Below are 65,240 nucleotides of genomic sequence, written 5' to 3'. Positions count from 1 at the left end.
CGCTGCCACCACCAAAACAAAATTCTCCCTCATAATATATCAAGAAAATAATCAGGACAGCCCAACTCCCTCTGACTAAGCTGTGCTGGCGCTCAGTAGTGAGGAAAGCTGCCCTCATCACTGAAGACCACCCACCCCCCTGCACCACGCCATCAGGCTCCTGCCATCAGGCAGACCATACAGAATCCACTGGCCCAGGAAACATTTATCACTCATCCTCTCTGCAATAACTGCTCTAAACAACAAAAAAGGCTGCAACTGTTCTCCTCTGTTATTATCTATCTTTATCTGTTTTGATCTGCTCTTATCTTATGTGTTGATGTGTTTCTAAGTGGGTTTCTATCTGTACTTCAATTCAAAGGAAATTTTCTGTATTTACTGACAGACAATGATTTCTATCAGTCTCTGTTTGACTTCAAATGAACTGTGAAATTCATGTTTACAACAGGTTCATTTATTTTACCACCAACTAATCATTTCACAGCTCCAGTAGTGCCCTAACAGAAAACAAACAAAACCAAAAAACAGCAACAAACAAACAAAAAACAAACAGTCATAAAACACTTGCAAACATAGCATTGTAATAAAATAAATAACAAAGAACAGTTCAAAATCTTTTAAAAACTGTTGATAAAATCCACTCTGACTGGACACACTGAATAATTTTGTAAAAACTAAATCTACTCAGGTTTTGGTATTTTGAAAACAGTAACTCTTTAATTTAATAATGTTTTTAAAACCAGAGCCAGGCACAACACCATAATACCAGAGTGTATAAGTAGTATTACTTTTTGTGAACTTTTGTTTTGAATGTTAATTTGAGAACACTTTGAAAAATGTTAAAAAAAAAAAAAAGTTTAACTTTCTCAACCCTATCTGACATCAGATAGATAGATAGATAGATAGATAGATAGATAGATAGATAGATAGATAGATAGATAGATAGATAGATAGATAGGCTGACGACCTCAACTCCTTCTACTGCAGATTCGAAAGGGACCACTTCACACCTGCCCCTCTCCTCTCTGCAGTCACTCTGCCACCACCCACTGACTCTGAGCCCCTCATCTGAACTCCACCTCACCCCTGGGGCTCCAGCACACCCACCCCCCAGACCCTCCAAGTGAGCGAGGAGGAAGTGACCCGGCTGCTGCAGAGACAAAAAAACAGAAAAGCTCCAGGCCCTGACGGGGTTTCCCCCTCCTGTCTGCGAGCCTGTGCAGACCAGCTAGCTCCTGTCTTCACCCAGCTCTTCAACCGGTCCCTGGAGCTGGGTGTGGTCCCCTCCTGCTTCAAGCGCTCCACTATCATCCCCGTCCCCAAGAAACCCACCATCTCTGGACTGAATGACTACAGGCCTGTCGCGCTGACATCTGTGGTCATGAAGACCTTTGAGCGGCTGGTGTTGGCTCACCTGAAGACCCTCACAAAGGACCTGCTGGACCCCCTGCAGTTTGCCTACCGTGCAAACAGATCAGTGGACGACGCTGTCAACTTGGGGCTGCATTACATCCTGCAGCACCTGGATCGTCCTGGGACCTATGCACGTGTCCTTTTTGTGGACTTCAGCTCGGCCTTCAACACTGTGGTCCCCCCCTCCCTCTGCTCCAAACTGGCCCAGCTCACTGTGCCTCCTGCACTCTGTCAGTGGATCTACAGCTTTCTGACTGACAGAAGTCAGCAGGTGAGGCTGGGGCAGGCCACCTCGGACATTCGGACCACCAGCACAGGGACTCCCCAAGGATGTGTCCTTTCTCCACTTCTCTTCTCCCTCTACACCAATGACTGCACCTCCACAGACGCCTCTGTGAAGCTGCTGAAGTTCGCAGACGACACCACCATCATCGGTCTCATCCAGGACGGTGATGAGACTGCTTACAGACAGCAAGTGGATCATCTGGTGCTCTGGTGTAGTCAGAACAACCTGGAGCTGAACACGCTCAAGACGGTGGAGATGATAGTGGACTTTAGGAGACATCCCCCCGCCCGGTCCCCCCTCACAGTCCTCAACAACCCGGTGTCCATTGTGGAGAGCTTCAGATTCCTGGGCACGATCATCACGCAGGATCTGAAGTGGGAGCAGAACATCAGCTCCATCCTCAAGAAGGCTCAGCAGAGGATGTACTTCCTGCGCCTCCTGAGGAGACATGGACTGCCCCCTGAGCTGCTGCTGCAGTTCTAGACTGCAGTCATCGAGTCCGTTCTGTGCTCCTCCATCACTGTGTGGTTTGGAGCTGCCACCAGGCAGGACCGATTCAGACTGCAGCGCACTGTGAGGACTGCTGAGCGCATCATTGGAGTCCCCCTGCCCTCCATCCAGGACCTCTACTGCTCTAGGACTCAGAGGAGAGCAGGAAACATTGTAAGGGACTCCACTCACCCTGCTCACGGACTCTTTGAACTGCTCCCATCCGGCAAGCGCCTCAGAGCTCTGCGGACCAGGACAAGCCGGCACAGGAGTAGTTTCTACCCGTCTGCAGTCTCCATATTAAATAATAAAAAACTCTAATTAACACTGGCACCTTTTAAAACAGTTTACAGCTGCACTATGGACCGCACAGTTGCACTTTTTCACCTTGAATTGTAAATATCCCATTACTCTGTAAATATTTCTGATGCACATTTTTCCCAGCCCTTTTCTACATCCACATCTTTATTTATCTATTTTTTTATTGTCATGTTTATGTGTCATGTTTGTGTCCACTCTTGTACTAGAGAAAACAACTGCCGGAGTCAAATTCCTTGTATGTGCTGCATACTTGGCAATAAAAACCGATTCTGATTCTGATTCTGATTCTGATAGATATTGTCCTCAACAAGAAATGTGTTGTCACTGTCTGTACAGAGGAAAAAAATCACAAACATATTGACAAATTACCCTCATATCCATACACCAACAGGTGTCATGCACATACATAGAGCACACAACAGTCTCTTGGATCCTTTGTTCAGCAGACTGATGGCAGAGGGCACAGAGCTCTTGCTGAAGCGTGCCCCTTTCCAGGCAATGGCCCTGTATCTGTGTCTGGATGACAGCAGTGTGAAGAATGAACAGAGTGGACGGCTGGGGTCCAGTGTTATGGTGCATGCTCTCTGTGTGATAGCTTTGTTATTGAGCTCAGAAAGGTTGCAGACAGTGTTGTCGCATCAGAGCATGCGACAAAAACTGAACACGAACTGATCCAAACTGCAGAAGGTGGTGCAGCAAAAAAGAGGATTCAAACCCAAACCCTGCTCCCTCAGGATTAAACAGATCACAGGCAATTTAAGCAAGAGCATTCAGTCTTTGGAGTGTAATCTGTGGATCTGTATGGGTATTACATGCTTTGATTACACCTCATACCAGAGCTGGATTGAGGGGAAATCCAGACCCAGAAAAGTGGAGAGGACTGTTAGACTTCCAGAAGTCTTTAAAAGCGCTCCACTGTTGATCCTGGTTAACTTTAAACAGAGTTAATGCTCTCTAAGAAAACTTCTTCCTGATAAATTAGGCCCACATCTGACCAAAGTTTACTTCCAGGGATCAGCCAGGCAAGGCCATTTTTGTGAAGAAGGCCAGTTCATGCTGAACAAAGCATCATTTCCTTACTTCAATAAGAAAAACTTAAACGTGGTTACTGGAGCTAACTGCAGTGAAATCTAAATGAGTTTCTTACTGTATTTCTTACTGTGTTTCTTCTGGGTGACCTCTCTTATACAGTCTTGTGTTAGGGATGATTCCTCGGGCCACGTCTCTCCTGCTGGCCACTGCTCCTGCTGCAGGGCCCCTGGCTCTCCTCCACAGTCCTGAGAGGACAGATCATCTCTTCCTGCTGTTGGGGACAGGGCCTCTCAGTTTATCCCTAAACCAGGACAAACTTCTTTCTCTTTTCCACTGTGCTGTTTCTCCTCAGTGGGGCATCTCTGAGAAGACAAGTCTGCTGGATCCTGATTGATCTGCATCCTGTGGAGCAGATACCAGGGTGTGTTTGCTCCGCGGGCAGGAGCCTTCAGTGTCATTGATGCCCTCGATTTTGTTTGGAGTTTTTCATTAACCCATTATTTTCTCCACTTGGTGGACACACTCTGTTTCCATGGCTATGTAGTGAGGAGCTCTCTGAAGTCATGTCAGTCCGAGTCCACAGGCTCAGACCTCATTCTGCAGATGGAAGGCTGGGAAAAGATGAAAGCCTATTTGGATTTTAAACTGTAGCCAAAGACTCTGTTTTCAGATTTTTTTCTCCCATGTTCCTCTAAACCTTTTTATGCTCCATTCGGTTCAAACTTCAGGTCTACCAACTCCAACCGGCTTGCCAAAGACTCATTTGCAAAGGAACAGAAGAATATTTAAGGGCAGGGGTACATTTAGAAGGTTGGTCATGGTTGGCATGTGCCCTCCTCAAAATCCACTTGGCTCTTGCTGTGTTGGAGGTGGCACATTTGTTGAAAACAACTATTTGTAGTAGATCAATTGCACTTTTTGCACTCAGTTACATCACAATTTCTTTTCTTCTATCTTATATTTCTGTAATTGATCCTTATCTTGTATCAAGTTATGGATAATTGTATGGCCTTATCCTTGTTTTGTTTTTTGTTTTTTTTGTCATGAGCATGTTAACAAAGCACAGCTGGCTTCATTTTCCGACTGATCTCAAACATGCAATTTGTGCAATAGATTTTTCACGTTTTGCGCGTTGTCAAAGCGCGCTCCTTTCCCCCTTAGCGCTCTTGAAAGCAGGAGAGATGGAGACTTCAACCATTCAGCTTAAAAACGTAAAGTTCCGATACTGTGATCGTAGTGACTCCACTTGTTCTCCAGCACCTCCGTGCAGTTTTCAGCTGTGCGGGCACCAACCAGCAACAGGCTGTCCGCATTCCCATAGCTGTCAGTACCTCGGCCTGCCTTTCGGTGGCGCTGGAGCACCATGTGAAGTACCATGTGGCACGTAGCGGGCTGATAAGCCTGCATGAGCTGTGGCTCTGCCGCAACTTTGATGTGTTATGAAATAGAAGCTGAGTGCGCACTGCAGGAAGAGAGGAAGTAAAGAAGATTACAATCTGCCGCGCTCCAAACAGTAAAATCACAGACTGTGGCACATTGCATGAGCAAAAATAACCGTGTGACGAATGCATGTCCTCCCACGTGTTGATATGTGATGTACAACCCCCCTTTGTCTCCGGGCTCTATGATTCTATGCCTCTTATTATCTTTCTGGATTTCTCTGTTAATACAGATTTAAGATTGTTTTTCTGGATAAGTAAGAACTCTTGTGTCTCCTGCGTCTTTCATTCTGGCCTTTTGCTACTCGCGCGCATTTACGCACAGTTCAAGCGCGCTGGTGCAACAAAAAGATCCTGTCTTCATCCTGCAGTGTTTCTGACCACACATCATCAGTACATTATTGCCCATGTCGATGGCTTCATAAGGTTTTAGGCAGGTTTCCCTGTAAGTAATAATACTATATAATGTCAGGGACGAACCATCATTCACCAAACTTGGAATCAAGTGTCTGTGGACGAATTGGGGCAATGATTTAAATAGAGTGCAAGCTGTGTCTTTTAGAGATGGGCACAGTGAAAACTCCAAAAGTCAAGTGTTTTCAGTTTTTTTCACAGATTGTGAGTTTTGTTTCTTTCGAAGGAGCCACGTTGCACTTTGATTTGCTCGTGATCAGAAAAATAAATAAATAAATTAACGAGTGATTTTTCCTTAGTGGGTAAATGTGAGAACTTGGTGAAGTCTTTTAAACGTATCCAAGCATCCACTGCGCACCCACTCTGGATCCGTTTGAGGGATGAATGGAAACCGCGCATCTCTGGGGACCCCGGATCTTCCCTCCGGTAACAGATGATAAGCGCAATGGAGGAGCAGCTGCGTGGGTCAGCAGCTCTGCGGGTCTATGTTTAGAGACTGGGTGGGCGGGAAGAGAGAAGGAGCAGAGGATGAAGATGCTTCATCTCCGACCTGATGGTGACAGGGACAAAGCTGATTGCAAACGGGGCACGATGAGACCTCATCTTCAAAACTAAACGTTTTGAGGACACGAGGCTGCGCGGTGATCGTCGCTTTGATGCTTGGAGACAGAATGTCAAAGATTAGATTTGGAAACTGTTTTTCTATGAGCGTGCGGACTCTGGGGTCGTAATGAGCCTACCTATTGCAGTGTGGGGGCAAGAAACTGGGTTCTGATGTCCTGTGACGTGTCAGACTGCGTGTGACAAATGTCACTTTGCTCACATGTGCTGCTGCTGCCGCCTTAATTGGGTGGTTCCATTCCAGCTTCACCGCGCAGCGCCTTGTCTCACAGGCCGCAGGCATTAACGGGTCTGACTCGACCTTTTCTTTCTCGAGTTGTTGGATTATTTTCGCCAGGGAAACAGATTACTGCCTCGCCCTCAGCACAGGTTGCTTTGTTAGTATTATTAGTCGCCCCAGGCTTTCATCAACTCTGCCATTTTCCTCACTGGATCTGTTGAAATATGCAGCATGCTCCACATTCCTCCTCATGTCAGCTAATGAGCTGAAACGCAACCCTCACTGGGCAACTTGTGTGCGCCGCGGACTCCTCCCTTCTCTCTGTGTGCCATGTAAGGTGACACCAGCCAATCACATCTCATTCCGCTTTTACCTAGCAGGGGAAAACAGCACAAGGAGGCGGAAGCTCGTTCAGGGTGTATAAAAGCAGTAAGCGTGGGATTTTTGTAGCAGTATCATCCTCAAAGCGTTCTAACCAGATTACGCTACGAGCGCACACAGGGCGCACACTGGGCGCACACAGGGCGCACACTGGGCGCACAGGGACCCGAAATCTGTGCGCACACCAGAAGGGGAACCTCAGCCTGAGCGGCTCCAGAGCCCCCTGAGAAACCCATGCTGCCGCCGCCACTTGTCGGAGCGCTGTCCATCCGCTGTGGTGCTGAACCGCAGGACTTCATCCCTTAACCAGTGACGTAAAGCTGATGCTAATCCAAGAAGAAACACTGAAATCAAGAATCTGTGAAGAAAAAACACCGATTCTGGCCTGAAATCATCGCTGGTGAGCATTTTCATGGACGTAAAGCAGGTCAGGAAATACATGCGAGACAGCAAACCTGGAGCAGAAGTGATGGCTGGACTCCCCCCCGCCCTCGGCGTCACTCTGGCGGTCTGAGCCAAGCAGCGCGTTGCCGCTTCTCATCGGAACCCAGCGGAGCCTCCGTAGATGAGGAGAGTGACAGAGGCTTTCGATCAGTGAGGTACGCTGTAGCAGGAGGAAAATAGGGGGGATTAGCTAGATTGAAGGGCTCTTCATGCAGCTGCGAAAATGGGCTGTATCAGCTCCAAAACGCCAGTTGGTAAGAGCAGATTTCATCTGATTTCATTAAAAAGCACGCTGGATGGAGGAAGCCTGAATATTTCGCATTTGTTTTGCTGCAGCCTTTCGTTGGTGCGGAGGCTTGGAGTGAAACTGGGTGCTTGTAGTGGACAGCATGCTGTGCCCGACACTGAGGGCAGATGATAGCGCTGCTGAGTCATGTGCATTTTTTTTTTTTTACATACAAAGCTTTAACAATAAGGTGACTGGGATTCATAGGATTCCGTCCATTTGAAGGTTAAATGATGGTGTGTGTGTGTGTGTGTGTGTGTGTGTGTGTGTGTGTGTGTGTGTGTGTTCAGGAGGGCATGCAGAGGGGTGGCGGAAAAGAGCTTGAGGGGCTGGTATCTGCCGACTAAACATCGCGATGCTACGAGAGTTGCAAGAAGCTTTTTGGTGAGCACGCCAGTCAGAGGCAGAGAAGACAGAGGTGCTCTTGACACCATTAAGGGATGCGCTGCTAGACGGCTTTCCCGTGTGTTTGTGAGCAGAGGACGCATCCGGCCACCATGGTTCTGACCGCGCTGACCCAGTTTAGCTGCAAGGTAGGACACGGTTAGGTTCTTGTCCTGACGTATGCAACCGAACCAAGTGTTCGGGTTCATGACTCGCTGTTTCTAAGAATCCAGATCAGACCTACCTACTGTTCAGATTAAGACTAGTTCGTAGATGCAGGATAGAAACCGACTCCATTATCGCTCCAGGTGTTTCCATGCAGCAGAAGGTCTTTCTGCTTGTTGCCAAGAAACAGGCTCCCTTTGCCACCGCATCTCTGTTCTCACGGTTGTTTACACCTTCGCCGTACGTGTCTTCTGCTGCTCCGCTGGCGGCAAAACGTCGCCTTGGGCCCGTCCGCTGTGCACTACCCCGACCTCCGACTCGTGTCTCCCCTCGATATCCCTCACCTTAGTTTTTCTCTGACCGGGGGGATAAATCAGAGCTGCCCCACATCCATCCATCTTTTCATCCATGCACCATCTAATCCGTCTCCATCTCTCACATTCAAATGTTGGCTTACTTTGATTTAACGTCACATGCAACCTTTCCATATGATTTAGCCTATCCGTCATATCCATGCTTACATCTCCCTTGTGCACCTCCTAATTGGTTATGTAATGCGTCGCTACTGTCACTTGATGATTATGGCGCCTCGTCCCTGTCTCCTTGTCGCGGAGTGCGTGGGGACATGCCCCAGTCACATAAACTCCGCATGAAGTAACCGTGCGCGCTGGTTTGTGCACATTTATCAGGGCGCGGGTATACAGTAGGTCAACAGCAGCCACCTGTTTGACTCTCAGATCCCCTCTATATGTGTTTAAGTGTGTGACATCACGCATCTTGCCCTGCTAGTGTCGACCTGAATGTGTTGATTCGCTCATAAGTCACACACACACACACACACACACACACACACACACACACACACACACACACACACACACACACACACACACACACACACACACACACACACACACACACAGATGCATGGCTGAGGTCTCCCTATCTGCAGTTTCCACGACAACGGGAACTACAGAGAGAAGGAGAAAAAGACAAGAGGCTGTTTGTGTAAGGCAGAAAGAGACCGTAAGTAGAAAAGGATAAATAAATAAATAAATGGGGACTGCAGTTTTTATTTGCTTTGATGAGAAGAGGAAACTTTTTCTCTCTTTTTCTTTTATCCTTCCCAAAAATCGCATTCAGAGGAAAAATCATTATCAAGATTAAAAAGCGTTGAAGAAATGAACAGATTAGGCACATACAGGACGGAGGATGACCCCAGAGCCTTACTGCAGGGCCTGACCACAGAGTCCCCACACGTTACAGTGTCTTAACTTTTATCCAGGAGTATTTCCTAGGTTCATTCAATCACACATTTTTTTAGGTCATCCAAACTGCATCTTTCTTGTTCTCCTCGGGGTCACTGCAGCGACCAAACCTGGGTTTGTGTTGCAGACTTGACAGAAAAATGCAGAAGACTTGTTTTTGGAGTGTGTACAAAAGTGCCGTGTGAAAACTCAACGCATGGGCAGGGAGGGACATGAAAAACCTGGCTGTATTTGCGAAGACGCGCATTTATTCCTGGGCAATGCGTCAGCATGACACGTGACCCTCTTTTCAAATTTTAACTTCTGATTCATTGAGCATAAAGATTTTAAAATGAGTCTGACATGTGTTGTACACCTTCGTTGTCGGCCTTATCTTGGTTATTCACACTCATATTTATATCATCGTTACAATTTCCAGGTTCCTGTGCAGTTCGGTTTGAGTTGCTCGCAGCTCATTCATCCATTTCTTCATTTAACACTCATTCACACCAACAGAAGTCTGGATCATGTGGAAACAAGCCACAAACTACTCATGGCACCATGCTCAGGTTTCTAAAAAATCCAGGATGTGGATTTGAAATCGAGACATTTTCTGTAAATTTGTAGCTGATGTGTCACCGTGAAGTCCCTCCGGGTGGAAATAAACAGGTGCAAAGCTCAAATGTCTGTCACACTGCGCTCGTGAGTCTGATGCTGTACAGAGCACGTGCATCCTTCACTCCTCTTAACAATACATGCATTGACCGAGGTGGCCTAGATTCAATGATACAATACACCCCGGGCAGCTGATCTCATCACACCCAATTAAACGGCTCATATTGAATTGTACTAGTGGGCAACCTGAGCTCGGCGCGCCAAACGGCGGCTCTTTGACCCGGAGGTGAGTGATTGGTGCTGATATTGGACTCAATATTTGAGATGGGTGCTGGCGACTAATCGAGCGTCTCGTTTTTTTCACAGACAGTAACTAGACACGCCTCCCCGCCGCGGAGAGCAGGAAAGAGGAGCCAGGCACTGACATTTAGAGGCCCACCTCTTAATCTCGTTTTGCAAATCTGATTTTGAAGAGTGGCTGGGACGCGCGCGCGCGTGTATATGTGCGTGTGTCTGCAGCAGCTCTGGGGAAGCGTCAGTGTGCGGTGGAGAGGAGGAGGAGGAGGAGCTGTCCAGGTGCTGAAATGTCCTCACTGAGCGGGCACCTCAGCACCTGTGGTCCGCTCTGAGCCTGTCAGGTCGCTCTGAGGGCTGCTCTTAGAAAGGTTAAACACATGTAGTCGACCATATAGTCCTGCTCCAGTAGGCAGGCACATCTGCAGCCAGGAGGGTTGCTGAGTGACATTTGTACCCTGTGCTGCGCTGCTCCTGGTCCCGCCGTGCGCTTTTCGCTTGCTGGCTTTGATGACGTGTCCCTCCGCGTCAGAAAACGTTCTTAAGACAGCAGGGAAGTAAACTGCATAATACCATCCTGGGCACGACTCTTAATCTGTGATTCTTACGTGTTTCACAGCCTCTCTCCGACCACACAGAGCCAGCTTTATGATGTCAGACAGGCTTGGGCTGCTGCTGGGCCTGGGTCTCACCTGCATGTGGTGGCATGGCTTTAGAGTGCATGCTAGTAGGACTCTTTCACCACCATCCACATTTACCTCAACATTATCTCACTACAAGTAGTCTCTGCAGAGTACACTGCTGTAAAGCACATGAAGGATGAGCTAATGCTGAGAACTGTTGAAAAAGAGATGCTCCAGAACTACAATAGTGCATCTTTTATTGGTGCCTTGTGGGTTCTGTAGCACCCCAAAATAATACTTAACCTTCATCCTGATGGTGCTGGTGAAGGTATTTAAAATTAAATCCTCAAACAATATGCTTCTGAAGTGCTGCAGAGTCCTTGATTTTTAAATTGGACACGTCTTTGATTCCTTCTCTTCACATTTTTCTCCCCTGTCTGTGTGAGGTCTTTGTTGCTCTTTAGGATCTGGCTGTTTTTTTTCTGTCTCATTCGTAGCTAATGGAGTTGGATATTTGTAGCCTAGCTGTGTGACTGGGGTTATCTTTGGTGAAAACTGCAGTGAGATATGGTACATTCCCATTCTGGTCATCACCTCAGTGGAGCCCTGGAGACCCCTTGGAGGCATGGGTTGGCATGGCGACTGCTACTCATAAGTATTAGTCCAATCCTTCACATGCACTGATAGGAAGTTGTTATCATATATTATTATGAACAATGACGTTTTCTTGCTCTAAGAAGTCGAAGCGTTGTTGTCATAATAGAAAACCTTTATGTTGGAGTGAGAATAAGTTTGGGAGCTCAGTGAGTTCTTGTTCATTTGCTGTAATCATCACGTGGCTCTCTTCCTCCTGACAGTGGCAGTTGATGGTACTTTGCGCGTGGACTGGAGCCCCACAGGCTCCCTGTCTGACCTCCCGCTTTTGGGGAACACGCGGACCTGCTTGGCTCGCAGACTGATTCTGACAGCACCTTTGGGCACTCTGGACTTCAGCGAGGTGCCTCAAACTTATATCTTTACATTTTGAAATGAGTTTTTTTTTTTACTTGTTTTTTTTTCTTTTATCTTTTTCCAAACGTAGCTCTGCTCATGTATCTGCACTGACACCTCCTGAACTGTCTGCCTCTTTACATTTATCTCTAACACTGAATAAGGCTTGGACAGGCTAATGGCATTTGGTATCAGGTAAACAGTTCACTTAATTTAGTTTAATGAAGAAGGGACGTACTCCTCTTTTAGAAGATGTTAAATTTTCCTGCTGTAAAGTGAAGAGGATAGCCAAAACTGTGTTTACAGGCTTAGATCACATCATGAGGTTTTTTAAAAAAAAATTTTATGGAAAGTTGCAGTCATATCAGACTAGTAGTAAAGAGTAAAGAGAGGAGATTTTCACCTACACACTGGGTAACCATGACAAGGACAAAAAGTGTCTCTTATTATTTTGAATAGGTGGCTATATATTCAGTACAAGCGCGACTCCCTCATTCAGTAATATAGTTTTATCATTTTAATTGTTCTCATCTTAAGTGTTTCAATCCCATCTTGTACATTTTAAGATACCTAAAGCAGGTTTTAATCTAATTTGTTTCTCGGCGATCTCTGCCTGTTTGAGTTATCTATTTATTTCTAATTCTAAAGCAGATTCAGGCTACATCTGTGGAATGGAATGAGCCCTGGAAATTAATTTGATTTAACCTGGAACTTTTATTGCACCAAACGCAGTGTACTTCTCTGCAGCTGAAATATAGTTCGAATTAATTACTTTGCAATTTGATCTGTAAGAGGTGGAGGCAAATCTTCTAAAATGCTTTTTAATGCCTGGAAGTATCCTGTTCAACACGTATTAATCACTTAAATGCATAATTATGATGATGTGAAAGGTACTTTCTTTATTTACTGCATTCCTAACACAAAGAAAAGGTTTCTCTGAGGGCATCACTTAAAATGATCTTTTCATACATTTTTTTACGACCTTTAAAGCCTTCATCATGAAGAGGACAGGAGGGTGGATTACTAATGTTGCTAGGGACACGATGTGAGTCAACAAGTTGCAGAGGTTCATGTGTAAGACCCAGCCTGAGCTGTTTTCCTCTGGGTGTTGTTCCTGCATACAGGGCATGTGTTGAACCAGTGTCCCCGATACAAATGATTGAGCTAAAAGTGACAAGTGCAATAGTCTATTATAAACTAGTGAGGCATGGAGCAGACCTGCCTAATCAGAGATGACAGCCTTTCAGTAATTCGCCACATGAAGCAGAAAATTATTTCACAACCTTCCAGGTTTGGTAATTACCTTTTTAATCAAGCCATCCAAATCTTTAACGTGTTTCAGCCCCGTGTTCTTTCTCCTGCTTGTCATTAATTTCAACCAGTTGGTTTCTAATGACTTAACAGTCATTCAGTGTAATTAAGCAGTTAATGTTTAATTTGGGATTTTAAATAGGATGTCAGTGAGACAGAATGGAATGCCTAAAGACTGTGGAGAAAATATAACACAAAATCAATACTTACACACTGCTGGTTAAACTGTTCAACCTGATGGCAGCTCGGCTGGGAATCATTCTTCAATATTTACTTGATAGAAAAGCTCAGAGACAGACATTCATTCCCACTGGCCATAACAATCTCATCATATTTGACTTTATGTGAGACATGGATATAGATTCCTGATCCAGACTTTCTTTACTGAGGTGGCACAAGCAGGACTGTGTGATCTTTTTTAACTACAGAGAATTAAAGACTCAAAAGGTTCTTAATTCATTTAACACATTCATTAAGAGTTATTTGTCTCAGGTCACAGTCTGCATTACTGACAAATAAAATTTGTGACACTTTTACAGTTCTGCCTCCAACAAGCCAGATCTCCAGAGGTTTTTTTTTATTATAGGCACTTGAATTGGACTACAAGTTTTCAAAACAGGCCCTGATCTTTGTTTCAAAGACAGGCAGTTATTAGGGATGTAACCATACACTCAATTCACGATTCGATACAGTCTTCGATATGGGGTTAACAATGTGATTTTCTCATGATTTTCTTTAACAGAATGAGCTTGCGGAAAAAAATATGACTAAAAATATTCTTTTAATTATTTCTGCAACTTATATATATATATATATATATATATATATATATATATATATATATATATATATATATATATATATATATATATATATATATATATATATATATATATTTATTTATTTATTTATTTATAATGAATTCAAAATTTAACACACTCACACACACGCATGCACGCACGCACACACACACGCACACACGCACACACACACACAACTTAATGTATAAATCTACATTTTCTATCTTGGCCAGCAGGGGGAGACTTCACAGGCTGCTCAAAACATTGGATCCTATGAAAGCAGATTGAAAAAAAAGCCTGCCTTTTGGGTCACATTTTCTCAACGAGATTATTGTTTCAGTTGCTAGGCAAATATTTGGAAACAGCACAATGTAAAGTTTGTAACAGACTGAAATGCAACAAAACTTTTGCAAATCACAAATCAAAGGGTAACTTTGGTGGCTAGGTCCGCTAACATACAATCTATGGACACACATGGTTGTTAAGAAAAGAGCTGGGGTTACACTTCAGTGAGAATGGTGGCTCTGAAAAACCATCGCCATGTGAATATTACCAGGTGTTTTTTCTGTGGTTGGGGTCATTTGTTGTGACTGCTTATATTCTGATTATCTGAGATTATGATGATGATGACGATGATGTGCAGTAAAGATGATGACTATATTTTTTACCCATCAGGGTGCACCATCTGGGTGTGAATATGATGTGTCACAGTGAGCCAGCTAGGTGACGATTAGCGGCCCCTGAGTGATCCGTCATGAAATGCAGCCTCTCACTCTGTTATTGAATACTGGGTGCTGTGAGTTTTCGGCGAGCAGCACACTTTGCTAATCTTATCACATCAGTTTACAAAGGACGGACTCTGAAATGTTCTATACCTCAGAGACCCACCAAAGTCACACTTTGGCCCTCTTAAACCAGAATTAATGACGTAAAATGATGTGGTCTTTGTTTTTAGCTAAAGAAGGTTCAGCTGGGAGCAGTGTATATTATTAGATATTCATCTGCTTCATACCCAATGATGTCAAAGAGATTCAATTTGGTTGTGATGATGCAAATGCCTCCCCTCTGATGCTGGCGTGATCCACAGCCTCGCCAAGCAGCAGCACCAACAGTGTATGAAAGCAGGAAGGCACATACAAAAGTCATTAAGTCGACCGTTGTGGCACTGGTTGGTGTTCTGTGTGTGTGTGTGTGTGTGTGTGTGTGTGTGTGTGTGTGTGTGTGTGTGTGTGTGTGTGTGTGTGTGTGTGTGTGACATTATTGGTGAATCAGGTGCAAGCATAGCGGCAGGTATTGTTCCATAGCGACCAGTTGCCATACAAATGTTCCCAGTGTGGAAAAGTTAAGGGTGAGAGACAGACAGGTATGCTCACTCAGCCTGGTGTGTTATCAGGTGAACAGCCAGTTAGGGTTTTTTTCTTCTGCAGAAGTCACACCAATCTGCTCCGGTCAAACCAGCGAAATTCTTCATTATTTCTGTATGACTACTTGTGAGTGTGTGTGTGTGTGTGTGTGTGTGTGTGTGTGTGTGTGTGTGTGTGTGTGTATGTGTGTGTGTGTGTGTGTGTGTGTGTGTTTGTGTGTGTGTGTGCATGTGTGTGTGTGTGTGTGTGTGTGTGTGTGTGTGTGTGTGTGTGTGTGTGGGTGTGCGTGTGTGTGAGTGTGTGTGTGTGTGTGTGTGTGTGTGTGTGGGTAAGTGTGTGTGTGTGTGTGTGTGTGGGGGGGGGGGTGTTGTGTTACCAAAGTTGAGCTAGAAGCATTTATAACAACACAAATCTTCTCAGTATCTGACACTTACCATTAAACTGGGGGTACACATCTTTTTGCATCTGCTGTCACAACATTTGCTTTGTGTACTGATAGAGAAATCAACTATTTACCAAAGATCAAATTATGTTTTGAACCAGGCTGTAATACATTTATTTTTGCTGTTGAGATCAGCAGGACAATAACTTTTTTTTCTTTGCGTGCTTCTCTAAATTACTCTCGAGGTGAGTAACTGACACTTTTGTTGTGTCGGCCAAACTTGTGACGTAACTTTTTGGTACTTTTTTTTCTCCAATAATTTTCTCCAGTTATTTATCTAAATGCATTTGTTCTCTGATGCTAATAAACCCACAGTTTACTGTGAGCCACAGAATAGTAGACACATGATTGTGTAACTACCAAGACGAGTGTCATCACTGGGAACATAACCTGGAGCAAGTGAAAACTACACCTGTTTGTAACCACAGGGGCCACGTAGCTCTACAAAGAATACAGGGAAACCAGTCACCACTGTTCACCAAGTTTCCCTCAGTAGCTCCTAGTTAGGGTTAGACCAGATATTGGCTGGGTGATGATCGGCACTGCTGTTCAACATTTTGAAGCATATCGACATTGGCCTTTTTTATCATCCAAGCAATTTTAAAAAGCAATTTAAACTGTGTTACTTAGGCTGTAATGCAGATGTACCTCTCTGTCTGCAGTCACTACTCTGTCTCCATCACTGTCCAGTACTCTCTGATTGGTTACACGCAGAGCCATAGCTCAGATAACAGCCAATAAGCTAAGCATTCAGCAGTGCACGTGCAAGGAGGACAGAGCAGATGAAAGTTTACATTTATAAGTATGGCAGCAGATTCTCTAGAATTTTAATAAACACCACAGTCCCAGTTTTTGTATCATTTACAAATCTGAAGCAAATATTTTCACTTTTACTGCAAATGAATATTGGCTCAAAATATCAGTTACTTGCCTCCTTGACAGCCCTGGAGGAAACTAGAGCCTGACCGATATGGGATTTTTGGGGCCGATGCGATACCAATACTGGGGGCAAAAAAAAGTTGATATCCCATATATCGGCCGATATTCGATATATTGACTGATATCTGATATTTCGACTGACATATATAATAAATTCATTGATATACACAGGATATATACTGTATATGAACACAAATTATAATACCCATATGATTCAAGACAGAGACAGAGCACTATCAAATTAAAGCAAGGAACTTAAATTATAAAACTGTCAACATAAGAACTGTAGTGTTAACCAGTGATAAATAAGAACAAGCTGTAAACACAATAATAAATAAAGAAGTCAAACTTTAAACACAGTAAGTAGAAAAAAAGTCAAACTGTAAACACACAATGAGCAACTAACACGATGTAAAAACGTTGTTCTATAGTCTTACATTACATAATGGTGGACGGAGGGGGCGGGCACTCGGGCAGTGTGCAGCCCAACATATAGACACACAGGAACAGGAGTGAATCTCTGCGGGGCAAAGTTTTTTATAATCGGCTACATTTTGGCCGATGTTGATTAATCGGTGACAGGCATAATCGGCCCGTTTAATCCAATTAATCAGATTAATCCGATTAATTGGTCTGGCTCTAGAAGAAACCATATGGATCTGTGTCTACTCCTGCTTTACAAGGAAACAGTGTACTGTTAAGTGAATAAACCTGTTGAAATCCAGAGTTTATAAAGAGTAGTGACCAGCAGAGTGAGGCTGCTAAGTCTTTGCTGTTGGAAATGTAAAGAGCTGTTTCTAAAAACACCCACCTGATGGCAGCTGTTTGAGACATTGAGAATAGCATAACAGAAACATCAATAACATTCCTGATAGTCTGGTTTCAGAAGTCGTGAGACGTTTCCATATTAATTTCAGTCTGTTTCATAGCCAGCTCAAGCCTTCTAGCAGTAACTGAAGGGTGGTTTTCTGTTCTGTGTTATCCAATTCCTGATTCTGAATAAAGGAATTAAAGAAATATGCTGTAATCACTGAAGTTTGTGTATACAGACTTCATGATGACGTAGGTTAGAGACTCCAGTGAGGTCGGATTTATGGCACAGACACTGTTAGCCTCTCAGCTCCAAACATGCGCGCTGTGTTGAGGAACATACTCAGATTTTTTTTCTCTGCTGTCTCAAGGCTGCATTAGTCCGCCCACACAGTCTGTGCAGACAGTTTACCCATGGTTTAAAAGCCAAAAGCCTTTCCACTGTCTGTGCTCAGCAGACCACTAAGATTCACAACACCCTGTGTGTGTGTGTGTGTGTGTGTGTGTGTGTGTGTGTGTGTGTGTGTGTGTGTGTGTGTGTGTGTGTGTGTGTGTGTGTGTTTGTGTGTGTGTGTGTGTGTGTGTGTGTGTGTGTGTGTGTATTTATCTCAGACTTTCATTCCATGATGTCAGAACCAGGTTGCTAAGGTTAGGGTTGAATGAAATCCCTTTTGTTGTGTTGAAGTGTGCATATATTCCTGCTGCATGAGACTGTGACGTAGGTGTGTGTAGGTACGTGGTGCACAGCGGTGTAATGAAGCACTCGCTCTGCTCTGAGTGCTGCTCATGTCTTCCTCTGTGTTCACTCTGCTGTTCAGTAGGGCAGTGGGGGAGTGGGGGAGTGGAGGAGGGAGGGGAGCCGTGCAGGCAGTGATGCTGTTAGCAGAAGCTGTGCAGGGAGGTGATGCCTGAGTGTGCATCTTTTAGCTTGAAATATTTGAATGTGAAGCCAAAACAAGCCTATTCAGAAAAAATGAAGGCTCTGTCACTGAAAGGTCAGAAATGCCTCTAAAACAGTGCTCTTTGAAATGATATTGAGAAAAATGGCAATAAGGATTTAAGAATCATAAGGCAGCATAAAGCAGGGCTGTCCATGCTGCACTGATTCACTGAACTCTCCTCCCTCATAATCACACCACATGGAAAGGATTTCTCTGTGGCTTTACTCTGAAGCTGAAGAAAGACAACATCATATGCCTGACATGTGATTTTTGATTTACAGACCAGCCCAATATATCTCTCTATTTCTCCTCGAGGGCATATGTCACATTATCTCCAGATTATCCTCCCTCTGATCTGTGAGCTGCTCTGCAGCACAAGAGGATTATCACGCCTTGCAGCAGCCGGTGATACCATCATCAGCTTGGGATCCCCCTTTGCTCCTGCAGAGCTTTTTCTGACAGATGGTTGTGCTGCTGGTTTATTTCTTTAGACTGGTTTCTACTTCATTAGGTAGATGGGATACAGTGAGGGTGTCCTGTGTTTTTTTTTTTTTGGATTCACCACACATCAGATTCAGGAACAGAAATCAAATTAACTTAAACGTGACCATAAAACCAGACACTGGTCTTCAGTGTCTTCCCAGTTGATTCTGTGTTTTTTTCCAAAGTGAAACTCAAGCCTCAGAGAGCTGCAGCCACTCACCTCAGGACAAGTCACATACTGTACCAGTTGAGCTGTACCTATCGTCTTAATCTATCATCACACGGCTCAGTGAGCCAGGTGTGTTGACCCATATAGAGTAGCGCCAGCTCTGCATGTGGCCTCTGCTGTTGATGTGAATGTTTCCCACCCGAGTATAGGTAAGGCTATAAAAAGAGTCAGCAGACAAAGCAACTAGTCAACACCTGATACTCCCTCTGTGGTTTGACTTTACAGAGCAGACAGATTTGACAGAGGACAGACCGAGAGGAGGGGGTTCATCTTTTGTCTCCTGTCTGGTTCTGTTAACCAGCTGAAATTACCCAACAAGCTCCCTGGCTTTGAGCATTATCAATTTCTGTTTTAGTAGTTTTTCTATATAATGTCATAAAATCTAACCAGTTCTTTTTACAAATAACTACCAAAGAGGATCCATTTCGTAGTTAAGCATTTATTCTGGTCACAGTAAGGTTTACAGCCCCGTTGTATACAGAGGTTGAGTTAAACCTCACGCTTGAGAGTAATTGGACAAAAAACATGACTGACACCTTTGTCTCAACCCACAGTTTTCAGAGAGATGTGCTACCCAGGTGTGTGTGTGTTTAATCAGAGCATGGAGCTAGGAGACTATGTGAAAGTTTACACAGGGTCATTGAGATCTCAGACACAGGCTGGAGACAGAAGCTATCCTTCTATCTGCCAGATATACTTCAACCCTGAGACTGTACAAGAACGTTAGACTAGATAAATGCTGAGTGACGTTAATTATTATAAAAATCTGCAATAATAATGACTTGGATGATTGCAGATGCGTGAAGAATCTCATCGTGGTTACAGTTCAGTATGAACTGTGTAAGATCATGTGGCAACCAATCAAGGTACAGTGGTCTCTTTTCACCTTACATGGCCTCAGGGCGACGCAACAGATACCAAGAAATGTTCCGAGTCGAAGCCTGAGAGGAGTCGACTCAGTTACCAGAACAAGCCATTAGCTTGATAATTGGCCAGCAGGCTAATTGAAAAACTCCTTATGTAATGACCCTCCAGTGTCACTGGCATGATGTTCTCTCATCTTGTTTTCTGTTCTTCAATGGGATGAATAGAATATTCCAACAAAAACACACCAAGAGTTTTTCGAATCAATATATTCATCCGCACCAACTATCGAGCATGCTGGCTATCTAGCTTAATAGCTACAGTGAGAAAACACTACTTTAATAACTAACACATAGCGCTGTGTTTCCTAAATTCATACATCCACTGATACTGTCATTATCCTGGTCACCTCAGGTTCCTCAACAAAGAAAAGTGGAAAATGCATCAAACATTTTTAGTTTGCATGGTTCTGTGTAACCTCTACTATTGTTTTTATGTTGCCATAATCAAAGAAATTTACAGCAGTAAATATCTCTCTCAGTTTTGGAAGGCATTGCCATAATGATGCTAAAACTCTACTACAAGCACACCTGCTGCATCTCATTTAAGTATTTGTGGTTGATTACATGAAGAAGACAAGTCGAATGCTGTCTGCTTAAACTGACACGTAACCACTCAGCTGGAGTGATGTGTAACCAGCACAGGGATCTGGTGCTAGTTCTGCTAACCTTAGCCACACTCAGCAAACTATTTTGAAATACCCACAGACTGAGGATCCTACGTTTGGTTATGTTAAATTCATTGTGTCAAATTAGTCCTGTTTTCTGAGGTATCTTGCCTTTACACTGAGGGTCTGCAACATGCGGCTCTTTGACTCCTTTGCAGTGGCTCCTTGAAGCTTTAAAAAAATATTATTGAAATAAGAAATTTTTATTTTCTTACTGAGGTATTGATGATTAAAGACACTGACACTAAATAAAATCCTGCGTTAACATTTAGTTGAACTAAATCTTCATCCCATCTGTCAATAAAGCCTGCCACCGCTCTACTTCACCTCCTACAACATCAACAGCCCACCAACTTTCCATGCACCTGTGGCTAACCTCAAGTTTTACAGCCCTGGGAAGAGAACTACATCTACAAAAAGACTAATTTAGAAGAAAATACAGATATGACATTAGCAACAAAAGTGATGAGTTGAACTATATGATAAATATGTATATGTATCTCAAATTTAATTATCATTTTTTAAAAATTGTGAATTTTTTGAAAATTTCTCATTTTGTTTTTGAGATTTATTGTAATTTTTTGAAATTATCAAAATTGTTTGAAATGTTTGCATATTTTGTACATTTCATTTTTTTGAAAATTTTTAACTGAAAAAAAAAACTTTTTGCATCTTTAAAATTCCAAAATGTTTTGCAAAATTTTTGAATTTCTTTTTTTTTTTTTTTTTTTGCAAATTTTTCAAATTTCATTTTTTTACATTCCAAAACATCACATGTGCTATTTTGCAAATTCAATAAGGCCAAGTTTAGATTATATATACTAGATTTATCTATCCATAGAATTTTATCCCCTTTATAGTCTTTTTTTGTGATGATACAAAGTTGATATTTGTGGCTCCTGAATGACTTTAGTCCAAGTGAGCTGAAGTAAATTGGCTCTAATAAAAGTGGCGGTTACAGACTCCTGCTGTGGACCAACCAGTTCATCAGAACATGCATTTTGATCCAGTTGGCTTTAGAACATCCTTATTTTTCTTTTCTTTTTTTCCCCCTTTTGTTTGTGGTAAACTACATCACCTTCAAGAAAGAACAAAGAAGAGGTTAAAGTGGGTCAAAGTTATTTGAACTTTTAAAGAGCAGTTGAGACAATGTACCCTATTTTGCCTGAAATACTTTTTCAACATGCTTTCTAACATGGAGAAAGTAACATGGACAAAGTTCTTCACGTTTTTTTTCTAACTGTTGGCACAAAACCGTCTCACTGTCCCTTTAACATGCCATAACATGCTCGCTCTAAATAATTCAAACACAGAGGTAGCTGTAGTTATAAGCAGCTGCTAAAATATTTATTATTCAGCAGCAGTCCAGCACAGAATATGTGCATGTGTCCATTCTTATACAACTCTGTGTGTGGTTGTTGGCATACAGCCTGTGACTCATTCAGAGTGCTGATTGGTGTGTAAAGAGAAAAATTGCTTGAAGCTCTCTGAAGAGGTTGTGAAACAGTGAACACAGGAGTCTCTCTCCATGAAAAGACAATGTTTGGTTTCTCCGTGACTCATGACAGGATGTATTAAGAGGTTGCCGCGCATTCACGCTGAGATGAGCTGCTCTGACAGCTTTCCCCTAAGTCACACTATTTTTCTTGTCCTTTCAGGTGAATGTTGATGACACCAGTGAAATGTTACCAAAATCAAGAAGAGCTCTAACCATTCAAGAGATTGCTGCGTTAGCACGATCCTCCCTGCACGGTAAGTGTGACAAGAAACACAGAGGGTCCTGAAATCTAGCTGACAACCAGACATTTGTACACTGACTCTTTCAAACCAGCTAACCTTTGTTTCCATGTAGGTATTTCCCAGGTTGTGAAGGACCATGTGACGAAGCCAACAGCCATGGCTCAGGGCAGAGTGGCTCATCTCATAGAGTGGAAAGGCTGGTGTAAGCCGATCGACACCCCAGCAGCCCTGGAGTCAGACTTCAACTCTTACTCTGATCTCACTGAGGGAGAACAGGAGGCGCGCTTTGCTGCTGGTACGTTCTTTACTCTAACTTTGACTTTGTACGTCCTCAAATGTGATGACCAATCTATAAAATGTAAGAAGTTCAGATAAGATATAATATTCATCCCATAATGGGAAAATGTACAGTTACTGCAGCTAACAAGAAAGTATTAAGTGAAAACACTACAATATGAACATATTAAACAGGATAATGCACTAAGAGTTATCTAGATTAAAAAAGTATGTACATATCAACACCGACCACAACTTTCGCGAGGCCTAGCGGAGCTAGCTCGATACCCTCCACCATCAATGCTACCAGGGCTAATGTGGCTCTTACCACTGCCACTGTTATCGGGGCAAACCTGGCTCCCAACACAAGTGCTATCTGGATTAGTCCCTCCACTGCCAGCTCCAGCTGGGCTAGTCTGGCCGCAATCATTCCCAGCACCAGTGTCGATAGGCCCAGCCATGATGCTGCAACCTGCAGCCCCTAGAGCCAGCGGCCCATCAGCTGTGTGATGTGTGCGAGTGAACTCAGCGTAAACACTGCACTGATCCTCATCACAGACTCCACAAGCTGAACAGGATGAAGTTTAAAGCAAATATAAACCACAGAGTGACAGGGGCACTTCTGCTTGCGCTGACTTTATACACAGAAAACGTGCATCTGTAAATACTGATGAATGATCAGGGTCACTGTGGAATTGTTTTTTCTCCAGTAACCGTGCGTCTTGTGCGGATCGGAGTGGAACTCCGCTGTGCGCGATGCTGAGAGCTAAGAACTGTGAACGGCAAATACCCACCAGAGCTCTGTCTTTTATTATTTTAGACCGTGATAACTGATTCCGGGCAGCGTCAAAAAATGTTTGTGGCATTCTGAAAGTTTTAGTTGCATACAAGAGCCATGTGCAATGTAATTTACGTCTGAAACATCAGACAAAGAAAAGATCACAACTCAGAAGGCATGGCGGCTTTTACTTTGTCGTGGCGGTGTGCCACGATCCTATACATGTAGCAGAAACCCAGTCATACAATGCGTTCTGAGAACACTTTTTTTAAATAAAGATTGAACATGAAGGACTGAACTGAGTACAAGAGAAACATGTTGGAGGCTCCACAGTCACTAACACAGCATCTATTAAATGTGTATGTGTTGACATGTTTTTATTTTTCATAATTACATCCCCACCCCTACAAAAATCAAACTTTCCAAATTTTGGAAAAGCTTTGGCGGCCCACTTGCAGTACCTTCACAGCCCACCAGGGGTCCGCGGCCCACAGGTTGGTAATCAATGCTCTATTGTGTAACAGGCTGGGCAGCGGCCAGTAAGACAACACTAAAGCAGATCGAAATTGTTCATAAACAAGCCCTGAAAGTTCTAGATAGGAAACCCAAAATGTTCCATCACCATCAGATTTTGAAAAAGCATGAGCGCTTGAGCTGGGACAACATTATTAATCACACTGATACTATCTTGATATTCAAAATTTTACACGACCAAGCACCACCTCCACTACAAGAATTCGTAAAAAAAAAACTCAAATAGGTCAATGAGAGCCGGTTCCAGAGGTGACTGTGTTGTTCCTTTTAGAAAAAGTGTCTACAGTCAGGTCACTTTTTCTGTCCGCGCATCTCACACCTGGAACTCAGTTCCAAGCACAATAAGGGAACTCCCAACCCTGACCTCTTTAACCAAACAGCTTAAAGCTTGGCTACTGGAAAACCAGCATTGTTGTCACAACAAGGCCTGAACATGCGTACTGTACTGGATATTAATTGTGTCAGGGGCTCCATCTCCATCTCCATCTCCGATTTTTTTTTTTTTTTTCAAATTTAATTTTATTTTTTAAAATTATTTTTATTTGTTTATTTTTTTTCTGGGGAATGTCCAATGCAACTGGCACTTTAAATCTGTTAATGAACTGATTCCAATTTATTCTATTAGATGAATTGATTTGATGTGTGTGTGTGTGTGTCTGCTCAATCTGTGTGTAACATGTTGTGACTTCTCTTCTCTTATTTTTTTGGTTGGACTTGATGTTATTATCAATGTAGTGCAGTTTTAATTTACTTTAAAACATTTTTTGGGTTGCCTATTGACAACTGGCTGGGGACTGCAGCTGGAAATTAGCCGCAAAGGCTAAAGCTGCCTCTTTTAGGATTAGGTAGATTAGATATTAGGTTGCTAGGCGTTACCCAAGTAGCTGCCTGTTGCAGCAGCTCTCTCGTCTTTGTCCGTTTCTTGTAATTTTTTCGTCTCTTTTTCGTCATCTTTGTATTTGGAGTGGATCATTACTTTGTATGGTTCATTGTTGGTCATGGACACCAAACTTTTTGTGGCTTCAGTGATATTTTTACTACTTTTCACCTGTGTTTGTCTGGAGATCCTACATGTGACCATGGCTGCATTGTTTACATGTGAACTCAGCTGTTAGCAGCCTGTAGCATATCAATGCTAACCAGTGTAGGGCTTGATGATTTCCCTCGAGCTGAGGAGGAGGAGGTGAGGAAGACGTGCTGGTTCTCGGATGTGAGCTGGGAGGTGACGACGTTGACCTGTCCTTCCATCCATCGTTGTTGGGAACGTGGGATCTATCACCGGGGGATGGATGAGCTAGCTGTGCTAACCCAGTGGCATCGTGCTGTTCACGGACGTGGCTGACGGAGCTGACATCGCCGGCCCCACATTGGAGGAGCTTCACCTGCTGTGGTCAGACAGGATCCAGGAGACAGAGACTGAACAGACTGCTGGGGAGGCTCAGTCCTGGACCCTGTGGAGGTGGAGACTGGCTGAGCTGGAGAGTGGTGGACGAGTGGTGGACGGGATGTCGTCATCTAATTTCTTATGGACCTTTTTGCACTTTCTATACTCTTTCTTACTTTTGTTTTCTTAAATGCTGCGGTGACTCCTGAATTTCCCCTCAGGAATAAATAAAGTATTTTCTATTCTATTTTACTTTGTACAGTACATCAAAAAGGACTGTCCACGAAATAATTAACAAATACAAATGTCAAATACAAATATCAAGCATAAGAAAAAGGTAAAATGTCTACTGAAAGGGCTGATGTTCACAGTCATTTTAAAATATCTGTATAGTCCGACCACAGCTGGAAGGAAAGACTTGTGATATCTCTTGGCGAGACCCTGGGGGTGAGAAATCCTGTCACTGATCAGGCTTTCCAGTGATGTAAGATTCCCTGCAAGGGGTGAGACATGTTGCCCATCAGAGACCACAAGTTTTAGTTTGAAGGGGAGCAGATAATACAGAACATGTTGAACTCTACAGACATGTACTCATGTTTAATGGTCAGTTTTGGCAACAGGTTAAGCATAGTTGTCTTGAGATTTTGACTTTTTATTAGATGATCATGATCCAAACTTTAAGTGTTGCAAAACCTCAAAGTGGCAGTAGAAACTGAATTGATATCAGAATGAAATTGGTTCATTTAGCTGTCTGTTAAAGGCCACAGCTTCATAACACCACCCAGAGCTGCTGCTAGTATGAGCTTTACACCATCAGGTTCTGGGACTGGATGGGATAGCATGGAGAGATTTTCAATGACGTTGGAAAGATTAGGTGCTCTGCGTTCATTTCGTCCTTATTTCTGCATGTTTCCATGAAGCTTACAGATACAGACCAAACAGAGCAGTACCACTGGAAACCGTGGTCAAAATGTTGCTGTTACCACCAGATATGAAGCTTTAGTGAGACACAAAGAAGAAATAATAATGGTGGAACTTTCAATGGTGTTTAACTGCCTCACCAACCACCGCCTCCTACAACACTGCCTCCATTTTTGTCTTTAATGAGGTTCATCATCAACAATCCCTCCCTCACAGTCACCATGTTTGTTTTTCAGTTTCGTTGTCATAAATCTTTGACTCTGCTGCCTCCCGTGGATGAATTGGTTAACAGCAATGCCAATGTAAAGGATGTATGGAGGTATGAGAGCAGTGATGATAACATGGTTTTGAAAGACAGATACATTTTCCTACATAAAGGGAAAAGAAATGGGCTTTAAAACTGTCATATGAATAACTACATGTTGCAGCTCGGCTTTCTCAACATGGAATAGTTCTCTGTTCAATACAATAAATAGAAGGCAGAGAAAAAGGTTCACAGTCAAGTCATCACAAAGATGTGAAAAATGACAAATTGAAGCAGCAGAGGAACAGAACATAACTTGATTTGTAATCCCCAATACGAGCTACCTCTGAAGATCCTACATCACGTATCAACAACTCCCTGGTATTTTCCATAAACTTGATCAGATGTCAAAAAAGTCAGCCATTTTTAAGCCTCTTCCCCTCACAGATGACATTGACCTCCCACTGGCTTACATGTAGTCTTTTTAGAGGGAAATAAAAGGGCTTTGACCCTTACAGTAAAAGTCACCCCTGCAGCTTTAAATGAGCTTTTCTTTACGAATAGCTGAACATGATGAGTCCACAAAGCAACAATATGTGATTCAGATGAAGATTGAAGGGGTACTTATTTGGACCAAGTTTAAACACAATGGTATGAAGGAACATCTCCACTCAGATGATCATGGTGCTAAACGATGCAGATACTGATGCTTTGTTCTTCTGCTCACATAGCTCCTTCGCTTCCTCCACCTTAGCTTCTCTTTTCTCCATCTTTCTTACCCGGTCCCTCTCGCCTGCTCTCCCTGCATCCTCTCGCTGCATTGCAGACTCTCAAGGTTAATGTGCACAGTGAGGTTTTGCTCCTGGCTAGTTCCACCATGACAGAGCGATTTTTCTCTGTGCACTTTTCTCCTCACCTTCCTCTTTATCTTTTCCTCTTTTCTTTTATTTTTTTTACTATTTACACAATTTCTTCTCTGCTCTCTTCTTGTGTTGTGGTCCTTTGATAAGGTGTCAATAAAGACACATTCAAACATCTCTGGTAAGGATAAAGGGTTTCATGGACAACTATAATAAAGATATAAACAAGCAGATTTGTTTATATGTGCTGCGATCTTACTTTGAATCTAAAGTCTCTGAAAGAGAAACATAGTTTGCCATGTGTTTTGCTGCAGACATCACCAACATGTGCTCATCTGATAGCTCTACAAAGGCCATGAACTGGTTCTTTTCTGCAGTCTGCAGCAAACCTCTCCATCCTTAGATGTCACCCCTAGATTTCATCATTAATGTGATCCTGCACTCTGAGACAGCGCGCCTGTGCCAACCTGTTACACACAGAGAGACTCCAAATCATATTTCAGGCTCTGTGCTTTTGGACAGCCTGGATTATGGAGCTGTCTAAGTATTTGACTGTAGTCTGTTTTATTTGTTTTTATCATGATATGTTGGTCATATATCCTGTGAGTGTGTCATATTATGTCCACAAATGGCAGTCTTTATAACCCATTTACTGATGGCATAGGGGAACATACATAGCCAGTCTCCTTTCATCCCATGTCAAACAGAAGAGCTGTTGAAACAGTTGATCAGAATATCCAAAGTTTCCTTCATCATCTTTGAGCAGAAAATGCTTAGAAAAAGCTACAGAGACCTTCTCCGAAACTATAAGCTGCCACCTGAAATGACAGAGATGCAGATTCTGAAAGGATTAGTTTTATCAGAGGACTTTGTGTGTCTGAAATATGGTCTGTGATTTGCCCTGGATTTTTGACTAAACACACAGGATACATGGTCTATTCGCAGAGGATTAAACACTCAAACGTTCACCGTAATAACTACAAATGATCAGGTCCCCAGATAGACTGATCCTGTGCAAACAGGGCTGAAGTCCTGGCTGGTTTCCATTAGGTACCTGATATCTTGTGTGCACGTGAAACTTACTCGTGCACATGGGAAAGTTTCACACAAGTGCAAGTTAGTTTCTCGTGTGCACGAGAAATTTCTATTTCTATTTTTTCTGCTTTTGTCCCTTTATGGCCCATTTCTCCTCCATTTACGTACAAAAATGTATCTGTCTTTTTCAAACAATGTTACCGTCACTGCTCTCATACTTCCATGTGTCCTTAACATTGGCATTGCTGTCAACCAACACATCCACCAGGGGGAGCAGCCAAGAGTCAAAAGTTAACGCCAGATATGTCTGCAGTGCAACTGCTCTGTTGTGTATTGACTGGTTGTGAATTACCTGCAACATGACAGACCAGCCACGCAGGCGCACTGCTACAGAATGGATCTAATGTGAGTTGACACATTGATAAGAATGGAAACCTCTCTGATCTGTTTGCCGTGACAGAGCATATATGCATCTGCCGTATTTCAGCCAATAAGTGTCATAACCTCAGCTCCTAACCAACTTTTCACCAACTCCACAAAGTAAAGACTGGATTCAGGGTGTGATCGTTTGATTGGACTGATTTACAGTCAGAGCTGGTTAACTGAGTTCACTGAGTGTAAAGTGTCACCCTGTTAACAGGTGACTGTCAGCTGACAATCGCTGAAACATTTGGCTGAAGTCTCCAGTTAGCATGGTCACTCTTTACTCTGAAACACTGGTTCAGTGGAACTGGAGTCCACAGTGGAGTATGGTTTCTAATAACCAAGCTCAGAACAATCAGGCACTTTTGTGCTAACATGTCTGAATGAATGGGGCCAAACCCTGTTTCTGTTGCCAAAATGGATGTGCATCTTTATGATGATGTGGGTTGTGCAGGGATCTATTTCACTTTTTTTTTTTTTACTTTTCTAACAATCTAGATCTTTATTACCACATGTCACCTCCACCTATTACCTCAAACATTCATACACATGGCAGAAGATGTGCCGTACAGTTTCCATCCTTCCCACTGATGTGCTGCTGGCTGTGAGACTCAGCAGCAATTTAGCTTCAATGTCCTTCCAAAGGACACTTCTGTCTGTGAACTGTGGAACCTGAGGAAGACAAAACATTTCATCCCAGATGTGATCAATTGAGTCTCTGCACCACTCAGGGACTGAGATCTGCAGCATGTGGAGATGGTTTCAGAGCCTACTTAGTTCAGGAGACTAACGAGCGTTGTAAGGAGTCCTCTCTGTGCATCATCAGTGTGCACCCACACTATCAGGGATCCCAGTGTCCTGCTGACTGCTTCACATTTCTTTGACTCACCTAGAAGCCTTTTGTAGTGGTGGTGTTACAGCGGGTGACTGGACACAGTGTGTGAATGTCAGCAAGCGCGTTCTACACACAGTGAGCATGTGCAGATGTGTGAAGTGTTGGATATTGTCACAGAGGAGGACAAATGTGTGTGTACAGGTTCAGGCTTGGTTGTCATATTGACAGACTAGTGACACACACACACACACACACACACACACACACACACTCACACACACACACACACACACACACACACACACACACACACACACACACACACACACACACACACACACACACACACACACACACACACACACGTTCTTGTAAGTTCATCCTGCAGTGTCCCATGAAACTGGCTGCCAGGCTTGACTGACACAGTGTGTGTGTGTGTGTGTGTGTGTGTGTGTGTGTGTGTGTGTGTGTGTGTGTGTGTGTGTGTGTGTGTGTGTGTGTGTGTGTGTGTGTGGTGCTAAAAGTCCATGTGTGGATAGGTGTGAAGAGTGTGTGTACGGGTGTTTTAGAGAGGCTGTGGTCCAGTTTCTCGTACTCTGCAGTGAAGCGGAGGAGGGAGGAGTAGATGATAAGTACTCAGCAGGTTCACACCACAGCTGAAACAACAAACCTGCTGGAAGATCTGAATCTGTATATTGGCGCTAGGAGCCAGAAATTAGTCTTAGCTACGAGTGACAGCACAATCTAACAACCCAGAGCAGTAAGAAAGACATCCAACCGCTCCTGAAGCCAAAAATGTTTTACACCTTTTATAAAACAGGGGTAGCTTCGAAGCAATATGAAAAAAAAAAAAGAAGAATAACAACAGGAAAATAAAGAGGGATCAGGCAATCAATGAAGAACAAACAACACAGAATAATGTTGTTTGATGAGAAATTTGGAGAAGTTCAGAGGAACAAAAAAGTACGTCAACGGCTAAACAAAGAGTGATGTCAATGTAGAACAAACTGTTTTAAAGCTTCTGTGAGAGTTGTTATCTGGTTATTCAATCAGAATGGGATGAATATTGATGCCTCCTGTAAACTACGAAAGCTAAAAAGACTTTCAGCTGGAGGGTGACTTTGTCTGCTGAGTTGTTTCTAATAATTCTTACTTGACTTTTTTTCAAGAATCTTGTCGTTAATGATGAGAGATTTTTTAATAACCCAAAATCAGGGAAGAAATGGAAGCCTAAGTGTGCATCAAGCTCTTTCAAGCTTTTTAGTCTCTTGGTTTTAGTCCACTCCATTGTCATCAACGCTGTTTCCAACTGCAACAGGACTCTTAAAACCAAAAATCTAGAGTATGGTTCCACACAACAAACCTGACTCTTGGAAGTAGCTCAGCCAGCATCACGCCTTAAAACCCATTTCTCCCCCCTTTTCCTAGGAAAATGTATATGTCCTTTTCAATCCATGTTACCATCACTGCTCACATACTTCCCTACGTCCTTTACGTTGGCATAGCCCAGTACATGAAAATAACAAACTCAAAAACAAACATGGTCACTGTGGAGGAGGTACTGCTAAAGTAGCTCTTGCATAAAAGAGAAAAGCAGAGGCAGCATTTTTAGGAGGTGGTGGTCCATGAGGCAGGTAATTACATTATGAGAGTTCTTCCATTCTCATTCCATTTTTTGCTTCATGTCTCACTAAAGCTACATATAAGGCAGTAACTGCAGCACTGCCCCAATGGTTTCTGGTGGTACTGCTCTGTTTGGTCCAACTACATAAGCTTTCTGGAGACACAGACAAACGGGCCACAAACATTTGCTGCGTGGTTCCTGAGCAGTCTCTTCCCCAACCAAATGAAGGCAAAAGAGCCTCCCCCATCCACCTCCCCCGAAAATATAAATAAATAAAAAGGTTTAAATCTGGCACATGCACATGTGATAGTAAGAACATTGTTTTCCCCACCAGATTTTGTCACAAGCTCAATTTGTAGAAACGTTGAGTTCAGGTTAAACATCTTCTCCAAGTTACAACATAGCTTTTGATATAGAATAAAAACATCTACAGCAATTCAAGCCCAAAGCTTGGTAGATTTAATGTGGGATTTATTTCACCTGATAAAACTCTGGTATTAGATGTCAGAGGCTGTTCATCTGGCACTTTTGTCTGGAATTTGGGTTAGTGACGTAAAAAGGCATCCACACGTGTGAGCACAGTCAGTCTCCCTCACCACAGTGAATTTTTCAAAAAAGGATTTCAAAAGAGATCACAAGAGCTTCCTGAGTGCGTCTTTGCTGGAGGGTTTGCCACTGTTTGTGAGGAGAGTTCAAGGCCCAGCTACAGTGGCAGATGAATGAAAGCATCGATCCCTCTCTGTGGGCGACAATGCATGAATACTGAGCATTGACCAGAGGAAGAGAGGCAGGGAGAGACAGAGGGAAAGAAATCAAAATGAAGCCAGGGACACGGATGAGAGATTGCACCGCCAGAGAAAAGGGATTGGTAGGAATGAGTAGAGTCAGGTAAGTCGATAGAGCGTTTCATTGAGAGAGATGGTTGGAAGAAAGGCTTGAGATGGAGGAGGGAGTGGGTGAACGCAGAGGCATACAGATGATGGGGAGGAGGACGAGGACAAGGCTGGATGCAGAGAGAAAGAGGGAAGAGAGGAGAGTCGTATTCTGTGATTGGTCAGGCCCTGACGGTGATTGGGGGTGATTGGTCTGTTGGACCTTGTGGCTCTTACAAGTCCTGACACATGCTGAGTCACCTCAGACACACACACACACACACACACACACACACACACACACACACACACACACACACACACACACACACACACACACACACACACACACACTGATGTCCTCTGCGTGGCTGTGTAACTGCATCTTGAACTATTTCTCTGATCCACCTCCTCACTTTAACCTGGTCTCTTGTCCTCTGATGTGTTTCTGAAATCTCACATGTTCCTATCCTGATTAATCCTTTCATTTAAAGACGTCAGCTGAAGAGTTGTTGAGTTTCTGGAGGATGTTCAGAGCTTTAGCTTCAGACCAGCAGCCTATGAACAGTCCACATGGAGTTCAGTCAGACCTCACAGATAGACTCTGGTTTGGTTTGTGACCTTGACAGAAGATGTAGAAGTACATGCCCATAAGAACATGATTAGTTTCAGTGCTATGAATTAAACATTTGAAGAAGAGAGCTGTAGGTAGGGGTGGGTGATATGGAAAAAACTATACCTTGATTTTATTTTTAATTTACCTATTTAAAACCAAAGTTCTAAATGGAACAAAGGGGTAACAGATCATTTTACATAGTATTGTTCAAACACATTTATTTTATTCAGGTTTTTTTGTTTACTTGTGTCAAGTAAAATAAAAATCAAACAAAAATAATGACGTACATAATGTGAAGGTGGTTTTTTTTATTGCACATATAGAAAAATGAACATACAAAACAAAAAAGTAACAATACATAATTAATGGAACAGAAAAAAAAAAAAAACAGTAACTTCAAAAAAAAAAAAAAAAAAAAATGTGCAGGAGGGGCCAAAAACCCCCACAAGGGCTTGTCGATTGGCCCTTCAAAAGACAAGCACAAGAATGTTATTTAGAGATAAACATATACAAACATACGCATGCCAATGTATATATATATATATACATACACATGCATACATATTTAACTATATACATGCATAACTCCATAAAACCTATTCCAGCAGGTGAACTAACAACATAAAGTCAAAGAAGCAAAGTAGGACAGAAAAGTAAAAGATTAGAGTTCCTAGTTCTTTCTTTTTAGTCGTTGTCTTTTTGTTTTGCTGAACTCAAAAGTAAAATCAGCTTGAACACGACATAAATGTAACGTCTGCACTTGCTACATAACAGATATCTTATTAAAGCAGCATATGGGCTGAGTTGTTTTTCTTTTTGAAGAAGCACACTCATGTAATTGAAATACAATAAATATTAAAAGTACAAGAAACAGAATCAAATATCGAGAAAATCAAGTTTTAAACAACACTAAATACAAATGTCACCTCTTGTTATAATGCCCCTCAGCCATGGAAACTCAGCTTCACCTCAGCCAAGTTTCATTTAAAGTTGTGCAAAAGTTTCAAGTTACACACACACACACACACACACACACACACACACACACACACACACACACACACACACACACACACACACACACACACACACACACACACACACACGCACAAAATCAACATGAAAAATCATCACTCTGAAATCACAAGATGAAGATGTAAACTTGAGTTACTGCTTTAAACACTTAAAATACAATGTAATCCAGAAGAACCACAAAAATCTGATGGTCTAATCAGGTGGTTGAAGGGTCCGTTGTGTTTCTGAACATTCTTGTTGCAAACTTTAAAAACTACTGTTGTTTGTGCTGTGTTGCTTTGGGAGAACCCGAACCAGTTCCATGTAACATAGATCAAGTTTTTTTTAGGACCAACTCTTCTCTTTCACTTTCGCTGCTTTCTCTCACAGAAGAGGGGTCAAAGAGGAGGGAGATAAACAAACCAAGACACTGCCTGCAGCCTGCTCCCATCAGTTCATGGTGTGTCTGTAGTGCAGACATGAAGCAGGTTAGCAAATGGTGTGATTCTACAGGGGAAAAACTTTGAATGAGGCTGTGCATGGGCACACAGATGTATGTCACAGAAGGAGTTGGGGTCCGTTACTCAAAAAAGTAAAGAGTTACCCGTTACTCGTTACTATTGAAAAAAGTTGTGCCTTACACTACTTGATTGCTTCATGGAAATAGTAAAGAACTTACACTACTCGTTACACTACTTTATCCCCTGATACATCTTTATATGCTTCAAGAGATTCGCGGTTGTGTTCCATGCAGTATTCAGCCTCTTATTTCCTGGGCATAACTTGCATTTTACGGTCACGCTCTTCTCCTCCTGCTCTACAAAATCCAAATAATGTGCATATGAACTGTCACTGTAAAATTGGTTGGCTTATATAAATCTGTGCCCCGCTGACAACACTGCACTCCTTCCCACTGTAAATGCCCCTTTTAAAGGACAAGTTCGGTTTATACAGCTTTTACATTGTTTATAGAATGAAGTAGAACAAAATACTCACCCAGAAGGCTTTCCTGATCCAAGAAGTGCTTCGAGAGATATTTAGATCTAGATTTAGATCAAAATCATGCAGCGGACGTCTGTATAATGGGATCCATCTGGGCATAGACAGCGCCCCTCCTAAAACTGCATTTATTGTCCAAAAACTTGTGTTTTTCACCAATATTCCATCATGGTCCCCTCCAAGTTAGTCCTCTGTTGCAGTGTGTCGCTCCAGACAGCGCTGTGTGGCTGTAATGACCTCTGAACCGACCAAGACTTTGTTTAAGTTTGTCCCTCAAAGAAAGGAGTCAGCTCTCCAGAGAGTAGTGCGCATGCGCAGTACTCTCTGGAGAGCTGACTGGTGGTAATAAAAAGAACTCCGCTTAAATAGTAATATTTTGGTTTCTCTATTTGCAGTCATTGAAAAAGTAACGATCGTGGCGTTTCATCTGTAACTCTAGTTTAACTACTAATCTAGGAGGAGTAGTGTCGTCCACTACTCGTTCCTATCAAAAGTAATTTAACTACTTGTAACGTTGGTTACTTGTAGTTATATACCCAACTCTGGTCACAGACAGCACCGCAGGGGATAGAATGTGTCCTGCAGCCGCTTCTATGATCTCCGTGCTTTGGCAGATTGTCGTTACATTCTAATCCTTCACCATCTGAGATCGTCATGAAAATGTACCCCATGCCAGAATTAGTCTCCTGGCCTGACCTTGGATCTGCCTGATTTAGACTGCAGCGATTGACCAGAGTTTGCCATTTACAGCTGCTTCAGAAAACACAAAACGTAGTGCAGTAACTTTTGGTTCTTCATCCGTCTCTAGCCTGATAATCTTTTTAGGACTTCAGGTCTTGGTGGAAACTCAGACAACAATAGGCCACAGGAACCACGGCATCTTTATCTTCGGTTATGTTACCCTCACACTCTTCTTAAATGTTGCTCCTCATGTGTTGTATGTTTTTTGGCAGCTCATTGCTGGTAGCTGGTTTTGGTGCTTCCCAAGGCCTCCTCCTGCTCCCTCCACAACAGACCACTTTAAAGTGCATATCTGAGGAGCAGCTCCAGCCTGGTACACTGTGCTCTTTGTTCCCAGCTCTGACCTGCCAATCAAAACAGCTCCATGACATGCAGACACAGTGGCCTGCTGTCTCTTTGTTACCATGCCAACACCATATCTGTGCATGCTCAGTGTGTTAGTTCATGTGTTTGTGTGTGCACAGGAGTGGCTGAGCAGTTTGCCATAGCCGAGGCTAAGCTAAGGGCCTGGTCCTCTGTGGATGGCGATGAGTCCAACGATGACTCATATGATGAAGACTTTCTGCCCACCAACGAGCCTGCGACACAGAGCACAGGTATGAACACACACAGACACAGACACAGACACACACACACACACACACACACACACAAACACACACACACACACACACACACACACACACACACACACACACACACACACACACACACACACACAGGATTTCCTCCATCCTAATACCAAACCACACACCCTCTTCACCATCCATCTCTTCCTCTTCCTCTTCCTCTCTCACTGTCCTTGTCCCAGTGCCCTACTTTTCTTCCCTTCAAACATTTTTTTCCTTGCTGTAATTTGATATCCCTTCTGAAAGTTTAATATCATTTCCTCTGCTGCAAAGACAGTGTCTGAGTGAGCGTGGTCTGTGAGCGGGTTATGAATACACACTGTTTGACCATGGCTGTGTGTGTGCGCGTGTGTGTGTGTTTGTGTGTGTGTGTGTGTGTGTGTGTCAGAGCTTTCATCTTGATTACGTTGGGCCACCAATAACCTGTGCTGTAGCTAATAAGATTCAGCTCAGAGCTTCCTCCGTCAGACTCAGGCCGCTCAGACAGAGTCACATCATACAAATCTGCACATATGTGGTAGAAATCTAACCTGACACGCCATACGGACAGTTTCATATATCCGCCACGGAAATATTTCACTAGTCCATCTGGGTAGCATCTCTTCAGATTTGTTTTCAGAGGCGGGACCTTCAAAAAAAATCAGCAGCTGGTGATTGGACGACCGTTCTAATTGACACACTCACCACAGACCAATCCGCATCAAGCCACGGTATGACGTAGCTTATGTTTGCCGCTGCTGAGAAACAATAGACGAACAACGACAGGAACACGAGAAACAGTTGTGATAATGGCGTTAGACGACTGCTGCTGTTTTTGTTAAGTCAACTTAAGAATCAAAGGAACACTAACGAGTACGAAAGTCTGCTGACGTCACGTCTTCTCATCACTTACGCTGCTCCCATAACTCCCATAGCTCCTGCCTCTCTTCCCCAATTGGGCCGGTCAGAATTTAGCCGAGTGAAATCGTTGGTCATTGGAGCCTGACAAGATGGATCTGCTGGATTTCAGAAACTGAATCAGGCAGGTCCATCTGCTCTGCAAGGTTAGTAGAAATCCCCTTTGAATCAAAAAATGGGGTCTCATTTCTTCATCACATCATTTTTTGCTGTTGAGGAGAGTTTCTTGACAATTTTTTTTGTGAAAACTAAATTTTCTTTGTGTTTCTTACATTTTGAGTCATGAAAAAACTTTGTTATGAACACACTAACAACAAGCCCTATGAACTAATATTCTTGAAGGCACCTCTCAAGTGAGCATGTACCAGGGCATGTTTTATGATCTTCTCAGCAAAATGCCTTCTGTTATCTAGTTCCGACTTTATTTTAACATTGTTCCCAGGAATAAATGAGGAACTGTCAAATTTTTGCTGCAGGATATGGCAGAAAATAACAAATGTAATTGAAATTATGGAGATATCCCCACAAGTGAAAGGGCCTCTTAGCATAAAGGTGGATTTCTAAATGCTTTCTGAAGCCAGTTAATCACATTGAATGTGTCTAGTCTGTCACAGCAACATATCTGATCGATATGAGTCAATGCATCAACTTACAGCTGATCCACTCTGTTGTGTTCAGGCTGCATCTCAAAGACAATAACTTGTGAATTTATCAGCCCAGGTAAATCCTGCATGGCATTATGAAGTGAGATGCTGTGTAGTAGCCTTATATTAATGGTGGACATAAGGGGTAACAGTTGCATAAACCCTGTATTGTTGTTTCACAAAGATGCAACTTACACAACGTTAAAACCCCGTAATACTCTTATATTAGATAATGGCGGACGTGTGAATTAACAGTTGCATTTGTTTATTTAAAGGAAATGCAACTTTTGCGGCGTTAACAAGCCAAACTAGTCTTCTATCAGATAATAGTGGAAGGGTGAATTAACAGTAGCATTTATCTCTGTTTAGCTCGCAAAAAAGCAACACGATGTTAAACAACGTATTATAGTCTTACATTAGATAATGGTGGGCATGTGAATTTACTGTTTTATAGATCTTTGTTTATTTCAGAAAGGTGCATCTTACACAACGTTTAACATTGTTCCACAATCTTCAAAACTTACATGAAAAAAAACCTTGAATGCTCTTCCTGGCATGTCTTAACAGTGTGTTTTTCTCATGGAGCACTTAAGTGTAGAGTTACATTGTTTTGTGAAGTCACAGCTTACCATGGAGTAATTTAAATTGTTGCCGTCCTCTTCTGTAGCCCACTGAGTGTGAGTGGGGGAGAGGAGGGGCTGTGAAGCATGGTCTGCGTGTGAGGGGTAGGGGCCGGGCACTCGGACAGTGTGCAGCCCAGCACACAGTCACACAGGAGCAGGAGTGACAGGAGCAGGAGCGACAGAATCTCTGCGCAGCAAAAATTTTTATGATCCGCTACATTTTGGCCAATGTTTAATTGGTGACAGGCTGTAACCAGGGGTTCTAATTCATATCTGATATATCTCATCATCAATATTTGTAATGGAGGGATCATTGTTCATTGTGCTACAAGTAAAATATCTAGCACAACGTTTGGCCAGGAGTCAACAGGATTAGTGTTTACAGCCCAGCTTGAATGAGGAGAGGGTCATCGCTGGGCTGGGAAGTGTTGGTAACTAACTAAATGGTGAAAAAAAAATTTCAGGAAGGAAAAGTCTGGAAATGTTGCCTGTGAAACTTGGTGTAAGGATAAACTCCCAGAAGCACTCAGTGACCAGCTGTGAAGTAGAGATGTTGTACCTGGTCACGTAAAGTGATCTAACGTTCTCTTTCCCTGCAGACGTGCCATCATACCCTCCCTACCTGAAGGACCTGATCCACAGCCAGATCTGCCAGCACCTGGGCCTGCGAGGGCTGTGCTGTGACGGTGGAGGAGGAGAGGGAGGTGGCAGCGGTGAGCCCTCGCCCACAGCGGGCTCCCCGGACACCCTGTGCTCCAGCCTCTGCAGCTTGGACGAGCACCACCCTCTGCTGCGTGACCTGGGTGGCCACCGCGGCACTCACTCTCACAGCAACGCTGCAGAGCTCGCCGCCAAGATTCTGTCGGCGCTGCATGGAGGGGAGGAGCTTCTGCTGGCCCGGCTCCAGAGGGTGGGGCAGAGCGGGCCCGGTGGGGGGGACTGTGCCTTCCACAGCCTGGGCGGAGGAGGGCAGGGCACCAGGCTCTGCAGGGCCAGGGACTCTCCTCGCTACTCCATGTCTTACTCTGAGACGTACCTGTCGCCCGGCGAGGACGATGACACCCCCTGTAAGGACTATGAGAGCACCGTGTGCCAGGTGGAGGCGGAGGCCAACGGGGAGGAGTACGACCCACGTAGGAGGGTTTCTGACGTGGCTTCATCTGGAGTTGTGTCTCTGGATGAGGAGGATGAAGATGAAACGGAGAGGGCAGCAGAGCATGACAGCCACTGACTCTCCTCTCACCTCCTCAGTGTTGCTCTCTCCTTCTCTCTGGGGGAGTTCCTGCTCCTCTTCATCACGTCTGAAACCTTTGAACATCTGTGCATGTTGTTTTTGGACTGAAGCATCCATCTTTGCCTTACTTGCAGCATTTCAGCTCCCGTCTCCACCTCCTAACTGCTCCGTCCTCATTCTACCAGTTTTCTTTTAAGGCGTCAAAACAATCTTTTGTATCAGTGTGACATTAGGGGGGCGGGACTCGCTGCACAGGAGACAAGAGACTAACTGGTGGGTATGAAGCTCACAGTCTTCAGCTGTGTCCCGACCTGGGAAGTTCTCTAAAAACGGACGCCACCGACAGGCCGTCAGAACGACACCAGAGTCAACGCTCTGACTTTTCTCTGCATGTTTTGCAAGCGCTGAATGATGGGCTGACCCGGTCTTGAGCACGGTTTGTAATATCAGCTGTTCTGTATAACCTCCCCCCCTCGCCAACACCCGTGTCTCCTCTGGGAGGGAGGGCTGACACTGCACCCCGGGACCTGCCCTCCCCTCCCCTCTCCTCTCCCCCATCCTTTGCAAGAGACAAACTGCATCCTTCTGGGCATGGCTTGCTGAGTATGCCAAACTATTTAACCCTGTCACTACAAATTATGAGCAAATGCTGGAATGTCTTTAAAGTGACAGGACATAGTATGTATTTTAAAATAAAGTGAAAAAAGACTTGTTACAGATTATATGACAGAAATGATATGCTTTTATTGTACTAGTTTTCTATCACTCAAACATGTTGTTGTTCATGTTATTCCTAACATCATTATGATGGACATCTGCCATAATGATGTACCATAGGTACTGGATATTTTTGGAAGTTCTGTGGATTCCTGTGTGGAAGACATGAGAACTTTGGTTGTCTTCAAATAAATAAATAAATAAATAAACAATATGAAAAATGCGTAAATAAAAAAGCAGCAGCGGCAAAGGCGACAACAACCACTAACAGAATGTTCCTGAAGTGATCCTTTAGTGATAAGAGTTTGACAAAGAGGAGGTGCGGGAGGATCAGACAGATTTTTCTGTGACTTGGAGAGTTGTACGGGAGATTTTCTATATTTTTGTATGCGCTGTCTTGCTTTGATCTCTTTGCCTATGCGGCGTGCCAGTGTATGTGGTTTTTTGCACGAAGCTAACGTGGCTGTAGATTTCTCCTTTTCTTCGTTATCACTGTGTGATATAGTTTACTGGGAAAAACAAAAAACAATACAATGTGAATCAGTTTTAGTTTGGTTTTCAACAGAGGATACTGTGATACGGTTTGTTATTGCCATATGTCATGATCCTCATGAAGAGCTCTTATTTTCCTGTTTTCAAAATGCTCTTCCTTCCTCCCTCCCATCCTAAAAAGTTTGCCTTTTGATTGTTCCTTTTCCCTCTCTTCTCTGATGTTTGGCATGTTTCAGTGTGGCACATGCAGAAACTCCCCCGTCTGCATGGCGATGTGAGGAGCTGTGCTGAGGTTCTCCCAGAGGGACCGTCATTCATACAACTCAGGAAACTCCATTGGACAAGAGCATCAGAGCATCCCACTCACACACTCACACCTCCATCTCTCATCCCAGTGTGTGAGTTTGTGAAAGCCTGGCACGTGCAGTTATTTTCTACACATAATGAAAGCACAGATTCAGCCCTCACACCTTTCTTTCAGTGTTGTTTCAGAAAAGCCTCAACGCCTGAGTCTGGATGTTTAGAGCAAATGTGTGTGTGTGGCTGTATTGTAAGATGTCAACAAGCCTTTAATGCTTGTAAACCCATTACAGGACCCCCCCGATGCAGCGATTCCCTTTAATGCAGCGTCTGTTGAGTCGTACAAGGTTGAACTTTTGGTGCTGGAAAAGGCATTTAGTGTAAACATTCAGAAGAGATGCCTCAAAGCTTTAAGAGCCGCACAGGCAGGAGAGAAAGACAGCGACAACTCAGGGGGAACCATCAAAGCTGTGCCTTTCATCCGTCACCTTTGACCTCCCCGAGTAACACTATCACCATCATCACATCATCTGCACTGTCACTCAGGCCATTGCCCCCCTCCACTCCTTCTTTCCTTTCCAGATGATCAAGTGTGGAGAGAAAAGCTCCAACCAAGGCAAAAAAACTCACATTCTGTTGGCTCGTCTGCATTTTCTCTGTCCTCAGTTGAAACTGGAGGTTAGAGCGGCTGCTTTGTGTCTCTGTCCTTTTGGTTGACATTAAAAGCCGGACGATGCTGGCCAGGGGAGGTTGTGCGGTTACGGGAGTAATTCAGTGTTCAACACCCTCCTCTGTCTCTCTGTCCACTCACTTTCAGAGTCCACGTCCATGAGACGGGCACCTTGTGTTTTTTATTCATCCCACTGTCATCTTCTTGCTCTGACGTGTTTTTATTCGTATTCTCGTGAGGACGGAGGCGTCACATGTCTTCCCCTCATCCTAAATTGAAGTTGAACTCTGGATCCTGCTCCCTGTGTGGACGTGGCATCGCGGCTGAGCTCGTCATCTGTCTCTGTGGGAACATTTTGTCCTCATAAGGATGGAGAGGGAAGGTTTCCTGCTGACACACACAGACAGCCTGATGAATGTCTCCCCTCTCCATCCTCCTGCCTGTGTCCTGTCATTTCCTGCCCCCCTCCTCTCCTCCCACTGCCCTCTGTCTCTGTCCTTTCCACTCTGTCCCCCTCTCTTTCCCCACAGTGGGGGCTCATTATGTAACCAGGAGGATATCTGAGTGCTACCTTTGCTAACAGGCAATTAGCCCCTGATTATGAAACGCCCTGATGAACAGGAGATGCATATCTCCCTCCTGTCTGTCTTTCCGCTCCCTTGCGTCGTTTCCCCTTCCCTCCATCTGCACCCTCTGTTCCCTTTCTCCTCTCCACCCTCTCTTCTCACCGCCTCGAGCGTTTTCTGAGCAACATCTTTTGAGGTTAGCTGTCCCAGAAAACTCCAAATGGCTCCGAGAAGCATGTTTTTGCTCTCCTCTCTGTTCGGAAGTGATTAATATTTCCAAAAACAGAAGAGCACCCAGCTGTCCTTGAGTTGGACAGATGTCTTTAGAATAAAACATGTCTCTCTCAGTGTGTGTGTGAGAGTGTGTATGCGTGTGTTTTAGTTGCTTCAGGCAAGTGCTGACATTGGACACTTACCAGAGAGAAGCGCTCCAGATTATCGCTCACTCTCGGTCTCTCTGATAGTGGCAGGAGAACCCAGCGCTATAAAAAGACATCAAAACATCTGTTGGACAGCGACGAGGCAGGAGTGTGTATGAATATTCAGGAGCTGGTGGCGCCCTCGTCACCCTATAGCCTACTTACTGCTTTGGAACAAAGCAAAGGAGCTGCTCACAACATCAACGTCAGTGAGCACAGGGACCAAGGCAGTGCAGAGCACGCAGAGAGCGCGTGCAGACTGCAGCGGGACATGAACATAGAGAGTCTGATACTCACAGAGAGAGCAGGGCTGAGTCTAACCCACATTAGCCTCCACCGTCTTAATTACCAAATCACACAGTTCTCAGGGGGTTTGGGTGCACACAGTGACACACACACACACGCACACACACACAAAATGCTTGTGAGGGTTTGCAAAGCCATAATACTCACCCCCAAACAGAGACGGAGACACCGTGAACTAACAGGGTACGAGCTGAACAGATGACCCAAAATGAATGTACTGTCCCATCATCCTCAGTGGGTTTCATATCATCACAGTGTCAGTCAAACACACACACACACACACACACACACACACACACACACACACACACACACACACACACACACACACACGCACACACACACACACACACACACGCACACACACACACACACACACACACACACACTCAACCTTGTCCTCCCTCTGAAATCTCAGTCCTCAGTCTTTCTTTGTCTCTTTTTAATACTTTTCCTCCTCTTTTAGCTGAATGTAATTATTTGAATATTGCCACCTTAGATTTGGAATATGAATCTTTGTTTGCTGCATCTGATATTATTTCGATTAATAAATTATTGTTATTGTTCTTTGCAACCAACACGGCTCCAGTGTGGTTTTTTTAGATGTCCAACCAGCTTTTAGAGCTTTTTAGCTATGGGGACAGATTTGTCTCAAAATTATTTACTCGTGTTTTTAAGATCCACAAAAATATATCTATGACTTACACCAGTGTTGTTTTTATTGTTTGTGTGTGTGTGTGCATTAATCATAGACTTACCAATTGGAGATCTTCCGTTCAGTGTTTGTGAATCAACTGGACGTGCATTTACTTTGTAGACAAACGTCACACAGCTTTGGAGAGCGAATCATGCACAAGTTGAGCCCAAGATATTCTCATTCCCTATGGAGCCGAAACAGGAGGATGTAATTTGCATATTATTTGCATATTGTTGGTGAAAATGCAGCACTTGGCTGGACCAAAGACTGTATTCAACAGTCTATGGCTGGACCCAACAGGAGTTACACAACCCTTGAGCGTTAAACATCTACAGGGCTGTCAACTTTTCAAAAATCCTTGGAGTGAGATTTGGAGGGGCCAAACCAAATTTGGTTTTAAAAAAAGTAAAGGTAAAAGTCGCTCAACAGGTAGAAACAAGGGCATCAGTGGCTTTTTGAAAGTGAGGGGGCATATTTTGGTGGGGGTCTGGGGGTTTTCTCCCAGAAAATTTTTAGGAAATTTAATGCAATTTCTTGCGTTCTGGAGCATTTTATCATGTTTTCAGATTGAAAGTTATCTCTCTCTTTCATTGTTTTTCCTTGGAACAGGCATAGAAAAGAATAGAATAGAATAGAATAGAATAGAATAGAATAGAATAGAATAGAATAGAATAGAATAGAATATTCTTTTATTGATCCCCCTTGGGGGCAATTTTTTTGTCACAGCAGCTCACGAAAAAACAAAGTGCAGTAATGCAATAACAATAAAAATAGAATACGATAATAGAATATAAGATTAGAAATTTGAAGAAATATAAAGAAATGTAAGAAATATAGAAAAGTAGAAAAAATATTACTATTTACATTTTTATATAGGAGCGAGATATATAAAAAGATTGGTTCTTGACAATGAAAATTTACAGTGAGTACTGGAACGATGAGCAAAAGACATGTATTTATTGAATGCTTGATGTCATTCTGGTGAGAGTTCAGGTGTGTGTGTTATAAAGTCTTATTGCAGAAGGGAGGAATGACCTGCAGTAGCGCTCTGTCTTGCAGGGTGGGAGTCCGAGTCTGCTGCCGAAGGAGCTGCTCAAGTCCCCCACAGTCTCATGACCTGGGTGAGAGGGATTGTCCATGATGGATGCCAGCTTAGCCAGCATCCTCCTCTCACCCACCTCCTCCAGGGAGTCTAGGGAGCAGTCCAGGACAGAACTGGCCCTCCTGACCAGTCTGTTCAGTCTTTCCCTGTCCCTCTCTGTGCTCCCCGCTCCCCAGCAGACCACTGCTACTTCAAGCTTCCCCCTGAGCAGTAAAGGGTGGATGGTGTTGAAAGCACTGGAGACGTCAAAAAACATGACCCTCACAGTGCTGCCAGCGTTCTCCAGGTGAGACAGGGATCTCTGCATGATCTGCAATTACTGATTGCTAATATGCTCTGGTGGAATATAGAGGACTGACACTGACAGCTTTTTGGTATTTGTTCTCTGATTCAAGGATTATGCTTTTGCAATATTTTATACATATACTGTGGCACTGGGCATTAGAAGATTTAGAGAATACTAAGTTTCCCAATAACTTACACTTAACAAAGATATAAACACAACACTTTTGTTTTTGCTCCCATTTTTCATGAGATGGACTCAGGGATCTAAAATTCATTCCAGATAAACAATATTACCATTTCTTTCAAACATTGTTCACAAATCTGTCTAAATGTTTGATAGTGAGCACTTCTGCTTTGCTGAGATAATCCATCCCACCTCACAGGTGTGCCACATCAAGATGCTCATCAGACACCAGGTGTGCCTCAGACTGTCCACAATAAAAGGCCACCCTGAAATGTGCATTTTTTAAATTTATTTTTTGCTTTATTGGGGGTCTGGGGACTCAGAACCAGTCAGTATCTGGTGTGACCACCATTTGCCTCATGCAGTGCAACACATCTTCTTTGCATAGAGTTTATCAGATTGTCAATTGTGGCCTGAGGAATGTTGGTCAACTCCTCTTCAATGGCTGTGCGAAGTTGCTGGATATTAGTGGGAACTGGTACACACTGTCGTATACGCCAGTCAAGCACATCCCAAACATGCTCAATGGGTGACATGTCCGGTGAGTATGCTGGCCATGCAAGAACTGGGACATTTTCAGCTTCCAAGAATTGTGTACAGATCCTTGCAACATGGGGCTGTGCATTATCTTGCTGAAACATGAGGTGATTTTCATGGATGTATGGCACAACAATGGGCCTCAGGATCTCATCACGGTGTCTCTGTGCATTCAAAATGGCATTAATAAAATGCACCTGTGTTCTTCGTCCATAACAGAAGCCTGCCCATACCATAATCCCACCACCACCATAGGCCACTCAATCCACAACATTGACATCAGCAAAGCGCTCACCCACAGGACACCACACATGTTGTCTGTCGTCTGCCCTGGACAATGTAAACCGCGATTTATTCGTGAAGAGAACGCCTCTCCAATGTGCCAGACCCCATCGAATGTGAGCATTTGCCCACTCAAGTCTGTTACGACGACGATCTGGAGTCAGGTTAAGACCCAGATGAGGACGACGAGCATGCAGTTGAGCTTCCCTGAGACTGTTTCTGACAGTTTGTGCAGAAATTCTTTGGTTATGCAAACCAATTGTTTCAGCTGTCTGAGTGGCTGGTCTCAGACGATCTTGGAGATTAACCTGCTGGATGTGGAGGTCCTTGGCTGATGTGGTACAAACTCAAAATAGTGTGTGTATTTTCACCTTGAAAACACAATCCAATTGTTTACTAAAGAAAACAAAAACAAAAAAAGGGAAAAAATAACACACAGTTACTTGAACATGTAACTTCAATTTGATTACTGGTTTGGAAAAGCAATGCATTAGATTACTCATTACTGAAAAAATGGCCATATTAGAAAAGCGTGTTACTAAGTCATGTGTTACCGGCATCACTGATCATAACTTACCATTTGTAAGACAAGCGTTGCACAGTTTTGAAGAGATTCACTCACAAGTTGAACACATGATAGATTGGAAAGCTTCGCCCCTCCATCCGCTGGGCGGCAGGTTGCTGTCTCCATTGAGAGCGTTTACTGTTAAAAAGATGATTGAAGGACGTCTTCACAATGGTTGGATGATTCAACTGGTGTTAGATTAACTGGTGACAGTCCAGACAGATGCTCCACAGGCGTGGACTTGAAGGAGCCCTATAGTCAGTAAATGCAGCAAGGCACAGTTAAACTTTGGAAGAAACTTCCACCAGGTGGTGAGAAACAACAAGTAGTGCAGAAGGCCTCCCACCACCACCACCAAAACTGGACTTTGGTGCAAAACTAGTAAGTGGGGGAGAGTTGAAGAGATTGGTCAGTCAGTATGTTGTAAAAGAAATGCTGCCCTTAAACACAGTTGACTTGTCTTCATGAAAAACAAGATCCCCACAACTGTGGCCGATCTGTGCCGAACTACCTCACCGAACATATTCTTACCTGGAGAACGACGACACAGAGGAGGAGAGAAATCTGAAGGCTGCACTGAATAAGGCTGACTGTGTGTCAACCACAGCAGATATTTGGACTGCTAACAACATAAGTTACATGGGAGTAACGCTTCAAGGGTCAGCGGGTCCTCCTTAGAGTGCAAGAAGGGTGCATTGGCATGTCAGAGGATTTGTGGAAGACACATGTACGATGTTATTGGTGCAGAACTGGAGCACATTTATTCATCATATGGATTACTCAACAAAGCAATTACATCAGTGACTGATAATAGATCTAACTTTGTTGGGGTGTTCAAAGTTTCTCAGCCTGTCCCTGAGTGTGATGATAAGATGGAGATGGAGAAGGAAGAGTCCACTAAGACCTAATTCTTGCCTATACTCTGGTGCTGTGTTTGCTGGTTGAAGATGCCATGAAGAGGATCTGTTTTAATTGCCTCCCTCACCACCTTCTGGCCCGGAGTCTCGCACACACTGTTGTAAATGACTTTTAGCAAGGTGTGTGTTTGTTTTGGGATTAAATGGAGATCTGATCCAAACAAATTTTCTTTGTTCCAGACAACTTTTTACTGGATACAACACACAGAGGCAAGGTATTTATCAGTACAGTTACGTTGTGCTACCGTTTGAAACGTGACATCAGGCAAACGTTGTAGTAGCCGTCTATATGTATCGCTACAAGCAGCCCGGTGCTCTAAAGTATCTGAAGGCTAACGTGACAACAAGCTAACACTGTCAGTTTGTATGTAGTTTAGTAGCTGTCTATATTTAGCTCAGCTGGAAGCCCGGTGCTCTGAGACATGTCTGTAATGTGTAACGTTAGTGAATCCTGGTCATGTCCTGCCAGTCATCTACCAAGCAGAGCTAACGTAACCTCACTCTTCATTTTATTGATAGACTCTCAAGTTTGAACAGACCACTGCAGAATAACTGCTGCACGTGGGTTGGAGGCAACATTAGCACAAACAGATTAGCCCCTGTGTTAGCCTTTAGCTTGTGCTCTATCTCTCTCCTGTTTCTCTTTCTTCTGCTCTTCTGTCCTTTTTCTGTCTGACAGTTAGGCTCCAGTGTCCACCATCACTACTAAATTAATCACAAAAATCATTTTCAGCAGAGAAAAACACAGATCTCTCTTCTCTCTACTTAACTTAATCAGCTGGCGTGGTGTTGTCATAAAGACTTGGACGTGCTGTTAATCAATCCAGTCCTGCTCAACCTGATCAGGAAGCTAAGAAGTAGCATTTTAAAATAACCTGTAATCTGTAATATTGGAGCTGATAATCTCATTTTTAAGTGTGGATCAGGCAGATATCTAGAAGGTAGACTTTTTCAAAATCACTTTGAAACTCCTCACAGGGACTTTACGTGTAATTACTGGTTTTAATAAAGGTCCTTTGTGTGAATAAGACTCACAGAGAAGTTGGAGGGGTATGTTCAGTTAATCTTTCTGTCTTCCATGCAGTGTTTTATGGTCATGATGGTATAATTGACTGTTACACTCACCTCTTAAAACATCATTTGGGACTGCACATTGGTACACACCATCAAGCTGCCTGTAATTAGCTCTCTGACACAAGGACATCATCATTATTAGGCTATTACCAGAGCAGGGGACGGCAGTGGATAGCAGTGGAGCTGATTCTCCAGCAGTAGGTATTTCATTCCTGGGTGACATCATGGGCCCTCAGGGAGCTCAGCCATCCATTAGGTGGGTCGTCACAGTGGCTGAGAGTGAGCAGGGATATGTCAGAGCAGGACATGATGAATTTAGAACAAAGGAAAGTGTGTGATCATCAGGGGTGTGAATCCTTGGTCTCCCATGGACACTGCTGACTATGTACTGTAAATCAAAAAGACAAACTGTGTTATGTGTCCCCCTTTTTGTTCTGGGCTTTCACCTGTTTTACTTTAAAGCTCTTGCTTTCTGTGCCTAGCCCGGATGATGGAGAAGGGTTGATAGTTTAAGAAACTGGCACTACAGTCCTTTGTTGTTCTAAGTTGAAAAGACCTGCTTCTGTGTTAAGACTGTTCAAAAGTTCTTGCGACCACTCATGCTTTTCCTTCAGCGGCAGCCTTTCAGCTGCTGCCATGCCAGCTTACTAACCAGACTGTGTGTCCTGAGACGGAAGGCTGTCCAAAGTGCCACCCAGTGGGGGCCACCATGTGCACCGTCTGCAGTGGTCATTGCATCACTCAGGTATTGTGGGAATTATGGGGGAAATAAAAAAACAACAACAAAAAAAAAAAACTCGCCAGAAAATGATTTTTCTGCAGGGAGGGAAACTGTGGAATAAGAAGCCTTGTGAGTGACTTCTTTGCCAAAAATGTAAAAAGTCTGCCATTGTTTTCATCAAAACACTGTGGATGTGTTAATGCTCTTTCTCTCTCGCCAATGACGTATACACAGTCGGCTACTGAAACATGAGGCAAATATTTAGAATAAGTTACAACCAATTGCTTGGAAAATAGAAACAAACAAAAAAAACATCAATGACAATAAATTTTGCATAGCAGAGAGTGTCTGCGTTCACATCTCACTCACCATCTCTTCTCTTTTAAGGACCCTGTCATCAAGACACCATTCAGCAATGTTTATCAGCACGTGTGCACCTACAGGACTCTGGGGCTTATCCTTCTGGTGTAGACCCAGCAGTCACCTTCCCCCAGCTTTGAGCTGCCACTGTGGCCGCTGTGCCATGGACACATCTGACTACACCTTTGAGAGTCTGCAGCCAAACTTCTGCATGAATGACATACCTTTCTACTTCTAGTCACCTGTGTTGAATGATATTCAAAGGCATGGCACGTGTAGAAACAGTTGTCACTCTTCGCATTCACTGTAAATAAGGGTTGTTAAGGTTATAGTTAGTTACCAGTGCTATGACTCCTATCTCTGCATTCAAGAAGCTGAAACACCTTGCACTGAACATTGCTACGAAGCTCTCTGGAAACAAAATCACAAATCTGAAATTGTGCCTTTCCATATTGATAAAGAACTGCGAGGCATTCATGTGTGTTACATCACAAAATGTTTCTAAGGTCTTGTCAGTATTTGAGGACATATGTAAATACCATGAGGTTTTCAAAAAAGGACACCAGTGTTTCAAACTGCAATCAATTAATCTGAATTAATGTAACATCAAACAAAAACAAACCAATCACAAGACCTTCCTAAAACAGCAGGTCTAGATTTGGTAATGTCAGTATTAACAGACACCAAACATCAAGTAAAGATTTTTTTTCATTGCTCCCAAATGGAGAGCAATGATAGCAATATGTTGAAGTTCATGGAGGTCATGGAGCACAAGAAAGAGGAGAGAAAATAAACCTAAGCATACATCAACTAATTTATAACTCAAGACTACATTAAACATGTAGTCTCGGCAATGCACCTTGTTGATTTAGAAAAATAGCTCTGAGGCCAAGCAATGGCACTCACCATGTCTGAAATACAAACTCAAACGAAGACTGTTTTAGAGAATGAGATGGATGAGTTTAGCAGCATATATAAACAATCTCAAATCTCATTTAAAATATCATTTCTGAAACTAGAGGAAAAAGTAGTCATATAACTTGTCTGAAACTTTAGATCAATCAATCAATCAATCAATCAATCAATCAATCAATCAATCAATCAATCAGTCAGTCAATCAATCAATCAATCAATCAATCAATCAATCAATCAATTAATCGCACAATCTTATTTTATATAGCCCCAAACTATGACAAACGTGTTCTCAAGAAACTTTCCAAAAACATGAACAGGTCTAGACCCGTTAATGTTAACAAAATGTTATTAGCAGAAACCCAACATCAAGACAAAATGAGTCTGAACCAGCTGAAGAGTCCTAATAGACTTATTAGGACAGCCGGATAAAAGAGAGTTACAGTAGTCCAGCCTAGAAGAAACGAAAGCATGGACCAGTTTCTCAGCATCGCTCTGAGACAAGATGTGTCTAATTCTCTTGATATTATGAAGATGAAAAAATGCCGTCCTTGAGACCTGTTGGATGTGAGAGTTCAAAAACAGGTCCTGATTGAAATGAACTCCCAGGTTCCTGACAGTGGTGCTGGAAGCCAAGCTGATGTCGTCTGAAGTGGTGATGTTGTTCAAGAAAGCTTCTCTGAGATGTTTAGATCCAAGAACAATGACTTCAGTCTTCTCTGAGTTCAGTAGTAAGAAGTTTCTGCTCATCCAGGACCTTATGTCCTTGAGGCATGCTTCAAGTTTAGATAGGTGGTTGGTTTCTTCAGGCTTCATTGACAAGTAAAGCTGAGTATCATCTGCATAGCAGTGAAAGTTTATGGCAAAATTCTCAAGACTTTTCCTGTTAGCCTCTTTGTAAGATTTCCAGATGAAGTCAGGGGTCATGATTAAAGTGTGCAGCGTGATAATGTGGTTTACAGAGATCAGAGTTTCTACTTTGCATTTCTTCATCTTAAACAAAGCAGCATCATCTTCTTATACACTCATCCAGAGACCCCCTGACTCAATCCAGAATATTAAAGGATTTGAGGACATGTCAAAATGAAAAAACCTCTTGGTGAGAGGTGCATATTTGAACAGCAAGTTCTGGGAAAGTATTAGCATCTGGTTGTTTTGTGTGAGAAACATGACTGAGGAAAAAAAAAAAACTTTTTATAAAATCCAAAATTTCCTCATTACTCACCTTGAACTCAGCTGACACAGGCTAATCCAATCCAATGTAATTAATGGTAATGAATTTACCAGCTAAATCTACCAAAGTCTTTTGTACTTTGAGTTAGTGGTGCAGTGTTTTCTGTGTATCATGTCACAGTGTGTTTCACTTTTTTATTACTGTCATAGTGAAAAATGTTCAGTCTAATGCTAATTTTGAGTGAGGAGAATTATAATGCACGTTTCACAGAGGGATGCTGTTTCTCCTAAGAGCACAAACTGTGACTGTCATGCTGATGTATGCTGCGTCTGTTGACTGGAATGTTTCATCTTTACAGCTTACATATGAAGAGGCCGTACAAACACTACATCATCTAGAGGGGAAAAATGACGTTAGGGCTTGAATGTCATGTCACATTCTGAAAAACATACGCTGTGTCAAAGTATTGATATGACATTCCTGAATGCTACCACTGACAGGCTGTACAGCTTGGAGGATATGTGTGCTATAAAGAAGCAAATGTCACTGCTATTACATTTTATAAAGAGGGAGAGTTGTAGGATAAGACATATTTTAGAATTTGACAGAGTGAAACATTTTGCACATTTTTAGATTTTAGCCTTGAATGTGTTCCCTCAGGAAGCTTTCTCCATGTCATGTTTAAACTCTCCTCTTCCTTCTTTTAGCAGGTGAACAGCACATAAATGGACTGTTTTTTCTTGCATTATTGATAAAGAGTTCAAATTGCATGCTCAGTCAGCCTAACGGATGGCCCAACCACTCAAACACTTTTCTATTTCTGACCACCGAGCGTCTCTGAGAGGCCCCCCTCCAGCCTTATCTCTGCTGTCAAAGAGAGAAGAGGTCTTCACTCCTTATCAGAGGGACCGTTACATTCTTGGCACCTGTGGTCTGACAAACTGCCATTTATGGTCAGAGGAGGAACAGGATCAAGCCCATGCAGTGCTCTACTGACCCATAATGCACTAGGGCTTTTTATAAGAACCCCACCACAGACCAGGAGGCAGTTAGTTGGCGGATGAAGCTTGCTGCATTTTCTCTGAGATGGCATCGCTGACTTCTTCCAGCCGCAGGTTGTCCTCGTCCTTCCACTCGTCACACTTCAGCACCTCCAGCTCGTACCGGTCAGAGGGCTCACCGGGCGGGTCATCTGATTCCCTGGAATCACTTTTTGAGCCGTTTCTGGATTCGGCTGATTGTTCCAGTCTGTTTGAAGAAGAGAGCCCGGGGAATCGCAGCTTGCTGGCCCCCTTCAGCAGGCACAGCAGATCCTCATTTGGACACAGTGGTAAGGATATCTGGATTAGCTACAAAACCCAATGCCGCAACAAAAAACAGCTTGTTATAACAAAATGTTCCCTAGACCCAAGATGGTAAAAACAAGATCCTGTAGACTGATGCTCAAAGATCAGGGCCTATATTTGCAAAGCTTCTCAGAGTCCTCACAGAGGCCTAACAATTCTTAGCAAGGAAGCTTAGAGCTACAGAGTGATTCAGGAAGCTTCTGAGAGCATCTCTGAGCAAAGAGGGGACAGAAAAGGAAGTCGGTGGGGTTGACCCCTTTGCCAGGTATGACACAGCCTGCGAAAACCTGTGATTGGTTGGTACAAAAAGAGAATAAGAGAGGGAGGGGAAGCTCTCCATGCTCTTACTGATGAATGGACAGTAAAACAAACAGATCATATAACTCAGACTGGATTCAGAAATGTGGAATACTGACATTAATCTATAGCATGATGATGAAACGCAGCTTCATTAAATTAATTGTGATCAGCTTCAGAATGTTAGAAAGTACCTCATTCACACACTGATTTTATTGATTTCCTTATTGTTGTGTTTACTGTCCAAAACAATGAACCAAAGGATTAAAAAAAAAAAAAAGAACCAGACAGAGTCTGCTGTTGGCTCAGCTCATGGAGGAGAATCAAAGGGTATTAAGAGGGAATGTCTGTCCCAGGATCACGGCACTAGGGCAGTGGTAGACCTGAGAGCTCATTGCCAAACAAATCAATGCATCATTCCCTCTCCTTGTGAACATTGCATGTGAGTGTGAGAAGTGCTGGTGGGTTCTGCAATCCCAAGAGAGAGCAAAGATTACAGCATAAAGGGAAGTTGTTCTCATACAGTGTTGTAGCTACCATTCAGGTTATAGCTGCTGACATCGGTTCCTTTGATATGAATAACTGTATGAATGTAGCTAATAGCTGTCACAGGTGGCAGAAACTGTGTTAGGCATGTTAGGAAAGTCTAAGTCCAGTGTCAGCGTCCTCCTCCCTCCTCCTAATGCCGCAACCACACCAAACGCAAACTCCCCTGTAACGCACCGCATGAACACCCGAGCCTGGACACTGCACTATTTTGACAAGCTGAGGGGCGAACGCGCATTGGCGCATCACTGCGCATGCGGAGTAGAGAGCCTGTTCATTTAAAGACCGAAAGCCCAAAAGAGCATCTGAAAAACAATGAGCTGTGGTTTCAAAAGCATGACAGGAGAGTGTGTGCAAGCTTTGGAGATCACAATCAAGGCCTGCTGCCTCTCCCTGGTAATCCACCTCCACCAGCCCTGCCTGGCTGTTCCCTGTGACCTCGTCCTCAACCCCCCGACCCATGTTCCCGGAGGTCTCCCTGGGGATAATGAAGGGGTCGAGGAAAGAGAGGGCCGCAGAGAACTTCCATCTTTTCCCTGGCTCTGCCCCTGCCCCGCTCCTCCCTCCTCTCTATCAGGCTCAAAACTCCACTGAGGAAAACACAGTCGGACTCAGTGATGACCCGTGCAGCAAATCCAGCTGGAAACAAATATTTACAGAACTTACCTTCAAAACATGTCTCCTCAGAGACTTTCACCCAAGCCTGCTCCTGTTTTTCCGGTCTCTGTAGAGAACACACGTCGTATCTTATAACTCTGGATGATGACACACCGCACAGATTATTGTCTCCTCTCCATTATTTGCGGACACCCAAACGCGTCCAATGTGCCGTCCAGGGTGAGTCGGTGTCTAAACACGTCTTTGCATTGACTTTGTATGTAATCTCAGCGCAAATTGGCGTTTGGTGTGGTCGTACCATAACAGTTTTTCACCTTAAGAGCTCTCTGAAGGCCTGAGCTGCTTTGTGAATAACTTTATCTTACCCAGGGAAAATTCTTAGAAAAATCTTAGAATCAGAGGAATTCTAAGATATTTCTAAGAATGACGTCACTAAGAGCTACTTTTAGCCTCAGGATGCTTTGTGACAGATATGCCTCGGGCCCAGATTTCTATCAAACAAAATCAAAATTAAAATGGCTTCAAGAACAAAATGTGTTTGAAAAAAAAAATCAAAAAGATGGTTTTCTGGAGTTTCCTGATTGTAAACAGGAGTCCAAAGAGAGCTGCAACAACCCCGACAGGAGAGCATATTTCCACATGACTATGAAATACCTCATAGGTTTTACCACAACATCTTAAAGTCTTCTTTTGTTGTTTTCGATTTTTTTAAAGCTGCACAATTAAACTCCAGGACTATGCGCTGTCAGTGCAGCAGCTCTGACCCAGCACTGTACTTACTGTCAGCTCCACCTTTCCTCCATCCTCCTGCAGGCCCCAACAAGAGCTCAAAGATGATATCTCACCACTCCTTCAGTTCCTGCATATCAGGAGGAAACAGCGAGGAGTGATGGGGTTGGGGCCTGTCAGTAGAACAAATCATATCAGCTGTCTGACTAAAGTGTGTTTTAGTTGTTAACTTGTGAAGTTGTTGGGGAAAAAAAAAAACTTACTCATCATTTCTCATCATGCTTGAAAGCTTGACTGGAGCAGCTCCTGGAGCTTTACTGCCTTGTTCATAGGCACCTAGGCAGCAGTTTTCATGGCTCAGGGTGATGAGAGGAGCATTAGTTCCTCACATTACAGGAGAAGGCTGACTGGCAGAAAAATGCTCAGAGAAGGAAAAAACCTGCAGCTCAGAGAGAGTAATGAGCTGGAGCTGTAACAGCCTCTGTGCTCCATGAGAAAGAGTTGGTTTGGCTTTAGTCGTGGTCTACTGGGCCACATAAAGAACAGAAGCACAGGCCGGAAAAGTGAAGTGGGAACATAAAACACAGACACTTTCAAAGAATTATTATGAAGTGTTAATACAGCTCTGCTGCAGCACAGAGAATTAACAGCCAGGATATAAAACAAAGGATTACGATCAGGGCGGCTCTTCAGGACGATTACAGCGTAATCAATAATTGAGTTTTAACTCAATTTCACAGACTCATGTGGAATGTATCAGCGCCTACCTGTCATATCAAATGATAAAGAAGATGCACGTGTAAGTTCTTTCTCCTGAATCTTGGCTCTGGTAAAAAAAACCTCCCTCCCCTCCAGACAGACTGTTAAATGAAGTTACAGCCAACACCAGCAGCCACACTCTCTCATTGCTGTTAAATGTGTTTGTGTTCGAGTTTGAGTGCAAAAAACAACTGAGTAATAAAGCTTGGCTGAAAGTTAAGACCTTGGAATTCAATAATCATATCTCATAAAAACACACACAAGTTGCAGTGCTGTATGAATACAAATGTTTACGTGAACCACTGGTTTGGGAAAAAGCTACTTTGATTTCATCATGTTATAAATATCATCAAAAGATGATCTGTTCCTAAAGTACAAAATGTTTTTAACTGGTTTAAGAATCCAATAGCTTTTGTGTCCTGACGCTGACCAGAGAGGCTCTAAAGCCACAACACGGTTTTACAACTTCCCCCAAAATGACCCTTAAATGATCATTACGTTCTTAATGTCCCCTCAACTTTAACTATAGCTCCTCTTCTTGTGTTTTTACCTTGTTGCTCCTCCAGGTGGCGCAGTTACAGCGAGGCAGAGCAGTACAGGAGGCAGTGTTCGATGCCTTGGAGACAGCTACTACATTTCAGCTGATGTCAGCCAGTTTGAGCCGCATGACATTGTTGTCATGGCCTACAACCATCAGATCTTCATTCATGCCCAAAAGGTGTGTGTCCATGTATCAATAACAACAACAACAACAACAACAACAACAACAACAACAACAACAACAACAATAATAATAATAATAATAATAATAATAATAATAATAATAATATATTTTCTTTTATTTATAACTTGGGATGGGTACCTTTCACATCTGAAACAATATGGTAACAATGACTGGTACCTGTCTTTTAACTGTATTTGTTCTTCTTTATTCTCTGGGGGGGGAGGGGGGGGGGGGTTGTTTGTTTTAGTTTATTTATTTATTTATTTATTTATTTATTTATTTATTTATTGTTTTGTTTTGTTTTGTTACATGAATCTTTGTGGTGTGAAGTGAAAACAAGATCTAATAGGACCGTACATCACCAAATACGACCCAGTGCAGCCATGCACTTTGTGTACAGGATTCAGTTATTTTTTACAATCAGCAGATTTTTATATCGTGTTAGGGATGCATAGAACACCAGCAGCTGCCGTTTGCTATTCCGTATGTTAAGTATATCTTGAAAATATTCATAAATGTCCTTGTTACGTTCCCTGGCCGTGTCAGAGTGAATTTTATACAGGTAGGCTTTTATGGAACACCATGACCAAGATCAGATATCTAAAAATATGCCAATCACAATAAACTGGAATCCTGCACACAAAGTCGGTGTGCCAGGCAGCGTTGGCAATGTATGACCCTGTCAGCTGATGCAAATAATAATGCCTTGGCAACTGAAACTGTAACATCAATAAAAAAAAAATCTTCTGGAAAATTAAAGGCGCAAGTGGCAATAAGCAGGCCCTCGCCCTACACGTGTGTCAGGATATGTAGCAATCGCTGCATATGCTAAAAGATCTGTCTCAGCCAGAAGTGACAAAGGTTGATGAGGTGTGGTACCTACAGCAAGCATACATGGTGACTTTAAACATAGAGTATGTTGCAGTGGTGCTCTTGACCACCACGTTGCTAGGCGCTACCCAAGTAGCTGCCTGTTGCAGCAGCTCTCTCGTCTTTGTCCGTTTCTTGTAATTTTTTGTCTCTTTTTCGTCATCTTTGTATTTGGAGTGGATCATCACTTTGTATGGTTCATTGTCGGTCACGGACACCAAACTTTTTGTGGCTTCGCCGACATTTTTGACTACTTTTCTCCTGTGTTTGTCTGGAGATCCTACATGTAACCATGGCTGCATTGTTTACATGCAAAATTAGCTGTTAGCAGCCTGTCAGTTAGCATGTCAGTAGTGTAGGGCTTGATGATTTCCCTCGAGCTGAGGTGAGGTGAGGTGAGGACGACGTGCTGGTTCTCGGATGTGAGCTGGGAGGTGACGACGTGGACCTGTCCTTCCATCCATCGTTGTTGGGAACGTGGGATCAAGCTCCGGGGGATGGACGAGCTAGCTGTGCTAACCCAGCGGCATCGTGCTGTTCACGGACGTGGCCGACGGAGCTGACATCGGACGCCGGCGCCACATTGGAGGAGCTTCACCTGCTGTGAGCAGACAGGATCCAGGAGACAGAGACTGAACAGACTGCTGGGGAGGCTCAGTCCTGGACCCTGTGGAGGTGGAGACTGGCTGGGCTGGAGGGTGGTGGACGAGTGGTGGACGGGATGTCGTCATCTAATTTCTTATGGACTTTTTTTTGCACTTTCTATACTCTTTCTTACTTTTGTTTTCTTAAATGCTGCGGTAACTCCTGAATTTCCCCTCGGGGATAAATAAAGTATTTTCTATTCTATTCTATTCTATTCTATTCTATTCTATTCTATTCTATTCTATTCTATTCTAGGTATGGCTGTGTCTATACCATATTTAACATTAACAGTAAAGTATGTGAGAGATCATCAAAGAATGTGGATGATTTGAAGCCTGTTTGAAGGTGTTTGTGGTACTAAATATGACGTGACCAATAGGTGGCGCTTTTCCTTTCCCCAAAATGAATAAGAACATTACATATTGTTACATCAGCATATAGTCAATCTCCTGGACTGGCACTGACCTGGAGGCAGCCATGCATGCCATTGCATTTCCTTGCTGCACATGCATTGAAATGCTGGAGCTGAAGAAGGAAAACTGTGGGGCCAGATCAATGTCAACACAATTCAAAAATGCAAAATTTGTGTGTGTGTGTGTGTGTGTGTGTGTGTGTGTGTGTGTGTGTGTGTGTGTGTGTGTGTGTGGATACACATTTACACATTTTGTAAATGCATCCAAAAAAGCTGCATGGGGGAGGGTCCCAATTGGCTGTCTGTGTACATGTGTTTTTTTCTACAGCCCTGCCATGTGAGTGATCTGCAAATATGTAGAAAAACATTGTTTATGGGAAGTGGATTCTGCAACAATGATCACATTAAAACATACCCTTGAATCCACACAACTGTGATTGGCTGAAAGAAGGGAGACATCTGATTTGCTACAGACTTCTCCTGATTTAAAAAAAAATGCATTTGTGGGTTGTATCTTGTCAGAAGTCTCAGAGATCCACATGCAAAAGCAGGTTTGAAAATGACAATTTTTTTTTTTTTTTTTTGCATTTGTCAATCCTTTTGTGTGCATTTGTGGATTTGAGCATGAATTTGTTAAATATTTTACACATTTGTTCAGACATTTGTGGACAGACTCAGGCATTTGTGGTTGCATTAACATGCACAAGTTTTACATTTGTGAATTTTGACACTGATCTGGCTCAATACTCCCAGCTCTCAGCTCTCAGCTGCAGCTACTGGAGCTTTCTGATGGCTGGGTAAGACACTTCCTCCCCTGAGCTGAAGGTCTGCTGTTCTGCTCTGATCGTCTGAGCGATGCCATAGGAAAACATTGAGTCAACACCTTGTGTTTGTCTCACAACGATAATCAGCAGACTGAAGAAAGAATGTTTAGTCAGTTCCACTGTGTCATGCAGAGTAGAGAGCCCGTTCATTTAAAGACAGAAAGCCCAAAAGAGCATCTGAAAAACAATGAGCTGTGGTTTCAAAAGCATGACAGGAGAGTGTGTGAAAGCCTTGGAGATCACAATCAAGGCCTGCTGCCTCTCCCTGGTAATCCACCTCCACCAGCCCTGCCTGGCTGTTCCCTGTGACCTCGTCCTCAACCCCCCGACCCATGTTCCCGGAGGTCTCCCTGGGGATAATGAAGGGGTCAAGGAAAGAGAGGACCGCAGAGAGCTTCCATCTTTCCCCTGGCTCTGCCCCTGCCCCGCTTCTCCCTCCTCTCTATCAGGCTCAAAACTCCACTGAGGAAAACACAGTTGGACTCAGTGATAGCCCATGCAGGCAAATCCAGCTGGAAACAAATGTTTACAGAACTTACCTTCAAAACCTGTCTCCTCAGCAACTTTCACCCAAGCCTGCTCTTTTTGTTTCTGGTCTCTGTAGAGTAACTCTGGATGATGACACACCGCACAGATCATTTTCTCCTCCATCTTCCGGCTGGGTTTGAGTCGGAGCAGGTGGCGGTTCCCCCCCAACGTCATCAAATCAATGACATTGTGGGGTAATGTCATCGCTGATTGGCTGCCGTGGCACAGCCTCATGCAAATTCATGTAGAAAGTTCAATATTTTCAAATCGAGTGTTCTGGCGTCTGACGCTCCAAACATGCAAATCCGCCGCGCCAAACGTGTCCAAAGCCAAACACGTTTGACGTGCTGTCCGGGGCGAATCAGCATCTAAATGCGTCTTTGCATTGACTTTATATGTAATCTCGACACAAATTCGCATTGGGTGTGGCAGAACCATTTGATTACCATGTTTTAGTGTCTCTGAGCTGATGCTGTCTATACTCCAAGCTCTCCCATCTTTGCTTCGCCATTTCCCTGTCTTTCTCATACACACAGTTCGACATTTATCATGTTGAAAAAGTGAGAAAGTGAAAAAGGAAGAGTTAGGTGATGATTTTAACCTGGGTCAGCAGACATACTGGCCAAAATCAGCGAGTGTTTAAACCCCCCCTGAAAACCTTTCAGAGGAGCAGCCCTCAGGGGGAACTAGCCAGCGTTTATCTCCTCTCTTTCACTCCTATCCCTCCCTCCCTCCCTCTGTGGCACTGACCTCTCACATCCTGTCTTTCGTGGCTTCTCACCCTCTTCTCTCAGTCTCACACCTCTCTCAGCCCTGTTGCAGTTTTCTCTTTCACTCTGCTCCAGAATTCAATGATCCGCCGTTTCATCAGCCCCACTTCTCCTTTCCTCAGTGCTGTCCCTCTTTCCAGAGCTACATCTTATTTATCGTCTGTCTGTCTCTGTCTTTTAGATCCTGGACGATGGAAGTGTCAGTGACACCTTTACCCATAAGTCTTTGTTTCCAGAGGATATGGACCCCTTGTCTGTCAGTGGGAACATTAATCCTGATGGTACGCTGGTTGTGAGTGTCCAGAGGTCCACAGCTCTGTGTGGACCAGAGTCACAGAGTGCCCCCACATACCGCAGTGAAGTTTCTCTCTGATTTAGTTAATATTCAAGAAAACATTTCCTTTACTGTGAATCCCTGCATGGATAGATATCAACTGTTGCCATTTTGTTTGATACAATTTTTATCAAAATAAAAACAGGAGGAAACTTTTCTTCTCACTAGCATAACTTTTTTTTCTGGAGTTATTTGAAGGGGTTCCTGTATTATCCCAGGGCATGGCATTAGCCCTTTGCTCAGCAATCAGGTGGAGAATCAGGGCCTCCTGTAATACATCGTTTATCTGATTATAAGAAAGTCTAACCCAAACACATTTCACTGACATGGTATACTGAGAAAATTCTAGACAATTACTTTGCCACCAGTAATGGGAATCAAAACCTGATTCCATGCAGTGCTAGCTGGCTGAGCAAATCTAGTGCAATCCCTAAATGCATTTCTGTCACAGTGGCCACTTGGTGAACTGGAGACCATGAACCTTTGCTGCACGTTTTCCCCACATTAGCTGTCTCATCTAATTAAAGGCAAAAACCCCTCAGAACATAAGTGATTTACCCAGCTCTATGTTGTTTAAACCTGAAAAACAATCATGTTTGAGCTGAATGAGTCTATCATGTCTCATAGGTCCCAACACACTATACCTAAAGATGCTGTAACTCAAATCAATGGTGCAAAAAACTACTGAGGCCTCAAGGTGACATGAATATACATGATTGGTACTATTGCCTGTTCATGAGAAAACTCTTCATAAGCACACATCGCTTATCCTGGGCTCAAGAAAGTACAAGTGCAACTGTTAAACAAATGTGTTTTTTTCTTAAATTTAATTAATAAATCAATTCTCATTGGATTTTGTGTGTAAACACCTGTACCAGAACCAAGTTCCTCGGACCTCACTAACTTGGTAATCTGGATAATTTCAGGATTAACCTAATGTCAGTCAGGCTTTTTCCATTCCTTGAAGCAGGTTAAGCTAAACCACTATGACAATAGATCAATAAACTTAAACCGGCTCCAGGGCAGGTTTATTTCAGCAAGCTGGATCTAAAGACACACTCCCAGGCTCCTTCTTGAGAGATCTAGTCCATTTAGGAGCAAAAATAATCCGTGCCACATTTTGTGAAAGCAAGAATGACCTGAGATCACAAAAATCCTTGCAGGATCGACCTGAAGCAGTTAGTCTGAATGCATTTATCATAGATGTTAAAGTTTTTGTTTCATACAAACTCTTCTGTGGTGTATTTTTTTTTTTTCAAATGTGCTGAGTATAACGTCACTGGCATGTTTCCTTCCTTGTATGGCGGTGTGCCGTTGATGAAGACACACACAGACAGAAAACACAGAGTGCCTGTCCCCAGAGGCCTGTCTGCACCTCTTACCAAATGTTACATCAATATGGAGTTAAATCAGTCTCATAATAAATAAATGCACACAAAAGGATTCACCAATGTATACTGGGATTAATACATAAATGTCTCTCAACTCACAAATATTTTTCAAAGTTCACAAATGTATTTCTGATGCACACACAAATATTACTTGTTTCATATATTCATAATGGAAATCCACAAATATCTATATTCAAAATCATTTGCAATTTTCCTTTAAAACAAATAAGTATATTGTGATATGTATTCACAAACTGTTGAATCTGCATTCACAAACTGCTCGCCATTCGTGAACATCGCTGTTGAAAAAAATGCATTTGTGGATCGAGCCACATCAAAGCAGTCTCCAAAAGATTCTCACACAAATGCAGCAATATATACATATATATATATATATATATATATATATATATATATATATATATATAAATATATATATATATATATATATATATATATATATATATATATATATATATATATATATATATATATATATATATATATATATATATATATATCGCTTCCTTCCTGTATATTGCCAGGTTTAGAGATTACTGCTTGACCAGAACAAGGTGATATCAGGAATGAAACAGTGATAAAGTGAAAGAGTGTAGAGAAGAGACTAGACAGAGTGGGAGAGAAAAACAACAGAACAACAGTAGAGAGCAACCACAACAACTGAGAAAATGACTACAGACAGGAGAAACAAACAACCAGCTGCTGAGCCTGAAAAGATCCTAGGGTCTTTGACATCATAATCACATGAAGCACAAACAGTGAGCACATCAACGACAATTGTAGAAATACTGGTATACATACATAAAAATATACACAGAAGCATATTCTCACCTACACATATAGGAGCACGGGTGAGAGTGCAGAATATTGGGGGTTAGTTTTGATTTAGGTCAGGTGATCATGCCAAGGTGTGATCATGCAGATGTGGCCCCGCTGCTCCCAGGGGCCAGACGCACACTGCGATGGCCCCCATCCCGAGCATCTAGCAGCCACAACAGAGCACAGAGCCCAGACGGACCACCATGGAGACAGCAGCACGCCAACCTAGGGGGAGGCAAGGAGAGGGGGCCCTGTGAAGGCAAGAGGCAGGCCCCCAACACTGCGGAGTGAGGGCCCCAGGGGGCCAGGGGCTGAGGTCCACAGGCCCTGCTAGACGCTGGGCCCCAATCGAGTGCAGGGGGTAGGACCCGGGGCCCCTTGCGCCCAAGGGCCGCCCACCTCTGAAGAGGTAGCACTCGGTCAGGCACGCGGGAGGATGGACCCAGCCCAGGCAGCGACCCACCGCGAGTTGGTGCCAGCCCCCAGCGCACCCGGCCCGACTCCGGAGACCACAGAGGTCCCCTCCCTAAGACCCAGCGTCCCCCGAACACAACCCCTCATCCCAACCCACCCCTATCCCCCTCCCATCTGTACCCCAGCTCACCAGTCCTCCCCTGTGGTCCTAGCCCTCATCTGCCCCCCTCCCCCCCATAGCTGGCCAGAGGACACTAATACCCCGACACCCGCACCGCACACACAAACAAGCACATCCTGTCCATCCATACCCATACATCTACACAACAGCACAACAACACAACGACACCACAACACCACAAGGTGACCATGCAGACCGATGTGACCCTTGGGGTTCTCTAGCCATCCAGGTGGTGAAATACCCCTCATTTTTTTAAGTTTGACCACAGCCCATCTGGAATAAAAGGAGAGTCTGATTTTTTGACCTAAACTGCAGCCAGCCACCAGGGAGAGCAGTTTTTGTGGCAACCTCACTTGAAGGTGAGCAAGATGGCGTCCATTTTTTTTTTTTACAGTTTATGCTTTAGACCAGCTTCAAGAAGTCAGTTTCAAACTGTGCCTACTAAACAAGAGACATTTCTCCACAGTGCCCACTCATTTCTACGGTCACTGGAGGTCTGATGACGATTCCTGACACAGGATCTGATGAGTGCACGGTGGTCTCATGGGGTAAAAAAGACATTTCCTGCCTTGACCAGTTAGCAGTTTGCTGGTACTAGGGATGGGCGGTATACCGGTTTCATCACCGTCACCGGTATCATAAGTTGCTATGACATGAATTTTGCTATACCATAATTATTGCGGTAAAGCATTATTACACATAATTTAGTCCAAGTAGTGGTTAATCTATGTGGGAGATTTATTCCTCCCAACGTGAGAAGACACTTTTCTGCCACAGCCATTCTGAAAATACACCTTTAAGGCCAGTAACACAGAGTCAGTGACGTGACAAAGTAAACATTCACTGCGTGCAGAAAGTGAAACAGCTGGTGTGCATGATGACGGGTTTTGGACACAGGCTGTACGTTGCCATAGGTAAGTGTCTATGGCCAAACCTCAAAACCTAAAATGTGATGTAACCATTTTTTAACAAAAGTAGTGGAATCAAAACAAACGTTTTGAAGCAAACTGAAACTGTGGTTTGCGGACTGTGAGCTGCAACATTTTTCACACGCTTTGAACCCTGCGGCTTAAACAATGGTGCAGCTAAATTACAGATTTTTACGGTCTAACAAGCTTTATACCCTCGTAGCATTAAAACCAACAAATTTCTTGATTATTTTCAATTTTAATAAAATGCCTGCCAACGAAAAATACGAGTTTTGGCAGAGATGAGGCATAAATAGCCAGCCTGCT

The 65,240-nt window shown here is 43.3% G+C and overlaps 2 protein-coding genes across 6 annotated transcripts; both read left to right on the top strand.

Moving 5' to 3' along the window:
* The first annotated feature begins 5,960 nt into the window (after positions 1-5,960).
* fam131ab (family with sequence similarity 131 member Ab) lies at positions 5,961-43,297 on the top strand. 5 transcript variants are annotated; one of them, XM_074678723.1, is made up of 6 exons: positions 5,961-7,314; positions 11,532-11,671; positions 22,233-22,326; positions 22,427-22,609; positions 35,935-36,066; positions 38,863-43,297. In XM_074678723.1, exons 1-6 carry the CDS (start codon positions 7,284-7,286, stop codon positions 39,492-39,494), a joined length of 1,212 nt encoding a protein of 403 aa, XP_074534824.1. In that variant the 5' UTR covers positions 5,961-7,283; the 3' UTR covers positions 39,495-43,297. The 5 variants fall into 5 exon arrangements, with proteins under 5 accessions (XP_074534824.1, XP_074534826.1, XP_074534828.1 ...); XM_074678728.1 differs by lacking the exon at positions 5,961-7,314 and adding an exon at positions 7,728-7,879; XM_074678725.1 differs by lacking the exon at positions 11,532-11,671 and having other exon boundaries at positions 5,967-7,314.
* Positions 43,298-52,863: 9,566 nt separating this feature from the next.
* Positions 52,864-61,218, top strand: hspb12 (heat shock protein, alpha-crystallin-related, b12). Its single transcript, XM_074680468.1, has 3 exons — positions 52,864-53,105; positions 56,628-56,790; positions 61,027-61,218. Exons 1-3 carry the CDS (start codon positions 52,864-52,866, stop codon positions 61,216-61,218), a joined length of 597 nt encoding a protein of 198 aa, XP_074536569.1.
* The last annotated feature ends 4,022 nt before the right edge of the window (positions 61,219-65,240 follow it).

This window comes from Halichoeres trimaculatus, unplaced genomic scaffold (assembly GCF_033239565.1).
Source record: "Halichoeres trimaculatus isolate MK-OKI-2021-1 unplaced genomic scaffold, fHalTri1.1 fHalTri1_scaffold_9, whole genome shotgun sequence".
NCBI classification, from domain to species: Eukaryota; Metazoa; Chordata; class Actinopteri; order Labriformes; family Labridae; genus Halichoeres; species Halichoeres trimaculatus.
This window is presented reverse-complemented; position numbering and strand designations above follow the sequence as displayed.

What these genes read in the sequence shown, in the direction of transcription:
- fam131ab (XM_074678723.1), top strand. Translation starts at nt 7,284, where the DNA reads ATGGGCTGTATCAGCTCCAAAACGCCAGTTG. An exon ending in GCACTCTGGACTTCAGCGAG is followed by an intron (nt 11,672 to 22,232) that starts GTGCCTCAAACT and finishes TTGTCCTTTCAG; the next exon opens with GTGAATGTTGATGACACCAG. An exon ending in GGAGGCGCGCTTTGCTGCTG is followed by an intron (nt 22,610 to 35,934) that starts GTACGTTCTTTA and finishes GTGTGTGCACAG; the next exon opens with GAGTGGCTGAGCAGTTTGCC.
- hspb12 (XM_074680468.1), top strand. Translation starts at nt 52,864, where the DNA reads ATGGCATCGCTGACTTCTTCCAGCCGCAGGTTGTCCTCGTCCTTCCAC. An exon ending in AGATCCTCATTTGGACACAG is followed by an intron (nt 53,106 to 56,627) that starts TGGTAAGGATAT and finishes TTTTTACCTTGT; the next exon opens with TGCTCCTCCAGGTGGCGCAG. An exon ending in TCTTCATTCATGCCCAAAAG is followed by an intron (nt 56,791 to 61,026) that starts GTGTGTGTCCAT and finishes TCTGTCTTTTAG; the next exon opens with ATCCTGGACGATGGAAGTGT.